This window comes from Aethalodelphis obliquidens, unplaced genomic scaffold, assembly GCF_003676395.1.
Source record: "Aethalodelphis obliquidens isolate GAN/ISIS:26980383/991018 unplaced genomic scaffold, ASM367639v1 scaffold112, whole genome shotgun sequence".
In the NCBI taxonomy this organism is placed as follows: Eukaryota; Metazoa; Chordata; class Mammalia; order Artiodactyla; family Delphinidae; genus Aethalodelphis; species Aethalodelphis obliquidens.
Window position 1 is genome coordinate 1932487 of NW_020838056.1, and position 71058 is coordinate 2003544.

Below are 71058 nucleotides of genomic sequence, written 5' to 3' on the forward strand. Positions count from 1 at the left end.
TAGTTACATTTCTTGACTTTGGAGAAGTGGCCCTCTGTAGGAGATGTCCTATATGTTCCAGCAGTACACTTCCCTCTCATCACCCAAGGACCAGGGACCAGCTGGTCCCAGGGTAGTTTCTGACCGGTGTTTGCAGACTCAGTTCTGCAAGATCATAGTTTCCTTGCTTCTGGCGTCTGCCCCCTGGTGGGTGAGGCTGGTCTAGAGGTTTGTGCAGGCTTCTCGGTGGGGGTGTGCTGGTGCTTGTCCACTGGTGGGTAGAACAGGGTCCTGGCCCTCTGGTGAGCAGGGCCATGTCAAGGGACATGTCTAGAGGTGGCTGTGGGCAGCCTGTCTGCTGGTGGGTGGGGCTGTGTTCCTGCCCTGTCGGTTGTTTGGCCTGAGGCTGGAGCTTACACACTGTTGGGTGGGGCCAGGTCTCAGTACCTAGGATCCAAAGTGTCTGCCTCCAGCCAGAGGTCTTGTAGGTCCCCGCTATGTCCGCCACCAGCTTTTATGGCCCCAGAGAGAGCTACAGCCACCCCTGCCTCCCCAGGAGACCCTCCAAGACCATCAGGTAGGTCTGGCCCAGACTCCTACGGAGTCACTGCTTTTGCTCTGGAACCCATTGTGCACAAGACCTTGTGTGTACTCTCCAAAAGTGGAGTCTCTTTCTCCCAGTTGCGTGGAGCTCCTGCAGTCAAGCCCTGCTGGTCTTCAAAGCCAAATGCTCTTGAGTCTCTTCCTCCCGATGCTGGACACCTAGGCTGGGGAGACTGGCATGGGGCTCAGAGATCTCAAACTCCTGCAATGTACTTATTCTGCAGCTTGTGGGACGCCCACCCAAGTGGTATGGGTTTTGATAATATACTGAGTGCGCTCCTCCTGCTGTCTCGTGGTTTCTTCTTTATGTCTTTGGATGTAGAATATCTTTTTTGTTTGGTAGATTCCAGTCTTTTTAAAAAATATTTATTTTACATTGGAGTGTAGTTGATTAACAATGTTGTGTTAGCTTCAGGTGCACAACAAAATGATTCACTTATACATGTATCTATTCTTTCTCAAATTCTTTTCCCATCTAGGTCATTACATAACATTGAGCAGAGTTCCCTGTGCTATACAGTAGGTCCTTGTTGGTTATTCATTTTAAACATAGTAGTGTGTACATGTCAATTCCAAACTCCCTAACTATCCCTACCCCACCCTTCCCCCTGGTAACCATAAGTTCTCTAAGTCTGTGAGCCTGTTTCTGTTTTGTAAATAAGTTCATTTGTATCATTTTTTTTTTCAGATTCTGCATATAAGTGATATCATGTGATATTTGTCTTTCTTTGTCTGACTTACTTCAATCAATATGACAATCTCTAGGTCCATCCATGTTGCTGCAAATGGCATTATTTCATTCTTTTTTATGACTAATATTCCATTATGTATATATGTACATACGTATGGGCACCACATCTTTATCCATTCATCTGTTGATGGACATTTAGATTGCTTCCACGTCCTGGCTATTGTAGATAGCACTGCAATGAACATCGGGATGCATGTATCTTTTTGAATTATGGTTTTCTCCAGATATATGCCCAGGAGTAGGATTGCCAGATCATATGGTAGTTCTATTTTTACTTTTTTAAAGAACCTCCATACTGTTCTCCATAGTGGTTGTACCAATTTACATTCCCACCAACAGTGTAGGAGGGTTCCTTTTTATCCACAGCCTCTCCAGCATTTATTATTGGTAGACTTTTTGATGATGGCCATTCTGACCAGTGTGAGGTTCGTTGTAGTTTTGATTTGCATTTATCTAATGATTAGTGATGTTGAGCATCTTTTTGTGTGCCTCTTGGCCATCTGTACGTCTTCTTTGGAGAAATGTCTATTTAGATCTGCCAAATGACTTTTGAAGTGTTCCTTCCTCTGCAATTTTTGGGACAGTTTCAGAAGGATAGGTGTTAGCTCTTCTCTAAGTGTTTGATAGAATTTGCCTGTGAAGCCATCTGGTCCTGATTCCAATCTTTTTTATCAATGGTTTTTCAGCAGTTAATTGTGATTTTGGTGTGCTCGTAAGAAGAGGTAGCTGAAGGCCCTCCTGCTCCACCATCTTCTAAAATACTAGTTTCTCTTTTTCTTACATCTCTCCCAGGAATCAGGAATCATGTCAGAAAAAGAAAATAGCTTATATGCAGAACTTTCAGGTAGTGAAGTGCTGCTGAAAGCTGTGATTCTCCAGTTTGAGATGCTCATTATAGTAAATGATTATGGAGGCTATGAAGTCCCACGGTCTGCAAGCTGGAGAACCAGGAGACACAGTGGTGTAATTCAGTTCGGGTCCAAAGGCCTGAGAATAGGGCCATGGGTGGGGGGCAGTGATATGAATCTCAGTCTGAGTCCGAAGGCCTGAAAGTCAGGATCACCTGTGTCCAAGAGCAGAAGAAGATGGATGTGTCAGCTCAAGCAAAGAGCTTCTGGCAATAGTTTAAAAAAATATTTTCCCTAGAGTTTTTAGTGGTTATCCAGGGGAGATTATATTTGATAGGAGCTGTTTGGCCATTACAAAAGCAGGTGCAGTCCTTTGACAAAGTTTCAGGAAATATGGGTAAAGTTTCATGACTAACCCTTAAACTCCAGACTAAACTTGCACAGGAATGGGGCCCTTTAAGTGGTCAAAATATGTTTAGGACCCATCACTGGAAATCTCCTTTGAAGCCAGCTTAGAAGTCCCATAACAACTTGGTCTCACTGCCTATAGAGTCAGTTTCCATTTTCCATCTCGAATAGGATGCAGTTTGACTGCCCTTTTATTCACATCATTGTTTCCAAACTTCTTTCAGTATGTATCAAAAATTCAGTTCACTCTCATAGTGATGTCCCACCTTAAAAAATATTTCAAAGCCCCTTGAGCTATGGACTTTGGGTGGGTAGGGGGGCACCCAAGAGTGGTAATAAGCCACGATCTCCCAGGTATGAAGTGGCCAAGCCACCGCCTAAAGAGATTCTTTCAAAGGCAAGAACAAGAACTCAATTAATTTGTCTGGGTTGTTTCACAAAAGCAGACTTTAACCTGGAAGGTGTATAAATACACCAGGTTTCTTGCTCAGAATAAAATTGGGTGTTCTTTACTTGTTGAAAGTTTTAAGTCTTACATTTAAGGTTCTGGTTTTCTGAATAACAGTAGATGGCGTTTATACAGTAGCAAGTGTTTAGAGTCCGTGCTATGGTAAATAGTGTACTAGCTGGCATCTTCAAAAGTTAGAATAAAATGAGAGAGTCTAAGGCAAAAGACGAGAAAGAACAACAAAAAGCTTTTCCACACTAAAGTGTAGGGTCATTCAGGACCTGTTCAAACAACAGGAATTATGCTGGTGATGACAATACATCCCTTCCATCCTCAGAAAAGCGCTCTAAGAAAGACATTTGTTCCCCATGGCTTTTCTCATCCCGTGCGCCCACCTGATCTGGAGAAAGCCCTCTGCAATATTGAGCCCCTCGGGCTGCCCATCACAGGCACGATGCAGGGGGCTCAAAGGAGTTCTTTGTGAACCTCATGTCACAAAAGGGGACACATTCTTCCCTGGCCTTTGACCTATCTTCCGGTGGAAACCTTGTGCAGGGTTAATAGGTGAGAAACCATGTTTTCAGCACCCTGGAGCATGCTCTGGTCCCTGAGCACCAAATCTCAGATGGTGGAGAAGGTACAGATCTTCACCAGGGTTTGGAAAAGTGCTGGCGAGGAAGCTTTTCCTGTGAAGTCTGCCCTCCTGTGGTTAACAGAGTGATCGACAGTGACATGGCAAGGTCTCTGCTTAGGGTTCTAGATTTAGATGTAGTAAAGCCATAAATTCCTCTATTTTCCCATTTTCATTTAGATGGTAGTCTCTGTTATGGGCATAGCTAAGGTAAAATACTTAAATTATTTGAAATACAAAATGGAACGCTTTTCTCAAGTCTGTATCTTTTTAACTCATAAACCTACTGTTTTGATAGAAAAACAAAAGTAGCATAGGTATCTCTGCCCTTTGTCGCCTTCACATGATAGATGCCTTTTTTTTTTTTTTTTGGACCGTGTGGCATGTGGGATCCTAGTTCCCCGACCAGGGATTGAACCCACGCCCCCTGCTCTGGAAGCGCAGATTCTTAACCACTGGACCACAAGGGAAGTCCCAATAGACACCTTTCTATTTGTCTTCTCTCCAAATTACAGAGTAAATTCCTGGAGGGTAGGGAATGGTCCTAGTTCTCTGTCGGTTCCCATGTCCCTAGTTCTGTGCAGAGCACATAGTTTTTAGCAAATATCATTGAATAGTAAAATTACAAGATATCAGTTTGTTTTCTTCCTCTATTTTTGCAACAAAAATGGAAGGCAGTGGCTTTTTTATTTGGTCATCTTATGCATAGATTATTGCTGGCAGAGGGTACCTTAATGCCATCTAGACTAGCTTCCCAGTATGTGGAGAAATGCTTTTGGAACATCAAGCCTTGTAGCTTCTTTCTGGATGTTCAAATCAAAGCAGGTCAAGAACTGCTCTTTACGTAATTGAAATGCAAAGAAACAACACTGAAATGAAAATTTTCATTAATCAGATTAACAGAGATTAATAATTATTGTGGGGAGTTCCCTGGCGGTCCAGTGGTTAGGACTTTGTGCTTTCACTGCCAGGGTCCCGGGTTTGATCCCTGGTAGGGGTAATAAGCTCCCACAAGCCATGCAGCATGACCAGGATAATAATAATAATTATTATTTATTATTGTGGGTGACAATAAAATTGAGCCTGCAGTCCCTTTTGTTGCTACTAAAAATGTAATTCCAGAACACTTAATGATTTTATTTTAAATCCTTAAAATATTCCTGTTATTTGATCCAGTTAACCACAGGATGTTCATGATAGCTATGTTTATGAAACTAGAAATTTGGAAAATATTAAAAATAGGAAAAAGCATATACAAAGCATTTGGTAGCCACTTAATACTTTATTTTATAGTTAATATATACAATAGCTATATATATATATATACACACACATACAATATATATACAAAAGCTATAATATTGTGGAGAAATGCTTATGGTAAATTCTATGAAGAAATCAGGTGACTATAGATTGTGTATATAATTAGTTACTCTTGCTTCATCGCATTCCCTGATAAATTCATTGCTATGATATAAAGTAGTGGTAATAGTGGGCATCTATGTCTTGTTTCTGACTTTAGTGAAAATGTCTCTAGAATTTTCCCATTATATCAGCTATCTGTTACTGAGTAACAAGTTTTCTTAAAGCTAAGTGGCTTAAAACAACAATAATCATTTATTTTGCTCATGAATATGCAGTTGTTGACAGAGCTTGACAGGAGTGACTTTCATCTGCTCTACATCGCATCAACTGAGATGGTTCTAGTTGATACTGGACAGTCCACTTTCAGTACAGATCACTCCCGTGGCGGGCGAGTTAATGCTGGCTGTCAGCTGGCAGTTCTGCTGGTCTGGGGCCTGGGAGTGAGGGGCCTTGCTGCTGCTTCTCCAAGTGGGCTTCTAATCTGCTAGGGCTTCTTCATTGGATGACGGCTGAGTTCCCTGAACAAATGTCCCAAGAGATGTAGACAGAAGGGAGTGGCACTTTTATGCTCTATCCTTGGAAATCATGTAGCATCACTCACTGTACCTTATTAGTTGAGGGAGTCACGAAGTTCCACTCAGGTTAAAAGGGAGAGGACATAGGTTCCACCCATGGGATTGTGGGAAGGTCACGTCGTACAATGAGCGTGTGCATGAGAGACATTCTTATATTCTAACCTCTCTCAGATTACAGAGACACTGAAACACTTGAATTTATGCACGTCATTGCATGTAGCTGTGCTTCGTTCATTTTCACTGTTGCCTGGCACTCTTTGATATAAATATACCGCAATTTAGGAACTGTGTTCTGGATGGACCCTGAGCTATTTCCAGGTTTATTGATTAGCATTCCTGTCCACATATCCTAGTGCAAATGTGCATAGGTGTCTTTGGTGTATACCCCCAAGAGGGATGTTACAGATGCTTGTGTTCCTAAATAATGCCAAACTGTACCAATTTATACTCCCACCAGCCAGTATGAGAGTTCCTGTTCCAAAGGCTGGTTACCATAATCTGATTTTTCCAGACTTTTTTCTTCTTTATCGCAGGTTTCTAATGGAAAGCGCCTTTAATCCTACCTAATTTTTCTGTGTGCTAGCTTTCCAAGGAGCAAGAGTGTTCCCTTCTTCAGAGTCTGTCCCTTCAGATGCAAAGCTCATAACTGCTTGACTTGGTGCACAGAAACGTTTGGCTGAGTATATTGCAGGTCAGAGATAGAATGTGCCTGTATTAGCAGAACTGTGTCCTTCCATTTCTGCTTACAGGCTGCCTAGATTTAGCTGGAGTTGTTCCTTCACAGGACTTTACTCAAAGCAGTCAAAAAATTGGCAACATAATCCATCATTCTAAATCTTCCTGACCATGTCCCTAATGACACAGATTTGGTCAAATTATAGTCTACCCTCCAAAGTAATGCAGGCCTCCAAACCTGATTGAACATCTTATCACCGTGTAATGTGAGGCACCAGCTTCTCAGCCTATACCGTTAACAATCAGCACATCTGTTACTATGGAAGAAGGGAGGATGGACACTGGTCGACCACCAGCACTCTTGGCCACAGCTTCCTTCTGGCATCACTTTTTCTTAGTAACTTTGTTTTCTGGAAAAGTATAGTGTCCTAACTCTTGGCTAACAGAGCTGGTTTGACCACTTCTTTTTCTCATTTTATTGTCTTCTGTCTCTGTTGATAGGGAACAGTCGGCTGTGTTGATAGGGAACAGTCGGGTGTCCTTTTTCTTTGGTTATTTTCAAGAACACTTTTGTGTTCGGCGTTTCCTTGATTCCTCAACAGTGTAAGGATAGGTTTTTAAAAATAAATTGATCCTACTTGGTAAACACTGGAATTCCTGAATTGGTGGATTCATGAGAAGTTCAGAAAATTCTGACTTCCCTCATTCTCTCTCTTCTCCCTCTGGAACTCCAACTAGATGTTTGACTCTCATTTTGTCCTCTATGTTAATCTTCTCTTTTCTATGTTATATCCCTCTGTCATTTCTTCATATATTTTTCTAGTTCACCAAACTCCTCTCCGAGTGTCTTATTGTTTCATATGCCCATTGTTATAAATTGTAATTTTTTTCATTTCTAAATTGCAAAAGCAGTGTTATTAGACATTGTTTTAAGAAGCAATTTACAACAGAATTATTTCTATATGAAATGATAAATACAAAAAAAAAAAGCCTCCAAAAAGGATTTTGAAACAAACGTCATGTTATGCCAGCCCAGTCATTCCTTGTCTTGAAATCTTGTAAGGCCCCTATGCAATCTTGTATGGCCGTGATGGTCTGGAGAGCTACTTTCCCATGCTGAAAGCTGTAACTTTCTCTTGAAAATTTTAAGTGGAAGACACCCCTTGGGTTGGCACAGGGTATTGGATGGAAGGAAATGCAGAGATCAGTGGCTGAGGATGTGGCAGAGGGCCTTCCAGTGGGGACATGATGGTGGACACTTCTGGCAACGCTGAGAGCTCTTTGCACCAGTGTAGACTGCGTGCATCACACGTGGCGGGGATTGGGGCTGCGGAGTGCTCCTTGGGCCATTGTCTCCCAGTGCGTGTACAGCAGGGAGCAGAACTGGAACAGATGTCTGTATGGTTAGATTTTTCTTGCCACCCCCCCCACCCCCGCCCCGGTCTCCAACTCATTTCCATACCTTTCACACAGCATGGGCTCCAAGAGACTCCATGGCCTCTGGTAAAGGGCCCCAAGTCCCAGAGGGAGGGCAGAACCACTCCCAGCTTGATGAGACCCCTCCTTCCAAAGGAGTTTCTTTGGGCTCTTTTGGTTCTCCCCCAGTGATCCTCTCCCATTTTTCTCTCCTATAGCCTGATGCCTGTGATTTAGGCAAACCTTCACATTTACATCCTCACTTCTGATCCTATAGACAATGGCATACTTAGCTTTATTACTGCCTCGCCCATCAAAATGTAACTGCCATAGGGTCACAAGCTTCATTCACTGCTCTACCCCCAAGTGCTTAGAATTATGTGTGGTCTAGAGTAAGCACTTATATGTTGATTACTGAATTATTTTACTTGAGATTCTTTGCAGAGGTAGAATTGGAAAATTTTCAGGTTATGTGTAAGTGAAACCCACTGAACTTTTAGCATGGATAGGAGTGCAGTAGGTTCTTCTCTACTAAATGAGTTCAATGTTTGGCATGTAGGTTTGGAGCAGGTTTTTCACAGTTGGAGTTCAGTAATCTCATTCTTGCCTTGCACAAAAAGTGTGGATTGCTCAGGCAGGGTCAGAAGCACCGTGGCAGTAGTGACATTTAACATTGCATACCTGTTTTATTTAAATATGGATTCCAACAGGATCCCTAATTGTTGAAGAGTACGATTTAAAACACCTTGAGAATCTAGGAATATATTTACCAAACAAAAGATGTGCAAAACCTCTTTAGAAGAAATTCTAAAATTTTATTGAGGGACATAAAAATGAGAATCTGGGGCTTCCCAGGTGGTGCAGTGCTTGAGTCTGGCTGCCAATGCAGGGGACGTGGGTTCGTACCCCAGTATGGGAAGATCCCACATGCCACGGAGCGGCTGGGCGCATGAGCCATGGCCGCTGAGCCTGCGTGTCCGGAGCCTGTGCTCCGCAACGGGAGAGGCCCGCGTGCAGCAAAAAAAAAAAAAAAGGATCTGGCAGGATGTAGATTGTTCATGGAGGGAAAAACTCCATACAGTGAATCAGTCAATTATAGTCACTAAATTACCATCAATGCAATCCCAACTGGCTTTATACTGGAGCTGCACTAGGTTAAAAAATTTATGTGACAATGCAAAAGGTTCAATAATAACCATAACATTTGGAAAAAAGGCAGGAGGACCATGCTACCCGTTGCTATAGTGGATTATAAAACTCCAGTCAACAGGAAAGACAGTGTGGCATTGGCCTGGGGACAGTCATAAGAACAGTGGGCAAAGAGATGAGCCAGGATCACACCCTGTATTTTTAAGGCAGCAGTTCTGAGCAGTGAATAAAGGACAGTGCTTTAGTACTAAGGGTTGTGGCTGTGTTTTCAGAGGATTTTATAGATGACTGTGAAATCTGACATTAGCTGGTAAAGCTAGAGTTTGAAACCCAGAGTGAGGAAATTTCCGGACACCAGGATCTATCAAAAGTGTTCAAAATAGCTCTGCTGCTAATGGCCAAAATATGGGAACAACTCAAATGGCCACTGCAGTTAGAGGTCATGGATGATTCTTTGGGAACATGGCAAGAGGGGTGAAAAGCACAAAATAACAAAGGGAAAAGAAGCAAGTCACACAAGATATGATTCCATTTATAGGAAGCTCAAAAACAAACTAAAGAATTCTTGATTTGATCATCTTACCCTTTCCAAAGGATCGAAGGAGAGAAGCTTGTGACTTCAGGAAGGAGCATGAAGATTTTCTCAGGTCTCGGCACCTTCCTACTTGGTAATCTGTGTAATGGCTTATTCTCCAAGAATACACAGGTATGTCTTTCATGATCATCTGCATGTATATTTTACTCTTTAAAATTATTTTTAAATTATATACTAACAAAGGACAATGTGATACATTGCTCTGCATCACAGCTCCAAGATTATCCCCTACTAAGGACACTTGGGCCCAGAAACATCATCTCTTGCCCAGAGCCACACACTAGGAACGGGCTGAGCAAGGCTTTCATCCCAGGCCTGTCCCATGAACTGAAATAAATGGACACAATTTTTAGAAACTGTTTATTTTCCATCAACCTATTTCCATTTTAAGAGTTTGTGGAAGAACAGTTTAAGACCACTCAGTGGTTGTTCCTACCCACTCCGTGGCCTGAGCAGTGGGAGCTGCAGACCAGTCTTCAGTGGCAGGCTGAGCACTCCAATCTTCTGTTGAGAAAATACCAAAAAAAAGAAAGCCATCAGCCCCATTCCCATAGTATTTTTGTCACCCCCACCACCAGCAACAATCTGCCTTGCATTCCAACAGATAACACATTTCAAAGGACAAAGACAAAAGACAGAACATTTCAAAAGCACCTGAATTCAACCTGTCAGGTTATTAGCACAGCTATGGCACACCGAGACAAAACCCTTTAATGCTAGTATGTGTATATATATAGTGTATGTATATGTGTATATACGTATAATGTACACATACATACACTAAGTGCCCTACATACGAACCTTCAAGTTATGAACTCTCGAAGAGAAAGTGCATTCGCATGTCCAATCACATAAGTTAATTCACATGTCTGTGTACACTGCCATGTGCCTGCATCCTCTACAAGTGGTTTTACTTTTGTGTACTGTACTGTATACAGCACACACAGTTACAGTATCTTTACTTCAAGCCCAGGATGTCCGGAAGCTTACTTCAAGCCCAGGATGTCTGGAAGCAAGTGTAAAAGCAGTGGTGATGTAGCTGGTACATACAGTACTACCGAGACATCACTGACTCGTTTTTTCAAGGAGACAGAACTGAATCCAGCAGGGAACCAGACCTGTGCCATCAAGGTCAGGCGTGAGTGAAATTACCCTCCACCTCCGATAGTTGATGACCTTTCAGCTCTACCATCTCCCTCCCACCTCCTCGCCCTCCTCCAGTCAGTAACACTTCTTGCCTATTCACCCGATACCAATCCCTGTACGCCAGCTGTTGCACTGTACTATAAAATGTTTTTATTTTTTGTTTTTTATGTGTTATGTTGTGTGAAGTGTTATAAACCTATTACAGTATAGTACTATATAGCCCATTGTTAGTTGGGTACCTAGGCTGTGTTGGACTTACGAATGTGCTCTCAGAATGGAACTCGTTTGTATGTACAGGATTTACTGTATACGTATATATAAAGTGTGCGTATATATGTATATATATATGCATGTATGTGTGTGTGTGTATATATATATATATAGTGTGTGTACACACACACACACACACACACACATGTATGTTACACTGGAAACACAGAAGTTCTAAACCACCAGCCTGATGCCCTTGGATCTTGACACGTACCAGTGGGGAACTGCTGAATAGGCACAGAGGGCACCTGCACACCTTCGGACCAGTCCGCCACCTCAGGCTGAGCAGCAGTGAACTCAGGAGCTGGAGCAGTCCATTCACCCTGAAATTCCTCCTTGGTCACAGCCTTCTCAGCTGCCGCCTGCTCTTCCTTTTCAATCTGGTTTAGAAAAAAATTTTTTCGTTTATAGGGACTGACAGACTTTACTGCCAAGCAGCACAGACTAAAGTGTCCAATTTGTTCATGTTACCACAAGCCTTTGTGGAGGAAGCTCACCTCTTCAGGATCTCTGTAGAAGTAGAGATCAGGCATGACCTCCCACGGGTGTTCACGGGAGATGGTGCCACGCATGCGCAGAACTTCCCGGGCAAGCATCCACCACATCAGACCCACTGAGTGCGCTCCCTGCAAGAGTGCCAGGTTATTATAAAGTGATACTCGGCGAACCCCAAACAGCAAGCACCTCCCATTCCACCTAACAGCTGGGTCCCTTGGTACCGTGTGAACAGACATGTATTAGTTTAGAAGTGTCTATAGTATAGCAGAAACTAACACAACATTGTAAGGCAACTACACTCCAATAAAAATAAGACTTTACTTATTTAACAAGATTATTCCATAACTCTGGTTCTCAACCTTGACTGCCACATTCTGGAATGAATCATGGGGATTAATCAAGAGTCCACTCTAGACAACAAAATGAATTAACCTGGGGTCAGTGCCTGAACACTGGTAGTAGGAAAAAAAAAAAAACCTTTGCCTGATTCTTTTGTGTAACCAGTGACAAACCAGACTAATTTGAACCATATGCAACCCACCTTTTTAGGATCTTACATCAGGATACATCAAGTTAGTCTGAAAACAGAAAGGCCAAGTAATGCCTGAGAGGTCCAGGAGTAAGAAATAATGGAGAAAAGCAGAAGAAAACACAGGCCATTTTTGAAATGTTTTTTCATCTCTCCTTAAAGCTTTCATGTATTAAAATCATACATTTGTTGCAAGTATTACTATCAAACTCCACTCATTGGGCCAGAGACCCTTGTGACGTTAGCGAAAAACTTGCCCCTCATGTAGCACACTACCTACACTTGTGAGTTCATCGGCCAGTGGCCTCAACTCCAAGCTCTAACAATGTGCAGAGGAATGTCTGTCTCTAGAGCACTTATTCTCCAGCTCTAGTTTAGATCATAAAATTGTTACCTTGTTGTTGCATGGGATGGCAATGTCCACATACCGCAGAGGAGAGTCTGTGTTACACAGAGCAATGGTAGGCAGGTTAACGTAAGAGGCCTCTGTGAGAGGCTGGTGGTCAGCCCTGGGATCAGTAACCACCAGAAGTCTTGGCTCCCGGAAGGCTGCCTGGATCTGGTTAGTGAAGGTTCCAGGAGTGAAGCGGCCAGCAATAGGAGTGGCTCCAGTGGCAGCAGCAAACTTCAGCACAGCTCGCTAGAAGAATCAATATTAAGAGTTAACAGTGCTCCAGAGATGGTGCCATCTTGCAGAATTGCAGGAGTTCTGCAATTATAAATGGGTCAACACCAAGTTCTGTAATCACATGAAGCAGCCTATCTAGCCAGAACCTCCCGAAATCCCTTACTCAAAAATGAAACCATCAAATTAAACGTTCAAAACATCCAGTAATTCTTCTATATCCTTCACTTATTACATGAAAAATACTCACAAAATTAGAGCCAAAAAACATGCCAAGCACGGCCCACCCCTAGGCCCTCTGCTGGGGATGCTCTTCCCTCAGGTATCTGAGGCTCACCACTTCCTCACTTCTGCAGGTTCCAGAGCCAACCAGCCTGGTTCAAGTACCAAGCAGGTCACTTACGAGTAACTGGGGCAAGTTACTCACGTGTCTCCAAGTTCCTCATAGAATTGTAAAAATTACACCACACAGAACAGTGCCCGGCATCCAGTGAGCACTTCTGTACCGGTCAGATTTTGTCACAGCCAACCTATACAGAGCAGGAGTTCACCCACCTTTCTTATCCTCTAACTCTACAGAAAGCTTATTTCCTTCACCCCTTCAAAAACAGACTGCTTTTCTGCTATATTCCAAGCACTCAGCAAGCACTGCCTGGACCAATCTAGATACTCAGTAAATTTTCGCTGAGGGAAGCACCGAGTGGTCACTAAGTTCATTCTACAGCAGTAATTAAAACTGTCAGCCATACATCAAACCACAGAGGTCATCATAAGCCAGCCTCTGGGGAATAACGCCGTTAACATACATCTACAGGGGGTTCCAATCAGGATAGTGGAGTAGAATGACATGGAACTCACCTCCTCCCACAACTATGTCAAAAATACATCTACAAATGGAACAACTGTCACAGAACACCTACTGAACACTAGCAGAAGACTTCAAACACCTGAAAGGGTAAGAAAGATCTCCACATAACTGGGCTGGACAAAAGGAAAAAAAAGAGGAAGCAGGATGGGACCTGTGCCCCAGGAGGGAGGTGAAGAAGAGGAAAGGCTCCCAACACCCTGGGAAGCCCCCTCAACGGTGGGGAGATCAGCTGGGACAGAAAGGGAGCTCCTAAGGCTCAGAGGAGAGCACAACAACTGGCTTGTGGTAGGCATAAGAGAGAGACCTGCACGCCCCAGCCTGAGATGCGTGTCCGTTAGTACAGGTGGGGGCTGGGTGCTGGTTTAGAGGACAGACCCAGAGAGATGACTGGTGTTGGCTGTACAGAGATAGCCTGAAGGGGCTGGAGAGTGGCACAGCCACCACCAGGAGTGTTTGTGGAAAAAGGCCGGGCCCACCACAGAAGGGAAGCGCCACTGTTAAGTGGCATGCGAAAAGAAGTGGGGTCACCAGTGCAGCCTCTTGCAACTGGGACGGGTCTTGCCTAAGCAGCTCTGGGCTTTGTGGGCACGGGCACACGGGGGCTGGGCCAGGGTCTGAGCTGCCTCCTACAGGGGATCCGGGTGTGCGACTACTGCTGTCCTGGCACCTGACTTCAGTGGATCTGCGTGGGTGGCCTTGTGAAAACAACACCTGAGGGACACCACGGCTGACTACCAGCATTCCCTGGGTTATGATGGGGCCGAGGGCAGTGCCAACAGCACAATGGGTGACAGGTGGCACCACAGAGCACACTCGCCAGTGAACAGCTCCAGCAGAGAAAGACGCAGTGGCTCCTCTCCCAGTGGAAACGCTCCAATCCAGTCTACCTTACGCCGCAGCTCAGCTCTGGGGGCTTCTACTCTATAACAACAACTAGGGAGCACACCCTGCCTCTGACAGGGTAGTGACAACCACAGAGTAAACAACATCCAGTGCAGGCTCTACTCACCACACCAGTCACACCTCCTGTCAAGGGGATGATGGCCACCATACACTAAGAGGCAGCAGGCACCCACAGTAAAAACAGCCCACACCAAAAATGTTAAACCCAAAGAGGCTATACAGTGACATAACCACATAAAAATAGCCCTCTAAGGGACCTCCCTGGTAGCACGGTGGTTAAGAATCCACCTTCCAATGCAGGGGACATGGGTTCAATCCCTGCTGAGGAAACTAGATCGATCCCACATGCATGCCATAACTAAGAGTTTGCATGCCACAACCAAGACCAAGACCAACCAAAATAAAATAAGTTAAAAAAAAAAAAGCCCTCCAACACCACAGTAGATAACTTTCTCAACTCATAGAGCAAGAGAAATATAAGTAAAATGCAGAGACAGAGGAACCACTCCCAATTAAAAGATCAAGAGAATTCCCCTGAAAGAACAAACTACGAAAAAGGCCTGAGTCTAACAGACATCGAGTTAAAAAAGGAAATAATGAAACTGAACAAACTGAGAAAGACTATCAACAGAAATGCAGATTACTGTGAAAAGGAACTAGAAATTATTAAGGAAGAACCAAGAAAAATCAGAAAATTCATTTGCAGGGACAAAAGCTGAACTAAAGGCAATGAATAGCAGAATGAATAATGCAGAAGAACATTATGTGTAAGACAGTGATCTATCTTCGGAAGAAAGTGATTTGGAAGATAGAATGGAAATCACCCAATCAGAACAGCAGACAGAAAGCCAAATGAAAAATGAAAGCAATATAAGGGACCTATGGGATAATATAAAGCATTCCAACCTACACATAACAGGGATCCTAGAAGGAGAAGAGAAAGGGGATTGAAAATCTATTTGAAGAAATTATGGCTGAACACTTCCCAAACCTAAAGAAGGAAACTGATATCCAGGTACAAGAAGCACAGAGCATCCCAAACAAGATAAACCAAAACAGACCTATACCCAGACATAATTAAAATGCCCCCCCAAAGGATTCTAAAGACTGCAAGAGAAAAATAAAGAGTTAATTACAAGGGAACCCCCATAGGGCTTTCAGCTCATTGTAGGCCATAAGGGAGTGGCAACATATATTCGAAGTCCTGAAAGGGAAAAATCTGCAACTCTACCCAGCAAGATTATCATTTGGAATAGGAGAATTTCCTCAGACAAGCAAAAACTTAAAAGAATACAGCAATACTAAACCTACCCTAAAGTAAATACTGAGAGATCTTCACTAAATAGAAAAGAAGAATCTATAGGAAAGGGGGAAAAAAAAAAAATCACAGTTGGAAAGTAAATCACTTAAATAAGCCAGTAAACAGATTTTAAAAAGAAATAAAAAAATTTCTCTTAAAGCGATGATAACCACTTAAAGCAAAAGGATAAACATGAAGATGTAAAAGAGGACATCAAAATCACAAAATGTGGGGGATGAAAGAAAATGTAATTTTTTCTTCTACAAAGTGAGCCTGTATGACTACCAGTCTAAGTCAAGTTGATATGGGAAGGGGTTAACGTATTTGAAAAACAGGGTAACCACAAATCAAAAACACAATAGATTCACAAAAACCAAGAAAACAAAAGCACAATACAAAAGGAAATCATCAAACCACAAAAGGAAAAACAAAAAGAGACAAATAAGACATATAAAGTCAACAGGAAAACAGTGTTTAAAATACCAATAAAATTACCTTAAATGTCAATGGACTAAATGTTCCATCAAAAGACAGAACAGCGGATTAAAAAAAAAAAAGGGCCTACAATATGCTGTCTACAAGAGACACACTTTAGGGCAAATGATACACGTAGACTGCAAGTGAGGAGATGGAAAAAGATATTGCATGCAAACGGAAATGACAACAAAGTGCGGGTCGCAATACTCATCAGACAAAACAGACTAAAAAAAAAAGGCTACATAGAAAGATAAAGCAAATGACATATGGTAAAAGGATCAATAAAAGGAGAGGACACTATACTCATCAACAGGTACCCAAATACATAAAACAAATACAGACATAAAGGGAGAAACTGACAGGAATACACTAATAATAGGAGACTTTAACACCACACTCATATCAATGGACATATCTGGGAGAGAGAAAATCAATAAGGCAACAGAGATCCTAAATGATACAACAGACTTAAGACATTAGAGCCGAAAAAGCAGAATATACATTCTTTTCAAGTGCACACGGGACATCCTGAGATTGACCACATACTAGAGCACAAAATAAGCCTCAACAAATTTAAGAGCATAGACATTATTCCAAGCATCTTTTCTGACCACAACTGCATGAAACTAGAATCAACCATCGAAAAAGAAACAAGAAAACAACAACTGCATGGGAGACTAAACAACATGCTACTAAGAAACCAGTGGGTCAACAATGGAATCCAAGAAATTAAAAAATACCTTGAGACAGGGGCTTCCCTGGTGGCGCAGTGGTTGAGAGTCCGCCTGCTGATGCAGGGGACGCGGGTTCGTGCCCCGGTCCGGGAAGATCCCACGGGAAGATCCCACATGCCGCAGAGCGGCTGGGCCCATGAGCCATGGCCACTGAGCCTGCGCATCTGGAGCCTGTGCTCCGCAACGAGAGGCCACAACAGTGAGGCCCACAAAAAAAAAAAAAAAAAAAAAAAAAACCTTGAGGCAAATGACAATGAAAACACAAAATCTATGGGATACAGCAAAAGCACTTCTTAGAGATTAAATTCACAGCGATACAGGCCTTTAAGAAACCAGAAAAATCTCAAGTCAGCAGAAGTAAGTAGATAGATCAGAGAGGAGGGACTCTCTCTGCTGGTGCAGTGGTTAAGACACGCACTCCCAGTGCAGGGGGCCAGTTTGATCCCTGGTCAGGGAACTAGATCCTACATGCATGCCACAACTAAGGAGCCCGTGAGTCGCAATTAAGCTCATGTGCCACAAGTAAGGAGCTGGTGAGCCACAACTAAGACCCAGCATGACCAAATAAATAAATATTTTAAAAAAAAAAGATCAGAGAGGAAATAAAATAGAGATTAAAATAAAACCAAGATCTGGTTCTTTAAAAGGGTAAACAAAATCGACAAACCTCTGGCCAGGATCACGAAGAAGAGAGAAGACCCAAATAAAATAAGAAATGAAAGAGGAGAAACCACAACTGATACCATTACAAACAATTATATGCCAACAAAAAAACATTATGAACAATTATATGCCAACAAACTCGACAAACTAGAAGAAACGGACATCTTTCTAGAAACATAAAGCCCACTGAAACTAAATCAAGAAACAGACAACTTGAACAGCCTGATTACTAGAGATGAAACAGAATCTGTAATTAAAAAGCTCCCTTCAAACAAAAGTCCAGGACCAGATGGCTTCATAGGCGAATTCTACCAAATATACAAAGAACTGGGAGAAAATATTTGCAAATGAGGTGACCAACAAGGGCTTAATTTCCAAAATATACCAAGAGCTCATACATTTCAATAACAAAAAAACGAACAACTGAACTGGGCAGAAGACCTAAACAGACATTTCTCCAAAGAACTACAGATGGCCAATAGGCACATGAAAAGATGCTCAACATTGCTAATTATTAGAGAAATTCAAATCACTACTACAATGAGGTAACACCTCACACTGGTCAGAATGGCCATCATGAAAGTCTACAAATAAAAAATGCTGGAGTGGATAAGGAAAAAAGAATACCCTCTAATCCTGTTAGTGGAAACGTAATCTGGTGCAGCCAGTATGGAAAACAGTATGGAGGTTCCTCAAAAAACTAGAGTTGCCGTATGACCCAGCAGTTCCACTCCTGTGCATATACCCAGACAAAACAGTAATTTGAACATTCAGGCACCCTAATGTTCACAGGAGCACTATTTACAATAGCCAAAACATGTAAACAACTGAAATGTCCATAGACAGATGAATGGATAAAGATATGGCGTGTATCAACAGCGGAATACTACTCAGCCATTAAAAAGAATGAAATAATGCCATTTGTAGCAACATGGATGGACCAAGAGATTATCACACTAAGTAAAATAGAAAGACAAATATCGTATGACTTCACTTATACGTGGAATTTAAAATACAACACAAATGAACATATCCATGAAAGAGAAAAATAGAACAGACTTGTAGTTGCCAAGGGGGATAAGGGATGGGGGAGGGAAGGACTGGGAGTCTGGGATTAGCAGATGCAAACTATGCTATATAGGATGGATAAACAAGGCCTTACTGTATAGCACAGGGAACTATATTCAATATCCTGTGATAAACCATAATGGAAAAGAATATGAAAAAGAATATATGTATATGTAACTGAGTCACTTTGCTGTACAGCATAAATTAACACAACACTGTAAATCAAATACTATACAATAAAAATTTTTTTAAAATGAAATAAAAAAAAAGAGCATCTTACTATCAATACATTAATTTAAAAACTGTCAAAATCCAAGTCAAATTTTTTTAAATTAGAAACAGGGTGAATGAAATCCTTTTAAGAGCTTTAATGCTTTTATAAAGCATGTTTTTAAAAAACCCGTTTTCTCAGCAGAAAAAGGAAATAACTATCAAGATAGAAACGGGACAAAAAAGACTAAAGTTTTACCTTACTTGCCATTAAAAAATACTAAGCTATTTTTTATTCATTTAAGCTGGCAAAGATTACTCTTGCTTATGAGACAAAGACTGGGGGTACCCTACCCTCAGAAGACCTTCCTGAAATATTCTGAAGTTGACATTCAATTTTTTTTAACCCAGTATTTCATCATTTTAAATATAAAAAGCTCACTGCAGAAAAATGTGGTGAGCCACTTTAATAGGGTCATTCCTCGATATTTAGTGGCACAAGAAAACACGAACCGTGACATACTGTCAGATGCAAAGTGATAAATATACTGAAATGGTTGAATTTTGGCAATTCCTCTGACTCAGGGCAATTTCAAATGATTTCCGAACAGTGAAATTACGGGTTATTTTTTTCTTATGCTTTTCTATATATCCCCAAACATCTTTAGGTTTTTTAACAAAAACCAAGCATATTGTTCCACAAACCTGGCCAGTATTCCTGGAGGATATGACACTGACATCAGCTGGGTTTTCAATGGCAACAATGGCACGAGCTGCCAACAGAAGCTTCTCCCAGGTTCTCTTCAGATTTATGATGTAGATGCCTAGACACAAGGTTTTGTTAACACCTAGCCAAGCTTTAAAAGTTAACATTCTTCTAAAAAGCTGAATGCATGTGGCAGCGAGTACTATCAAACTCCAGTCATAGAGGCAAGCTCTACTGGTGTTAGCGAAAATCCTGCCATTAATATAGCACACTTCCGACACTCAGAAGTTCATTGGCCAAGACTGGCCTCCACTCTGAGCTTTAATAGTGTGCAGCCTTGATTCAGTAGGCAAAGTGCACCTTCTCCCTACTCTTCCCGTGTACTAACCCGCCCTCAGGCCCCCCATGCAGAAACCAACAAGCTCTTACCTACTTCTGGCCTCTTACCACTCTTTTCCTCTTATCTTCTGCCTTGATGTCAGATTCATCCCCAACTCCTTTAAACCCTGCCACTCACACACAATTCCTTCAGTGGTTCTCAGCTGAAGAACTTAATGCCTTCCATATTCTCATCACAACCTACATTCCCTTTTCTGATACATTCAAGCAAGCCAAATTCCCATCTGTGGCTTTTTCTCAGAATTCAGCTTTACAAACCTCTATCAGTAGCCACAAAATATAAGGCACCATGGGAGATAAGTTATTAGGAACTAAGCTGACGAACTTCCTCTTTATGTTTACATCATGCTTCTTCATGGCCCAACCCAGGTCACATAACCTAGCAATAGCCACTCTTCCACTGGAGTCCAGAAACCCTTCCTTCCAAAAACCACCAGAGCACTTTTACTCAGTTTTAAAGCTTCTTACCCATCTAAAGATCTAGTTTCATCTGTTACTTGGTGAGAGCCCGCCAAGGCTGATATTTTAGAAATCACTTCACTCAGCACTACCTATCAGAACAAAAGCATCAAAACTTGTCCTTACAGCTGGGATGACCAAGAAAAAGAACCCTAAAGCAATGACTGACCATCACTTTTCCTTTTGTAGATGTACTGTTCCATTTGGAAGTCAAGGTTGGTGCCACCTAAGTGGGTTCCTGCTGCAAGGAATTTGAGGACATCCTCCTCCTTCATTTGCAGGACATCAAGGGCTCCGGACATTGTTAATGTTTCCCTTTAAGTTACGACGGGAATCTGAAAAACAATAGTTAACAAAAGTCCTTTACACTCCAGTGACAAGTGGGATGAGGTAACGGGTGCATTCTAACTCCTCTTGAGAGTCAAATGACTCAATGTTTAAATCTAACCATCTTGACAGATGAACGGATAAAGATGTACATATATACAATGGAATACAACTCAGCCATAAAAAAGAATGAATGCCATGTGTAGCAACATGGATCCAACTAGAGATTATCATAGTAAGTAAATCAGAAAGACAAATACCATATATCACTTACATGTGGAATCTAAAATGACACAAATGAACCAATCTATGAAACAGAAACAGGACAGAACAGCCTTGGTGGTTGTCACGGGGGAGGGGTGGAGTGGGAGGCTGGGATTAGCAGATATAAACTTTTATATACAGAATGAATAAACATGGTCCTCTTCTATAGCACAGACACCTATATTCAACACCCTATGGTAAACCATAATGGAAAAGAATGTTAAAGACGAATGTATACATATGTATAACCTAATTACTTTGCTGTATAGCAGAAATTAACACATTGTAAATCAACTATACTTCAATAAAAAATATCGATAATAATAAAATCTAAAATAATCTAATCTAAAATAATAAAATCTAGATTGAAATAATCTAACCACAGACCACACCTCCTAGTGTCAGGCATTGGGCTTAGTCTAGTGGGATGAGACACATCAACACCTTGTAAAATATGCCACACCTTGTAAAACTGCTGGAAATCCTGCTAAAGAGTATTATGGAGATGGACAAAACACCCAGATAATGAAACTAAACGAAAATAGTGAACTGAGACTTAATACTTCTCAAGGTACGCAGGACTTAGACGTGGAACAGCAGCCATGTTCTAGACTATTCTAAAGCTGAGCAAAGGTGAAGTTTATTTTCAAGCCGACTGAAGCTGGGAGCTTTGGCATTACTTCTCCCTGCGAGTACAACTAGTTTTCCTCAAAATCAGTCAGGAAAGACAGGGCTGAACCCAAGAACAGCCTCCTCAAACAGACATTAGGCAAAAAGCAAAGCCACCTCCTTGTTTTACACTTAATGAGACCATGAAGCATGGAGGAATGGCGTCAACAAGAACGTAAATTAGACTTTTGATTAAACTCTGTGACACCTTAAAAGGGAACTCTGACCATAAAACCCAGAGAGCTTGGCCGAGCACACAAGCTGCAGGTGACTGCTGTACCACCTCACACGCCTGGCGCTCGTATAGCAAGGGAAAATGGCTCTTAGAGCGCAGGTGCGGTGGCTTCTGGAGGCGGACGGGGAAGAGCAAAAACTGATGTAACGAGGTGGAATCAAAATCCCACTCCGATTCTCCCAACAATGAGTATTCCGCCCCTAAACAAAGAAATATACGCCCATTCAAGGAATTAAAGTGAAATAAAAGGCGTGGGGGGTGGGGGTCAGAAAAACCCCTCGGTGCGCTCCTCACTCGTGAGGACGCCCGCATTCTTCTCCGAGTGCGTACTTTCGCTTCTGCCCATTAATAAATTGCTTCTTTGTTTCTCTCTACACCTCAGTCTCTGTGTCTTTCTTTTTTTAACAATTAAAAAAATGTTTTTTCCTTTAACACCGCGAGGCATGCGGGATCTTAAGTTCCCCGACCTGGTATCGAACCCGGGGCCCCTGCAGTGTAACAGCTGAGTCTTAACCACTGGACCGCCGGGGAAGTCCCTGTATGTGCCTTTCTTTGCGTCCCCTGTCCGAAATCTTTCGGACAAGCAGAATAAGAACCTGGACCTTTAATTTAGCCTGTCCGGCACCAAAAAACCTCGCGAAGAACCTTAACTCTTGAACGGAATACCACGAACGGGGAAAACAGACCAACCCAACCAGCTGAAAAAAACTGGAGCCTAGGTCTCTGGGTTTACCGCCGAGTGTCGGTACCCGAAGCGACCGTAGCGCGCTGCGTAGACCGGTCTCTCTGCACCCCTAGTCACCGGCACCCCAACTCGGGCCCTCAGCGGCTGGAGCGCGACCTCCGCCGGCTCCCAGGGCCTTGTGGGAACGCGCGGGCCCGAGCCCGGCCACGTGCAGGACGCCAAATCCGAGGGAGAGCGCGCCGAGCCGAAAACAGACGCGCTCCGCCTGCGGGGTTCCACCCTGGTGCTCGCACCACTCGTCGCGGCAGGAAGCTCGTCTTGGTGGCCCTGGGGTACGCCCGGACGCCACATGCTACTCACCGAGGACAAAGCCGCATGGACCCTTATCTGGCGCGGAAAGAACGCGCGGGCGGAAATGACGTCCTTATATAGTCCGCCTCCAGCCAATGACAACGAAAGGCGAGCGGAAGCGCTAACAAGGCGGGAGTTGTGGGGGCGGGTCTTCCTCCGGAAGGCGGGCTGCGGCGCTGGCGCGGACGCTTTCGAACGGCGGAAAGGGGCGGGCCGGTTGGAACACGCAGTTTGCGACCAGGGACGCGGGCCGGAAGTCAGCCAGGCAGTCAGCCAGCCCTCCCCCGTATGGATTCGACTTCTCGCCCAGCCTTTTGTACCTATGAACTTGAGCGGGTCCTTCACCTAAGGTGCAGTTTCCTTACATGGGAAGGGGTGTTGAACACAAGCCTGTATTGGATAAATAAAAGCTGGAGAAATTATTTTGCATTTTTGGAGGACAAGTTAGAAGTGTGTAATTAAGATTTTCAAAAAGTTATCTTAGGGCTTCCCTGGTGGCGCAGTGGTTGAGAATCCGCCTGCCAATGCAGGGTGCACGGGTTCGAGCCCTGGTCTGGGAAGATCTCACATGCCGCGGAGCAACTAAGCCCATGCACCACAACTACTGAGCCTGTGCTCTAGAGCCCGTGAGTCACAACTACTGAGCCCGCGTGCCACAACTACTGAAGCCCACGTGCCTAGAGCCCGTGCTCTGCAACGAGAGAAGACACTGCAGTGAGAAGCCCGGTCACTGCAACGAAGAGTAGCCCCCGCTCGCTGCAACTAGAGAAAGCTCATGCGCAGCAACGAAAAACCCAACACAGCCAAAAACAAAAATTATCTTACAGGAAGTTTCCCGGAAAAAAAAAATAAAATGAAGACTGCACAGGTGGTTTGCATGAGAATTTCTTTCTCATAGGAGAAAAATTGCAATATCCATTACTAGTTAATATTTATTCCGCCCAATACTATGCAGCCGTTAAAAAATAATTAAAATACAAAAAGGAGTTGCAGGATGAGGGCGATTATTTTTAAAAATTGAAGCCCTAGGCATTAAATGATTGTAAACAAATAACCAATAGCCAGATTATTAGTTATACAGTAGGTTTCAAGCCTGGCTGCGCTTAGAATCACTTGGAGAGCTTTTAAACATATGCCCAACTCCAAACCACAAGAATCTAGATAATTTTAATGTGCAGCCAGGGTGAGAACTACGGATATACAAGTAGAGAAACTGGGTAGGTTTTTGGCCTCATTTTTTTAGTGTTTCTTGAAATTTTCTATGAGGAACACAGGTTTTTAAACTGAAAACAAACCCCACTGCATTTAAATAAAGAGCTGACATACAAGGAAAGGAGTAAATTTAGTCATGGCTTTAAGCATCCTTAGAAACTGCTGAAAATATCTGTAGACATTTTGGCTCGCAAAAAAAAAAAAAAAAAAGGAAGACTTAAAAGGAATGGCTGGCTTTTAGGGACAGTGCTCTATCACTGCAGGACTTCTCTGGAGGGCATTCTGGGGGGGCGCTCCCAAACTATCTCAGCAGCTCCCTCCCCTGTGCACCATAGAATCTCCAGAATACTTCCATTACGACAACTAGGAAATGGTACTGTAATTAAATTTAGAGTTTCTCCACAAAATATTTTTTTTCCTGCAAAATAACTTTGTCTTTGAGACGTGATCTGCATGATGAAAATATTCGGCAAGGAAGTGAGTTAACTCCAAAGGTGAAAACGTACTGTAGTGATAATAAGCCATGGTGAGGCGCCCTTGGCCTAAGAGGCACTTGTCAAACGGCTGTAGCTCCCCAGCCACGTGTTCTTCTCCCCACCTCAGCCTCCTAGTCTTCTGCGCAAGGTTCTCCACTACTTTTTATTCATACACATTTTTAATAAAAATCTCAGAGCCTTCCTTTTGCAAACTTTGGTTCCTGGGGTCTGTATTTAAAAAATAAATAAACTGGGCTTAAAATTTTTTTTCAAATATAAAATTGTGCCAGAGACTACTTTTTTGGGCTATATTTCACATGGCATTGGATGGCTAGGACAGTCTCTACTGATTTGAAGCTGAGAGAATATGGGGCAGTTAGCTAGCCCCAGGCATCAAGTTCATCTTGGGCCACCTACCTTTCTAACCAGAATTCTTCCTTGCTCCTCTTCATCTGTTTGTCTGGTGTGCAGTTGTCCTACAGTTTTCTCCGTGACCCTTACCTGTAGTGGTCTGAGCAGGGTTCCAAAATCACTTTTCCCTCCTTTGTCCCAAAGCCCTCATTCCATCAGGGAAGTGGTAATGGAATGGTCCCTTCTGTCCATCAAAAGCATTCTGTCTTAAAACTTTTCTCTATCACTTGGCACTTCATGTCTTGAATTAGTTCATGGTTTGGAATCCCAGCTTCACCACATGCTGTGACTCTGACCAAGTCACTCAACCTCTCCCAGGAAATAAAGAGTTGTTGATATTTCAGCTGCTGCTGTCCCACCGAAACGAGCCTCTGTGCCTAGAAATCCTCCAGAATCCAAGTGAAAGAGAAGGCTCACCTGATGTTCATATTTTATGAACCAGAGACATTTTAATGCTCTATACAAAAACAAAGCTATATATCAAATATCAGAACTCAAAGGCTTAAAAATTAAATCACATGTATTTATACTTAAGAAATCACATTAACTAAAATGGTCACAATTATCCCTGAAATGGAGACAGGCCTGGAGATTCTGGATTGCTTCAGTCAGTTTGGCTCTCAGTCTTCAGAGCATTCTCACCAAACACCTGCATCCTCGTACAGGCCCATCAGTCATGCTCAATCCACAGTTTGTTACTCTAAAAATACTAGTCTACATACAGCTTTGCTTTGTAGTGGGAGGGGACCCAAGTTGCACCCTAAAGAATACTCAGTATAGAGGAAGCACACAGTGAGAATGAAGGGCATTTCAGACAGAAAGGAGAGATTGAACTCTGATATGATAACATATCCAAGAGTGTTTATCCACAGTCATTAATCCACAAGCCCGATTCTGTGAGACAGGATTATTAAGGGGAGGGCGAATTACGAGGACAAACAGGCAATAAAAGAGTAGTGTAGATTAAGCCTGACGGAGAAAGACTTGCAATACTCTCCTACAGGATTTTGGGGTATATCCAGCAGGCAGTGGGGAGTCAAAGGATTATTAACAATGGGATGGGTTTTATAAAGAGATTTAGGGGAAACTCAGGTTAACGTCCAACTTGTTGAGTTAAAGTAGCCGTGAGACATCCACGTGTGTGGGGTTAAGTAGCAAGTGGCTAGATATGCACAGAGGTCTGGGGGATGGATAAAATAATTAAAAGACAGGGATCAGTCACTCACTCAATGCTCATTGCATGGCTTCTCTGTGTCCTAAGGCACGGATGGAAGCTAGGATGCAGCCATGAATGAGACACACAGCCTCTGCCTCTCGGATCTTACAACTGAACTGGAGAGAGAGATTAAACAGCCACTAGACAGTCATTTCAATGCTACAGAAGAGAAGCAGAGGGTATCTGAGCACTTAGAAGAAGCTGACCTAGCATGAGGGGCTGTGGAAAGCTTCCCTGTGCAAGTGACGCTTGAACCAAACTCCAAAGGATGGAGAGGACTTACCTATGTGGGGTGGAACACAGGGTTCCAGGTGGAGAAAACAGCAGTTCAAAGGTATGAGGCAGCAAGGAGGAAGCGGGGAAATGGATGGAAGGTGGAACACATGAAGGCATCAAGGGCACAGAGACATCCAGGTAAGACTTGAGAATGGCTTACGGAGTCAAAGAGGAGATCAGACTGACTGCAGACAACAATCTGGGTAAATAAGGTGAAACAGAGAACAAGACCACACACAGGCAATTCTTGACTAAGTCAAGAAATTGAGGCTTAACACCAGCATCAAGCTGACAGTGGAGAAGGTAGGGGGTAATCACCAAGAGAAACACAGGATATAAACAGTGCACAAATGGAGCTGCACGTCCAGGTTTTGGTAACGGTTCAGGAAAACGTTTTTTTCAGAAAACAGTGATCTTTAAAAAAAAAAAAGTCAAATTATTTACAAGTATCAAGTAAGCATAGTTAAATCTTAGAAAAATAATATATATGTATATATATATATATATACAAAACAAATTGGACAAATACAACCAATGACAAAAATAATGCAAAATGGTAACCATTAGTACAATGCTATAAATGCTCACAGCTCTTTTCAAACTCTACTGTAAAGCAGTCCTTGTTTTTTTAATCTTCCTGATGTCAAAAGTATACAAATTTAGTTAAAGTTGACTCCATTACAAGTGATACTTTTATTGGTTCATTACGAAGATTAAATTCACGGTGCACCACTCTGTTATTCACCTGTAAGATAAAAGCACAAACTGTCCAAAAGAATGTAAAGCCCTCAGCAAAAGCCTCTTAGTAAAGCCCACAGAAGGAGACGGCAGAATTCTCTGACTGCACCAGGAAAACAATGCAGACACCACCCACCAAGTGCTTGAAGGTGGCTGCGTGCACAGACCCGGGTTCAAGTCAACTTGCCCCTGGGTAACATCAGGCAAGATAGTAACCTCCTCCGAGCCTTGGTAACTCATGGCATATGAAAGCATTGGATTATGTTTTGCCCAAAGTATCCAATAGCTCTATTAATTCCAGTGCTGCTTGTAACCTTACTATCTGCTGCCTCACTAAGCTCTAAGTGCCTTTAATGCAAAGGTCGCATCATGCTCACTTTTGGACTTTCTTGCCAGTATCTACTTAGCAAGTGCTTTAAAAATGAACAGTGTTGGGACTTCCCTGGCGGTCCAGTGGTTAAGACTCCACGCTTCCAATGCAGGGGTGCGGGTTCCATCCCTGGTCGGGGAATTAAGATCCCACATTTCAAAAAAAAAAAAAAAAGAATGCTGTTCATACCATATGACCCAGCAATTCGACTCCTGAGTACATACCCGAAAAACACAAAAACACTAATTTGAAAAGATACATGCACCCCAATGTTCGTAGCAGCATTATTTACAATTGCCAAGGTATGGAAACAACCTAAGTGTCCATCAACAGATGAATGGTAAAGAAGATGTGATACACACACACACACACACACATATATACACACAATGGAATACTACTCAGCCATAAAAAAGAATGAAGTTCTGCCATTTGCAGCAACATGGATAGACTTGGAGGGTATTATGCTAAGTGAAATAAGTCAGAGAAAGACAAATACTATATGATATCACTTATATTTGGAATCTAAAAAAACACAACAAACAAGTGAATTAAAAAATAAGGAAGCAGACTCACAGATATAGAGAACAAACTAGTGGTTACCATGGGGAGAGGGAAGGGTGCAGGGGTAATGTAGGCGTGGGGGGAGAAGGGTTATTATGGGATTATATGAAAACATGTGTGAAACTTTTGAAAATTGTAAAGCACTATAGAATTTAAAGAATCTTTCATTCAGTTAAAAAATATCGGCTTTCAATTTTAAAACAATGAATGCTGTTCAATAAAGACTTAATGAACACCAGTCGGCAAAACAACTTTCACTTAGCATTAACTAAAATGGATTTCTACTTACGGTAGGTTAAATCTGTCTCTATTATTACATTTTATTGAGACGCTGACGAGAAACTATTTTCTTAAAGAGAGAAATTGAGCAATACAAGAGATTTGGAAATATGGTTAGAATGACTGTCAAAATTGTCTATACTCCTTCCATTTAACATTTTTTCCCCCAAGAGCTTACCTTAAAATGAGATGAACACCTCAACATAATAAAGGCCGTATATGACAAACCCACAGCCAACATCATTCTCAATGGTGAAAAACTGAAACCATTTCTTCTAAGATCAGGAAAAAGACAAGGTTGCCCACTCTCACCGCTATTATTCAACATAGTTTTGAAAGTTTGAGCCACAGCAATCAGAGAAGAAAAAGAAATAAAAGGAATCCAAACTGGAAAAGAAGTAAAACTGTCACTGCTTGCAGATGACATCATACTATACATAGAGAATCCTAAACATGCTACCAGGAAACTACTAGGGCTAATCAGTGAATCTGGTAAAGGAGCAGGATACAAAATTAATGCACAGAAATCTCTGGCATTCCTATATACTAAGGATGAAAAATCTGAAAGAGAAATTAAGGAAACATTCCCATTTACCACTGCAACAAAAAGAATAAAATACCTAGGAATAAACCTACCTAAGGAGACAAAACACCTGTATGCAGAAAACTATAAGACACTGATGAAAGAAATTAAAGACAATACAAACAGATGGAGAGCTATACAGTGTTCTTGGATCGGAAGAATCAACATTGTGAAAATGACTATACTACCCAAAGCATCTACAGATTCAATGCAATCTCTACCAAACTACCAATGGCATTTTTCACAGAACTAGAACAAAAAATTTCACAATTTGTATGGAAACACAAAAGACTCCAAATAGCCAAAGCAATCTTGAGAAAGGAAAATGGAGTTGGAGGAATCAGGCGCCCTGACTTCAGACTATACTACAAAGCTACAGTAATCAAGACAGTATGGTACTGGCACAAAAATAGAAATATATATCAATGGAACAGGATAGAAAGCCCAGAGGTAAATTCACGCACATATGGTCACCTTATCTTTGATAAAGGAGGCAAGAATATACAATGGAGAAAAGACAGCCTCTTCAATAAGTGGTGCTGGGAAAACTGGACAGCTACATTTAAAAGAATGAAATTAGAACACTTTCTAACACCATATACAAAAATAAACTCAAAATGGATTAAAGACCTAAAGGTAAGACCAGACACTGTAAAACTCTTAGATGAAAACATAGGCAGAACACTCTATGACATAAGTCACAGCAAGGTCATTTCTGACCCACCTCCTAGAGAAATAGAAATAAAAACAAAAATAGGGCTTCCCTGGTGGCACAGTGGTTGAGAGTCCACCTGCCAATGCAGGGGACACGGGTTCGTGCCTGGGTCCGGGAAGATCCCACGTGCCGTGGAGAGGCTAGGCCCGTGAGCCATGGCCGCTGAGCCTGCGCGTCTGGAGCCTGTGCTCCACAGCGGGAGAGGCCACAACAGTGATAGGCCTGCGTACCGCAACAACAACAACAACAACAACAAAATAAAAAATAAACAAATGAGACCTAATGAAACTTAAAATCTTTGGCACAGCAAAGGAAACCGTAAACAAGATGAAAAGACAACCCTCAGATGGGAGAAAATATTTGTAAACGAAGCAACTGACAAAGAATTAATCTCCAAAATATACAAGCAGCTCATGCAGCTCAATATCAAAAAAATAAACCCAATCCAAAAATGGGCAGAACACCTAAATAGACATTTCTCTAAAGAAGACATACAGATTGCCAACAAACACATGAAAGGATGCTCAACATCACTGATCATTAGAGAAATGCAAATCGAAACTACAGTGAGGTATCACCTCACAGCGGTCAGAATGGCCATCATCAAAAAGTCTACAAACAATACATACTGGAGAGGGTGTGGAGAAAAGGAAACCTTCTTGCACTGTTGGTGGGAATGTAAATTGATACAGCCACTACGGAGAACAGCATGGAGGTTCCTTAAAAAACTAAAAATAGAACTACCATATGACCCAGCAATCTCACTACAGGGCATATACCCTGAGAAAACCATAATTCAAAAAGGGACATGTACCACAATGTTCACTGAAGCACTATTTACATTAGCCAGGACACGGAAGCAACGTAAGTGTCCATCGACAGATGAATGGATAAAGAAGATGTGGCACATATATACAATGGAGTATTACTCAGCCATAAAAAGAAATAAAATTGAGTTATCTGTAGTAGGTGGATGGACCTAGAGTCTGTCATACAGAGTGAAGTAAGTCAGAAAGAGAAAAACAAATACTGTATGCTAACACATGTATATGGAATCGAAAAAAAAAAAGTTCTCATGAACCTAGGGGCAGGACAGGAATAAAGACGCAGACGAAGAGAACGGACTTGATACGGGGAGGGGTAAGGGTAAGCTGGGACGAAGTGAGAGAGTGGCATGGACATATATACACTACTAAATGTAAACTAGATAGCTAGTGGGAAGCAGCTGCATAGCACAGGGAGATCAGCTCCATGCTTTGTGACCACCTCAAGGGGTGGGATGGGGAGGGTGGGGGGGAGATGCAAGAGGGAGGGGATATGGGGATATATGTATACATATAGCTGATTCACTTTGTTATACAGCAGAAACTAACACAACATTGTAAAGCAATTATACACAAATAAAGATGTTAAAAAATAAAAATGAGGTGAAAAGGAGTTTTGAAAGCTGTTAAGCATCATATGTAAAGCATTAAACAATTTTTTAAAAGAAATAAAAATAGCTACCATAACTTGGGGAGATAAGGAGTAAGTAATCCTATATAACTGTGGTTAAGGCATGAGCTCTAGAAGTGCTCTGCCTGGGTTGGAAAGCCAAGGCTGCTTTCCATCTGTAATAGGAGATGGGAATCCCAGTACCTGCCTGAGAGCTGTTGGAAGACTCAATGTATTAATATCTGTGAAGCGCAGGGAACAGCAACTAGAGAGCAAGCAGAACTTCAAAGCTCACCTAAAATCCAACTCACTCACGTACCAATGAATAAAGTGTCACTATCAGTTTCCCTTCGCACCTGGCTCAGCCATGACTTCTGCGACAGTCCTCTTAATGCACCATCAGCCTGCTGTTTCCAAACAACTTCTCACCATCTCTCACGCTTTCTCAGGCTTAAGTCAATCTTCTCATGAAAATGTTCTCATCAAGTGCATTAGCTTTAGACAGAATGGAGCACATGTTCACTTGGAATTTACTTACTTTGGTGAAGAAGTCAGCAATGTGCCACTTATTTCCATACTGTTTAAAGACTTCGGTCATTGCTTTGATCATCACGGAGCCGGTGCGGGGGTCCCGTAAAGCCACATGATCTACAAAGGAAAAAAGTCATTTCATCCATTTTCCTCCTCTAACTTACGGCAAACTTGTTCTTTGACCCATAGTTAAAACCTGGAAAATGGCTTTGAATCGAGAATACAGAAACACTTGCATTAAGATACAATCACAGAGAACTCATGTGCACATAACCTCTCAAGAGGACATTCTTTTTATATGCATTTTTAAAATACAACTTTTCAAATATACAAAAAAGTAGAAAGCAAAGTTTAACAACCCCCCATATAATCATCCCTCAGATCCAAGAGTTATCATTTTGTCGTATTTGCTTTATTTATTCCTTTTCTATTTTTTTTATTGCTGACTTTTGCTCTAGCATTTTAAGCTAAATCGCCCTAAATACAACCATATGGAATTTATTTGGTGGTATTCAAGAGTTTACTGAAATTATCTTTATTATTAGGCTGAAAAACATGAAATATGTCTATATAGTATGGAAATTCAATGGGAATATTAAGATTGCACGCTCTCATAGTAAACCTGGGTTGGGACAGAAAAAACATGGAACGTCTTTCAACCTCAGGATAGACAAAAGTTTCTTACAACACAAAAATCATAAGCCATAGAAGAAAAAAAGATGATGAATTGGACTTAAAATCTAAAACTTTTGTTTTTTGGCAGGTGAGAATTCTACCACTGAACCATCAATGCTTATAAAAGTTTTGCTTTTTGAAAGACATCATTAAGAAAATGAAAAGCCAGTCACAGATTGGGAGAAAGTACTTGTAACTCGTACCAGAGAAAGTATTCAGAATATATACAGCTTAATAAGAAAACTAACAACCCAATACAACATTGGGCAAAAGAAGATACATGATGGCCAATAGGCACGTGAATAGATGGTCAAAAAAATTGAAAGGTGATGGTCATACAAATTGATAAAAAAATATTTTTTTCATTCTTTTTGTTTTTGGCTGCACTGTGCGAGCGGCTCATGGGATCTTAGTTCCTCGACCAGGGATTGAACCCAGGCCCTCGGCAGTGAGAGCACAGAGTCTTAACCACTGGACCGCCAGGGAATTCCCTCATTCTTAAATAACCACAATTACTAATCAGGTGTGTGCCCCTTTTGGACACTGCATGACTTCTCAACCTAGGATACCACCATGGTACTTGCTTTTTAGCTCAGCGAGCCTCCAAAACCTAGATACCACCAAAATATGATATCAAAAAGAACACAGCACGATCTAATTTTTGGAACCATACCTCACCTGAGCTGGTGGTTCACAGAATTAAGTATAGCTGTGTGACTTCACTGTGGCCCCCTGATCTGGAGACCGCAGCACTAGGGTGTATACCCAGAAGTGAAATTGCTGGGTCGTGGAATAAACAAACTTTCTAGGTATCACACATTGCTCTCCAAAGAGGCATTATAACTTGCTCTCATCAATGGTATATGGAAGTACCCGTTGCCCCCCATCCCCACACATATTTGGTACTGCCTCATCCAATCAGGTATGACCCAAGGGAATTCCCTGGTGGTTCAGTGGTTAGGACTCCGAGCTTCCACTTCAGGGGCCACAAGTTTGATCCCTGGTCGGGGAACTAAGATCCCACATGCCGCATGGCATGGCCAAAATAAAAAATAAATCAATTGAAAATTTAAAAAAATATTTGCAGCCAATTAAGCCGACTGTGCTCTTTTCCCCATGGGGGCCCGGTGCACAATGGCTGCAAACAGCAGCCTCCTCGGTAGTGTATGCGGCCTGTTGCCTGTATGGGTTGCCCTAAGGCATCTTGGAGACAGCCCTTTCCAGTGGACATTAATGACTGGCATGCTGTCCCCAGTCCAGGCTCCTGACGGGTATGCGCAGTGCCTTTGGAAAGCCCCAGGGTGCAGAGGCCAGGGTCCACATTGGCCAAGTCACAATGTCCATCCACACCAAGCTGCAGAACAAGGAGCATGTGATTGAGGCCCTCCACAGGGCCAAGGTCAAGTTCCCTGGCTGCCAGAAGATCCATATCTCCAAGAAGTGGGGATTTACTAAGTTTAATGCAGACGAATTTGAAAACATGGTGGCAGAAAAGCGGCTCGTCCCGGATGGCTGTGGGGTCATATACATCCCTAACTGCGGCCCTCTGGACAAATGGCGGGCCCTGCACTCACGAGAGCCTTGGTGCTGTCCCCCCCTTACTCATGCCCACCATTAAATCCTACTTTCCTGTCAAAAAAAAAAAAAAAATTAAAAGAACTGGGATCATGCAAAAAAAAAATGGGTGATCCAAAAGATTAATTTTATCACATATTCCAAGTTTTCCACTTTGGGCACTTTGGGTACTTTAAATATCCCTCCAGGTATAAATCTTAATTCTTGATTAAAGCAAAAGTTTAATACTATTTTCGGCTGATAGGAATGAATGGAAATCCCCAAGGCATGCCATTCCTCCAAACAAGGAAGCTGAAACTTGAGCTAGAAGCAGAAAGCAAAAGGGAAAACCAGAGTTGCGCTTGTGTCTAAGGGTAAATGTCAAGTCTGGAAGGTGTACCTGTGAGATAGGGAGATGAATTTAAGATCCTGCATTAACCATGTGACCCTGAGCAGAGCTACAGAGGTCCATGTGTGGGTGGTAATCCTCTCTAAAGGAAAGCATAACTGAATTATGCCCCCAGGAGTATCACAGATTAAGATTCAATAAATGAGCTAAGAGTTCAGACACACAAAGAAACAAACCCCCATGAGTGACAGGCAACAGAACGACCACAAGAGTGATCCCCAAAGACTTTAGATATTGAAAGTATAAGGTAAAAAATATAAAATAACTGTGCATGAAATGTTTAAAGAAATAAATGATGGAATCACAAGGAAGAACAAGCAAAGACACTGTTACATCATCGGCCAGATTTGGGTGTAAAGTGAACTTACCACCTATAAATCTTCCTTAAATGAATTTCTAAAGGATATACTTCATGAAGAAAGAAAATGGTCTGAGATTCAGGACAGATAGAGAAGAAAATGGTAAACACATGCATAAATATAAACAAACATACACTGTATAAAATATTACAAAAGTGTTCTAACTTGTGGGGTTTTAAAAAAGGAATAGGCATTACCTAACATAGTGCTTGTCACCCTAGAACATGCCAACCTATCTGATGAAAATGTGTTGGGTTAATGTCCTAATTTAGAAGAAAATTAGGGTGGAAGGAGAAGGAGGGTAAGAATACATAAATAATTTCATATAAATAAAGATACAAAAAATAAAAGTGAGAAGTAAATGTTGAACAATAGCACTTAAGTGTGGAAGGTGATGAGAATTAGTGTTCTAAGGTTCTGTGTATCATCAGGGAGTAAAAATAAGCTTACTTACTTATAATATTTCACAGGGAACCAGGAGAAGAAGAGATGCGAAACACATATCTTCCAAGTCAGTAGAGGGATAAAATGTAAGAATAACAAGCTAAACTCACAATCAATCAAAAACAAGAGCAATAAAACTACCATAATATTGTACACACCAACTATACTTCAATTTTTTAAAAAAAAGAGCAATAAAGGAGGGGAGAAAAGCAAATAAAAGTAAATAGCACAAAGTAAAATGGTAAAAATGTAAATATATCAATAGTCACAATAAAGATACATTGTCCTAACTCACCAGTAAGAAGATTGATATTAGACTGGATTAAAAAACAAAATCCAGTTATATTCTGTTTAAAGGACACCTAAAACATAAGGCCCAGAAAGGTTAATAGAAAAAGGTCTGAAGGAGATATACCAGGCAAATATGGGCCAAAAGAATACTGGGGTATCTATATTAATATCAGAGAAAAACTAATACCGAAAAAAGTACTATTTGGGATAGTAGGTTCACTAAACAATGATTAAAATATTTATTTCACCACAAAGTGTAACAATTCTAAAATCATATGCCTCTACTAAAGTTGCCTCAAAATACATAAAGAAAAGAAAAATAGATAATAGAACTACAGAAGAAACTGACATATCCACCAGGATAACATGACATAGTAACACATTATCTCAGTTATTGGCAGGTCAAGCAGACAAATTACTAAATATATCTGCTTGACCTTTAGTAGAGACTTGGAACAACACAACTGAGCTCAATTAATAGAAATATATAGAACCTTGTATTCAAGAAGTGAACATATATTCTTAAGCACATATAGAATACTCATGATAGATCAATAGCCATTAAAAAATGTACTACAGGGCTTCCCTGGTGGCGCAGTGGTTGAGAGTCCGCTTGCCAATGCAAGGGACACAGGTTCGTGCCCCAGTCTGGGAGGATCCCACATGCCGCGGAGCGGCTGGGCCCGTGAGCCATGGCCGCTGAGCCTGTGCGTCCGGAGCCTGTGCTCCTAAACGGCAGAGGCCACAACAGTGAGAGGTCCGCGTATCGCAAAAAAAAATTTACTACAGATCAAGACATAAATCAAGTCTCAACCGATTTCAGATTGGTATAGTTGATATTCTTTCTCAAGAATAAACTAGACATCAATAATAAAAGGATAAATAATAATAATAATAAAAGGATAAATTTTAAAATTTCAATACCAGAAAAATTTAGAGGCATATTTCTAAATAACTAATGGGTATCTTGGAACTGAAGGATAAAAATGTTACATATTAAAATATAAAAGATACAGTGAAAGCAGTAATTAGAGGGGAATTATAGGTTTAAAAATGCTTATTTTTTTTTAAAAGGTAGAAAATAATGACCCAAGTACCTAACTGAAAAAGCTGGGAAATTAAGAGTAGAATAAACCCTTAAAAAATGGAGAAAAATGGAAATATGAGGCAAATGAATGAAATCAAAAACAAACATAATAATAGAGAGGATTAACAAAACTAAAAATGGGTTCTTAACTAAATAAATAAACGACTGGCAAGACTGATCAAGAAAAACAAGAAAGCCAGAAATATTAGAGGTAAACAAAGGAACATAACTACAGATAGAGAGCCCACGTGATTAAAGATACAAGGAGCCCTACAACAAGAAATAAGAAAATAAACTTGGGCTTCCCTGGTGGCGCAGTGGTTGAGAATCTGCCTGCCAATGCAGAGCACACGGGTTCGAGCCCTGGTCTGGGAAGGTCACACATGCCGTGGAGCAGCTAGGCCCATGAGCCATGGCCGCTGAGCCTGCGCGTCCAGAGCCTGTGCTCCGCAACAAGAGAGGCCGCGACAGTGAGAGGCCCGCGCACCACGATGAGATGAAGAGTGGCCCCTGCTCCCCGCAACTAGAGAAAGCCCTCACACAGCAACGAAGGCCCAACACAGCCAAAAGTAAATAAATAAAATTTAAAAAAAAAAAGAAAAGAAACTTGCTTTTCTCCCGTTGAGAAGCCAGTTTTCCCATCACTTATTAAACGGTCCATCCTTTCACCATTGATTAGCAATGGCTTCTTTGTCATGTGTCTCATTTCCCTATATATTTGGGTCTACCTCTACATTCTTTATTCTATCCCAATGATCTGTTTGTCTATGTACCGGATGATAGAGTTTTTGTTATTGCTTTCTACTAAGTATTCATATCTTAGATGACACATTTTCTCAAATATCTGCATAGCTCACGCTCTCATGGCCTTCAATTCTACACAATAATCACCTTCTCAGTGGAAACATCTCTACACATCTCTTTTTAAAACCACAGTCTCGGGACTTCCCTGGTGGCGCAGTGGTTAAGAATCCACCTGCCAATGCAGGAGACATGGGTTAGATCCCTGGTCCAGGAAGATCCCACCTGCCTCGGAGCAATTAAGCCCGTGCGCGTGCACCACAACTACTGAGCCTGAGCTCCAGAGCCCATGAGCCACAACTACTGGAGCCTGCACACCCTACAGCCAGTGCTCCACAAGTGAAGCCACAGCAATAAGAAGCCCACGCACCGCAACAGAGTAGCCCCTGCTTGCCACAACTAGAGAAAGCCTGTGCTTAGCAACAAAGATCCAATGCAGCCAAAACAAAAAACAAAAAAAAAAATTATAATCTCCACTTCTACCCCTCAATACTCTCTCTCCCCGGTTCCTGCATTACTTTTCTCCATAGCACTTATCACCATCTAACATTTTATTTGGTAAACTTTTCACTGAAGGGTAACCATCATACAGAAAAGTATGCAAAGCACATGGGTATATAATAGCTCAATAAATTTTCATAAAATGAACACACCCCCATAACTGGCACCCTCATCAAGAAACACGATGATACCAGTACTCCAGAAGTCCCCTCTTGCTGCTCTGGTCATAACCACTCCAAACACTGTGCACCCTGAGGACAAGCAGCACCCGGACTTCTACCATCCGCCATAGATTAGTTTTGCCTGTTTTTGAACTTCATAGACATGGAATCATAAAGCAACCCAGGATCTGTTTTCTGTATGTGCTTACTGTCGTCTCCTCCCCTAGAACATAAGCTCCATGGAGGCAGAGATTTTTAGTTCTTGTGCTCAATACTGAATCTCTAGTCCTCAACAGAAGTAGCCAGCATATAGTCATGAAATTCATTCATTCAGCAAAGTTGGAGCTCAAGATTCCTCGTCTTGACCCTTAACTGTTCCATAATAATTTTGTGATTAGTTTGTCAAATTCCATGAAAAAACACATAGAATTCAATTTACAAACTCATGTGGGGAAAAAAAAGGCCATCTCCATGGTATTGAAAATCTCAACCATGAGCATGGTATTTCCCACCATTGATTCAGGTCTTTCTTTATGCCTTTCCGGAATGTTCTCTCATATTCTCTAATAAAGTTCTTGCTCATCTTTCGTTAGTCATTCCTAGACATCATTCACTAAAGCAAGAAAAAATAACATGGTATCTTTTTTCTTTTCTATTATATGTGTAAGTGATTACTGCTAGATATTCAAAACTATTGATTTCTACAATATTGATCCTTACATCTTTTCTTATCTTAATGAATTAGCTAGGACTACCCATGCCATGTCAAACAGTAGGAGTGAGAGTGGGCATGCTTGTCTTACATCTAACTTTTTAAAAAATTTACAGCTTTATTAAAGTATGATTGATCCTTGACAAGCATCTGCATATATACATATTTTTGGCAGCACCACGCGGCATGTGGGATCTCAGTTCCCTGACCGGGGATTGAACCCATGACCCCTGCATTGGAAGCATGGATTCTTAACCACTGGACCACCAAGGAAGTCCTGCACATATTTTAAGCAAACAATTTAATAAGTTTTGACATATGTATACTTCCGTGAAACCATCACAACCAAGATAATGAATCCAATCAGCCCCCTCCAATGTCCTCATGCCCCTCTGTAATCCCTCCTTCCCTCTCCACTCCCATCTCCAAACACAACTGATTTGCTCTCTTATAGACTGGTTTGCATTTTCTAGAATTTTATATGCATGGAACCACACAGTATCTGCTTTATTCTGTCTGACTTCTTTCAGTCAGCAGGATTATTCTGAGCTTCATCTATGCTGTAGCATGCATCAGGAGCTCATTTCTTTTATTGCTGAGTAGTATTCCATGTACGATATACCACGATTTGTTTATTCTTTCACCTGTTGATCATTTGGGTTGTTTCCAGTCGTTGACTATTTCAAATAAACCTGCTTGCACTTGCTATGCTACAAGTGTCTATCAGGACATATGCTTGCTTTCTTTTTTTTTTTTAATATTTATTTATTATATATTTATTTATTTTTGGCTGTGGCAGGTCTCAGTTTTGGCACTCAGGATCTTTGTTGCAGCATGCAGGCTTCTTAGTTGTGGCATGCACACAGGATCTCGTTCCCCGACTAGGGATCGAACCCGGGCCCCCTGCATTGGGAGCACGGAGTCTTAACTGCTGGACCACCAGGGAAGTCCCAGGACATATGCTTTCATCTCTCTTGGATGAATAAAGTTACATCTAACTTTAATGGGGATATTTTCATTTTATATTATTGTCCTTAGTTTCCTCTGCTTCCATTTCTTCCCTAACAGTTTATCTTGAATTGCATATATATATATATATATACACACACACACACACACACACACACACATACGTGTGTATATGTGTATATACACACACATAAGCTATTTTAATCCTTTTTGGAGGAAATCAAGATAAAAACAGCTAAATAAATGCCCTTGACCATTTATTTCTATCTTCTCTACATTTTCCTGTTTCCCTTTCAACTGAATCAAGTTCACCCCTTCAGCACACAAGATTCTTTTGGATTTTAACTTATTAGTATTAATAGTATAGTAATAATAAGAATAATAATGTAATCAGCATAATATATTAGTAATAATATTAATTTCTTTTTTACCTTATTATGCCAGTTATTATGATAAGCACAATACCTGCACTACATAATTTAATTTATATAACATCCCAATGACACAAGTATATTTTATCATTCTTCTTTTGCATAAAGAAACTGACATATCTAGAGGCTAAGAAATATTGAAGGTCTCAAAGACAGCAAGTGGCAGAGCTGGCTTTGGACCAAGATCTTTTTCACATGAGAGCCGATGATCTTATTTACTATGTGATACTTTGCTAAAAGGATGGCATCTTCCTGGAAGAGATGAACAGTCAGATGCAAACCTGCCATCTCTGAAAGTGGAACAGTTGAAGATGGATAGGTTAATGAAAATTTCTCCTTATGTACATCAATCTGTAAAGCACAGATAATATTTTTAAAAAAGATTTTCAGTAATTCCCTGGCAGTATAGTGGTTAGGACTCAGCACTCTCACTGCCGAGGACCCAGGTTCAATCCCTAGTCGGGGAACTAAGATCCCATGAGCCACGTGGCACAGCTAAAAAAAAATAAAAAGATTTTCAAAATCATTAGGAATAAGCTAAACCCTCTGGACGAATGTGTATCTCACTGTCATCAAGCCTCACTGTCTTACCTGCCTGGGTGGGATAGATGATGAAATAATCACTGAATGTAGGCAGCCTCTTCTTCTCTGATCCATCATCCGAGTCCATGGGTTCATCATCCGTTTCAACACCACTGTCTCTTCTCTCTATTTTTTGAGGAATGAAAATGCAAACTATGATAATACACCACTGACACCAGTAATCTTTTTTTTTTTTTGACACCAGTAATCTTTAATAAAAGTCACAACAAGCTTGTATCTCCATAAGAGAGAGAAACATCCACCAAAGTTAACATAAATCAGATATTAGTCCCACAAGCCACCTGGAATCACATGAACGGTGGGACATCCCCTGGAAATTGCCCACCTCTCTCCCAGAATTTGAGGTTCCCCAACCCACCTCATGAATTTAAAGACTTAGACCCTTCCTCAGCCTAAATTAACTATCCTATCCCAGGAAAGCTTTCCCTTCATTCTTTCCTCCCAGCTCAAAGTCCCTACTATACTATGTAACTAAAGTTACATCAGCTAAGCGTCCGCTAATGTAAAATAATTTTTTAAAACTCAGTTTTCTTTCCTCAATCATCAATATGAGAATTTCCTAGAAACAGAACTATTACAAAGAGGTCTCCACTTACCTCCTCTGCAGGCCTGGATTATAAAGATTTTTGGTTTCTCTTGAAGTGCTGGACAATTTTTATTGTTAAACATTTCAAAAATGCCTTCCAGGCTGACTTTTTCACCATCTTTCATTTTGATAAAGCCTTCTTCTCCGTGGGACATAAGAGCAACAAGGCAACAGCCAATGTCATCTTTAATTTCATTTAGTCCATCTCGAAATGATGTTATTTTTCCAAGTAACTCCTGTAAAATAGGAAAACATATTAAAAAGAACTGCAAGTAGGAAAACCCAGAAATCCCAGAGATGGCTCCTTTACAAGGTGATCCAATAGACGACAAATATGAAAATACCTGCATCTCTAACAGAGTCAGTATAACTTGTCAATTCCCTTTTGATTGCTTTCGAAATTCATATGATTTCTTCTTGTACCACTGGTGGTTCTTGTTTGACAAAATTAGGGTATTTCTGATTCTCTACCACAAAATATAACAGAATTATAGCTCCCCAAAGGGTTAATGTATTTCAATGCTATATTATTAACTTACTTTAATATATAAAATTATCTTATAAAATTAATACCCTCAATAAGCTAGAAATGGAAGGGAATGGAGGAGTCTACCCAATCATATCTACTTGCCAGAATCTATCAGGAGACGTCATCAGAATCAATCCCACTAAAAAGAGAAGACAGGAATGGCTGTTCTCACTAGCCTCATACATGTTGTAACAAAGATCCTAGCCATTTCAATAAAGTAAAGTAAAAAATTAGATGAAGTTTAAACATTGGAAACAAACTCATTACTTACAGATAATATGACTATCTAGAAATATAATCAACTTACAGATAATATGACTATCTAGAAATATAATCAACTAAAAACTACTAGAACTAGAGATCAGCAAGTTGACCAGATACAAAGTTAATTTACCAAGATCTATAGCTCCCCAATTACCCAGGAATAATAATTTAAACCGCATAATGGAAAAGGGATCCATTCACGGTCATAAAAAAAGTAAAACAATACGTAGGAATAAACCTAACAAGAAATGCACATTGCCTAAGTGAAGAAAATTATTTAAAAAAAAACTTTAGTGAAGAGGCAACATAAACTATGACATACCGATGTTTCTGAGATGACTCAATACTATTAATTTGCCAGTTAACTCTAAATTAATCTCAATTCAATGTCATGTCAATTAAAATCTCAAAGGATTTCTGTGAAACTTAACCAGATGGTTCTCAAGGTCACAGAGAACAGATGCTCAGGAACAGCAAAGTGCTCAAGAATAGCAAAGAACATTCAGAAGTTTAAAAAAAAAAAAAAGCAAAAAAACCATAAAAAACAATGAATCCCCCATAGGATAGGTCCTATCAGACATCCAAAGGTACTATAAAATCATGGTGAACAAAACACTGATATACCAGCTTAAGAATAAACAAATGTATGAATAGAATATTTTAGAATATAGAAATTGATCCAAATATATATATAGGGATTTAGTTTATGATAAGAATGGAATTCAAATATGTCGGGAAAGGATGTATCATCAACAAAATGAGATGACTGGCTTGGAAATAAAGTTAGACCTCCCACCTCACTGTTCCAAAAAATGTAATTCCAGTGAGTAGGCTAACCTTAAACTATAAAAATGTTACAGAAAAATAATTTTCAAAAATTTTATGTTGGGAAATCATGGGGTTTAATCAAGACATAAAAGCCAAGAAGGCAACAAACAGAAAGACTGACGAGTTTACTCACAAAAACTAAGACTTCCAGGGGAGTTCCCTCGTGGTCTAGTGGTTAGGATTTGGCGCTTTCATTGCTGTGGCCTGGGTTCCATCCCTGGTCAGGGAACTGAGATCCCACAAGCCGCATGGTGCGGCCAAAATAAATAATTTAATAAATAAATAAAAAAGACTTGCAATGCCACGGAGCAACTAAGTCCACGCGCCGCAACTACTGAGCCCACGTGCCACAACTACTGAAGCCTATGTGCTCTAGGGCCTGTGCTTTGCAACAAGAGAAGCCACCGCGATGAGAAGCACGTGCACTGCAACGAAGAGTAGCCCCCGCTTGCCACAACTAGAGAAAGCCCATGCGCAGCAACGAAGACCTAACACAGCTGAAAATAAACAAATAAAATAAATAAATTTAAAAAAAAATAAAAAAGACTTCCATTTGACTTAAGATAACAAAAAGTCAAAAGGCAAGTAACAAGGCAGGAGAAAAATATTTGCACTCTATTTTGTCTAAAATTCAGGAAAAAGAACTACAGAATAAGAAAAATAAAATCCAGTGTGGTCCAGTGGTTAGGACTCCATGCTCTCAATGCAGGGCCCGGGTTCGACTGCTGATCGGGGAACTAAGATCCTGCAAGCCACATGGCACAGACAAAACAAAAAGGAAAAAGAAAATCCAGTAAGAAAAAGGGCAAACAGGTAATTCAAATAATTCACAGAAGGAAAAAAATGGCCAGAAGATGTTCAACCAAACTAATAATCAGGAAAATGAAACAGTGAAATAATTTTACCAGTAAAGTTGCTAAATATTTACAAGTAAATGTTGACAAGATGTAGAGAAAGAGGCCACTTCTGGACCTTTGGGAGAATAAACCAGAAGAACACTGGCAATTATCTGTAATCTGAATGGAAAGGACTGGATTAAAAAAATCACATAATATTGGAAGAGATTCTGGTACAATCCTTGGGAAACATGAAGGAGTCTGTTTTTAGCTTTGAAATAATAAAATCAAAATTTATTGAGCACTTACTATAAGCCAGCTACTATTCTGAGAATTTTTACATAACGCAGCTCATTTCATCCTCACCATAGCCCTACAAGATAAATTACTATCACCCCCCCCCACCATTTTAGAGATAAGAAAGTAGTCAATTAATTTAAGACAGAATTTCTAGAACTCTTGCACTATTATTTTGTGTCAGGTAATCTTTGCCTTGGGGGCCGTCCTGTGCACTGTAGGGTGTTCAGTAGCATCCTGGCTCTACCTCGGCAACTACACAAGATGCCAATAGCACCCTCCAGTTGTGACAACCAAAAATGTCTCCAGACATTGTCAAATGTCCTCTGGGGGGACAAAAATCACCCTCAGTTGAGAACCAGATTTAAGGTAACAACTAGTAAGAGACGAGATTCCACCGGTCAGTGTGTGCTGCTTTCCTAGCCCTTCTGCTATGCTGTTCCTTGATATTCACTAGCAGTGCCTCCTGGGGTCTATGAAGGACTTTCCTCTGTTATTATCCCCAAACATGAGCAGGGCTAGGCCAGGACTCAGCTGGGGTCAGAGAAGTCAAAATGCAGTTCCCACCCACCACCACCACCACTCTTCCACCTCATTTTCTTGTGTCCTCGAGTTAAATCACAATGCAATTCTGCCCAGGGCTCTCAGCAACTCCTCTCCCCACCCCTCCCATGGTTCTAAGCAAGTCCCACCAGGATCTTCCAAAGCCCCTGGGCTCCAATGCTGCTGGGATTCCTCTGGCCTGGCTGCTTGATGACCTCTCAAAGCTGTCCCCTTGGTCTTCCTGTTCCCAAATGCTCTGGACCTTGCCTACTCTGGACTCACAGCATGTCCTTGGGCCTCCTTGCCCAACTCACTTTTACACCTTCTTGGATTCCCTTCCCTCTTCAAATGCAGGGACCCAAGAGGTCCCTGCTTGACTAGAAGTGAAGCTGGAGTATCATCACACACTTAACATGACAAAAGCATCTGTATACAACAGGTAAGCTGGGTAAGAATTTCATCAGGACATACACATCCATTGCTCAGCAGGCCCTGGTTCTAACCAGGTAATAAAACCCAATTTTTCTAAAAAGGAAGGAAAATTATAATATCCAAGCTACAATTTTTCTTCTTCTTTTCATTTTTTTTTTTGGCTGTGCCGCAAGGCATGTGGGATCTTTGTTTCCCAACCAGAGATCAAACCTGCGCCCCTTCAGTGGAGGCACGGAGTCTTAATCACTGGACCGCCAGGGAAGTCCCGAGCCACAAATTTTCATTTTTGTTTTTAACTTGGTACCATTTTGTCGGGATCGATGCACAACGTATTTTCGAACTGGCACTGGCCAAGCCAGTCCTCCATCAGTAGGACATCCTGGTGAGCGCCCAGCCTGTCTCTCGTCACACACATGAGGAAGGCCTTCCGCCTGCCACTCAGGTCATAACGGTCCTGTTTTCAAGGAAAGCCAAGAAACAATATTTAAACCAAACCAAATCCAAATACACCTTATATGTGAAATGAGTTTCTTCTGGAGTTAATGATGACGTTTCCCAGCTCAGAGCAGGGGCACAACACTGATTTCCTCTCTCATCATGACTTCATTTATAATTTTTTCAAATACCTTTCTCAAACTAGGACGAATAGGCCAATCTCATTTTTAAATTCCTATACATAGCCAGAACTGCCCGTTTAAGGAAAATGGTAAATGACAACACAGGGCTGCAGTTATCAAAATCCAGAATGTGGGACATTCTACAGGACAAATAACCTGCTTTCGTCAACAAACAAGAGAAGAGGTCAAAGGGAGAGGTATCATAAATTAAGCCTCTTAAGAGACAAACCATCAAGTGTAACTGTGTAGACCTTGCGTGAGTCGGACCCTGACTCAATCCAACTGTAAAAGGCATAAGAGCCAGCCAAGGACATCTGAAGGCTGACTGCCAATGAGGAATTTGTTTCTAGGTAGAATAATGGTATCATGGCTATGTTTGGAAAAAGTCTTTCTCAGAAATATATACTCAAGTATTGTATGTATGAAAGTGATATGGTAGCTGGGGAATTTGCTTCAAAATAATGGAGGGGGGCGGGGGGAGGAGCAGATGAAACAAGATTGGCCACGTTGCTAATTGTTGAATCAGGGCAAAGAGTTGGTTGGGCTGGAGTCTGGAGACGCATTTTTCTCTTCTCTCTACTTTAGCTTATGTTTTAAATGTCCTTAATAAAACAAGCAAAAAAAGGCCGGAAGCCAGCAATTTATGTAGTTTCGAGAGGCCACACAGCCTGCAATGCCTTCGTCTGTAAAATGCAGATACTAACAGTGCTTACCTCATTTGGTTAATGCGTGCAAAGTGGTTTTATCTGGCTAATGTTTTGCTTTTCCTATTTATAACGGAAAGCAGGAAGATCTGACGGCTTGAGACAATGACACAGATACCCACCTCCAATCCAACAGAAGCAGCACAAAAATATGTTCAAATGGTGACTAAATACTATCTTAAAGAGTCCAGATATTTACCAATTCACCTTCCACACAGTCATAGCTTCTCTTTGGAATCTTTCGTGGAATCACTGAATGAATTTTCATGAAAAGACAAAACAGAAAAGAACATATTTTTTCTTTTTCCTCTTCTTAATCATGATCTGCTGTCATTCCTGTTAACAGGAAGCACCTCCCAAGGAAATCAGTTGCCTCTTATGTTTTAAAACAGGTTTCTAGGATTCTGAAAACCCTCTCCCAAACTCATAAGGATGAAAACTTAACAGAACTCCCTTAGGCCCCAGTCAGATTCAGGGGCAGGGAGAGCCAGGCCAGAGATGAAAAGGAGAAGCACCAATGAACATTAGTGTATATGCACCTCCAGAAAAGGAGACCAAGACATCAATAAAGAGAAAAATGAAGTTAAAGGAACTAGACCCTATTTAATTTTTTAATTAAACAAACTCTTAGCATTCAATTCAAATATTTTTGGAGTGCCTACAGTGTGTAGTCATGATACCGGGTAGTTTGGTTGAGTCTGAAAAACAAAAAAGCCCAGTTTACCAACTGCAAGAGACTCACAGTTTAAAGGGGTGATAACAAAAGTGTGATACATTAACCACTAAGCCTGGAGAGACATTATGATAAGTGCTGTGCAGATGCAGTCAAGGGAGAATCAAAGGCTTCGTGGGGCCAGTATTCTGCCTACAGGCCATGTTTTGAGGTCGTTTACAGTTGTCACCCATTAGGAATCTAAAAGTCAGCAAAGCAACATACCTCAAAACTCAACCAGATCTTTATTGGCATATAATTGCTTTATAATGTTGTGTTCATTTCTGCTGTATAACAAAGTGAATCAGCTATATGTATACATATATCCCCTCCCTCTTGCGTCTCCCTCCCACCCTCCCTATCCCACCCCTCTAGGTGGTCACAAATCCCCAAGCTGATCTCCCTGTGCGATGCAGCTGCTTCCCACTAGCTATCTATTTTACGTTTGGTAGTGTATATGTGTCAATGCTACTCTCTCACTTCGTTCCAGCTTACCCTTCCCCTCCGCGTGATTTTTCTCAAATTTTTGGAGAGCTATTAGCCAGGACTTTGGTGTAATGACTCATTACGTTATTCCTTAAAAAATGTTAAATGTGTGTGTAGAGTTAAGTAGCGGTCGTACTTTTGATTTAATAAAAAGTTAAAAAAACCAAAAACTCAACCAGATCATAAGCATGCGATGGCAGAGACCAGCAACAGTATATTTTAGTGTCTACCTCAGTGTGCCCAGTAGAAGTGCTTTCTCTTTCTTTCTCATTCTCTCTTTCTCTATGTACACAAACTCGCTCACATATTATACACACATACATTTATTAAACTTACGAGGGGAAACCCTAACCGCCCCCAACTTGTTACATTTCTTGATCTTAAGCCACATCTTCCCAGATTTATGGCAAATGTTCTAACGGTGGATTCCAACACGGGGTTTCTCACTGCATCATCTAAAAACCTCCTCCATCATAATCACTTGGAGGTAATTGTTAAAAATGCATCTCAGGCCTGCTGAGTCAATCTGATTTCTCAACCCACCCCAGAATGAACTGGTAGACCCTGATGGCTACTCTTGGACTGGTCACTTCGATTCCGTGCCTGGGAACTGTCTCTCTCCTGCCTTCTTATCCCCCGGTTCCCACTTCCCGCCGCGCGTTCACTGGTCCCTCGACCCCCGCATCCTCCTTGCTCCACTTCCCCCACCCCACCCTACTGAAGCTCGGTCCACCGCCGCTCACCTGTGCCCCAGGCCTAACCCGGCGCTCACCTAGGACACCCCCCTCCCCGCCAGTCCCCCTTCCCTCCAGTCAGTAGCCCCTCCCCCTGCCCAGGAATCCCGGTCAGTCCTCCCTCCGCCAATCCGGGAATCCCCGGGCGGTAGGGCCAAACCCAGCGGTCGCCAAGCACCCCCTCCGGTCCCCCCAACCCTGGGAATCTCCGCGCGCTCACCCGGGCCGTCAGCGGCGGCGCTCTGCCAGCGCGGCAGCAGGTCAGCGCGGGGCAGCTGCTCCAGCACCTGGACGAGGACGCGCTTGGCGGCGGCCGGTGGGTAGTACTGCTTGGCGAGGAGCCTGGCCAGCCCCGACGGGCTGCGGCCCTCCAGCTCCAGCTTCACCTGGCTCACGCGCGGCTCCACCTTCTTGAGGTGGTCGCGGAAGCTGCGCAGCTCCTGCGAGGACAGAAGGTCCAGGGTCTCCTGCAAGCGGCTCTGCAGCTCCTCCATGGCCGGCGGGATCTTCGGAGACCCCGAGCGCCCGCCGATTCCCGGGCTCCCCTCCATTGTCACCCAATGATGCTGAAGCGACCGGGCGGGAGGGACCAATCTGAGCCCGGCGCGCCTCACACGCCTCCCGCTTCTCCTCTTTGTTTTGAAAACTGGAGGCGTTTCCGCTCGTCCTCTTAAGCCCGGAGATCTCTGGACGCCGTCCGCCTGCAAGGTCCCGCCTTCCGTCCTCTCGGGCCCGAGGTCCGCCCCCGCCCCGGAGCCACGCCCCGCACCCTGGAGGCCCCGCTCCGCCCACAAGAGCTCCTTCTTTAACCCTTGGAGCCTGGGTTAGCAGAGCCGAGTGGTGCCCGCCCTGCAGGTCTACTCCGAAGTGCTCTGCCTTGGCACGCGTTACGATCACCAGGAGGACTTTTGAAACTACTCATGCCCAGGTCACAACCTGAACTGATTACATTAGAACGTCTGGGTGGCCGACCAAGGCATCAGTGGTTTTTAAAGCTCCCTGATGATTCCAGTGTGCAGCCAAGTTTGAGAACCACTGACCTTAGAGTGTTTACCAGCTACCTAAGCCAGTAGTTCCCAAGGAGCAGGGAAGAACTTGGAAGGTGAAAGAACACCTACAGATTATGGCATTGAGCCAGTTTTTTTTAGAGAGGACATGGTGACAAAAGCTGATATTTGAGAATTTGAAGGCAGCAAGGAGGTGGAAGTGCACACTGCTCAGCCTGGAGGCGTGGAAGGAGCACTGCTTTGGAGAGCAGATCTCAGCTTTGCAACCCCCCAGAGTCCTATTGCTAGGCTCCCTGACTTGATTGGGCCCTCAGGAAGTGATGACTCACTTTAACCGTGGTTTGCCTGAAAATTACTTACCCTTTCCAACAGCTGGTGAAAGAATCTTAGGACTTGTTTGAATCCTGATGCAAATAAACCAACTGTAAACAATAATTTTTGAGACAATCAGGGAAACATGAATATGGACTGGGTATTGGCTGATAAGCAAAAAAAAATGTTAACTTTTTTCCAAGTAGGATAATAACGTTGTAGTTACCTAAGAAAAATGCCCATAATTTTTAGATATGCATATAGAAATGTGGAAGGGTGAAATGGTATGATGTGTGGGATCTGCTTTTAAAAGCTTCAGTTAAGGAAAGAAAAAAGGAGGTGGGGGAGAGTGGAAAGACAAGCAAAAGTGGCTAAATCCTGATAATTGTTCCATTTGAGTGATGTGAATGAAGGGGCAATGTACCATCTATTCTACTCTTGTGATTGAGATATTTCATAACATATTCTTGGAAATTGAGTATAGCAGCTTGAAAGCTTTGCTTCTGTCCTTTTTGCCTCCTGCCTTACTAGGCCTTATCTCTAGCGCCAGATGACTGTTTACTCCCACAAAGCTCCGCCCCTATATAATTTGCTTTAAGTCTAAGGCAGCCAAGAACCAATCAATTTAAAAAAAAAAAAAAGTGGGGGGAGGGCACTGGGCAGTGTTTCCAAAGCCCTCTGAAGCTCACTAGCCACTTCCTTTCTGAACTTTTAATACTTGTGGGAGACTATGGGAGAGGAAAAAAATTCTGGGGGCCTGGGATATGTAGACCCCAGGGCCACTTGCCTCTGGAATCAGAGTTCATAATGGCAAATTTCAGTTTTACTCCATATTTAGAGGAAATGAGACGATTTCTCCAAATTTTAAGATGATTTGCCCCCAACAGAACAAATGAAGAGCAGGGAGGGGCCTCTGGTGGCTGAAATTCACCAGCTGTGTATAAGGCGAGCAAATCTGCACTGGGATGAAGCCTGCACCTCTGGGGCTTATCTCTGCCCCTCCACTCCCAGCAGACCCTGGCCGGGCCCCACTGGCATTAGGCTCCCAGAGCCCAAGATGAGGGTCAGGGAGACTGAAGAGGCCAAGAAACCTGAACATCCTGCCTCAGAGGCTAAGTCCTTAGGCGGCAGGCACTCCATCCATCATCTAGTGTTAAGCTGCCTGCCCTGCATTGCTGCCCCAAGCACACCATTTCCAGCCCTAGGTGCTCCCCTGCTTTCCCCAGCACACAGCCTCACACACATAGGTCACCAAGCACTGGTGGCTTGGGTACCACTAGGAGATTAGGATCCTAGTTTGTCTTCTCCCATACTCCTCTCCATATTATAATTTGGAATACGGCATTCTAACCTAAAACTTAAACTTATAAATCATTAAACTTAATATGTATGAATTGACTTGTGTCCCCCAAAAAGATATGTTGGAGTCCTAACCCCCAGTTCCTACGAACATGACCATATTTGGAAATACGGTCTTTGCAATGTAATCAAGATGTCATTCTGGAGTAGGGTGGGCCCTGATCCAATGACTGGTGCCCTTAAAAATAGATGCAAATTTGGACAGAGAGACACACGGGGGAGAAAGCATTGTGAAGACAGAGACAGAGATTGGATTGATGAACACCAAGAACTGCCAGCCACCATGGGATTAACTGGAAGAGACAAGGAACCGTCTTCCCCTAGGGCCTTCAGAGAGTATGGCCCTGCAGACATCTTGATTTCAGACTTGTAGGCTCCGAACTGAGAGAATAAATTTGTTAGAAGCCACCCGATTTGTGGTGGTTTGCTGTGGCAGCCCTAGGAAACTAATGTAATGCACCAGAAACATATGCTCAATTAACCCTTGCCACCACCCTGGGAGGTAGGAAATATTACTATCCCCATCCCCTGGGGACAACTTCAAATGTGTCTAAGTAGGTGGAGAGCCAGCCTTTTAACCTGGGCCGCCTGAATCACAGCCCATGTTCTTAACCAGGAGATCAAACTTCCCCCTTCTGCTGTTTGGATAAAACAACAGCCCCTTCCTAAGCTTAAAAGTTGATAGAACCCACTAGAATGGCTACAATAAATAAAACAGACAATAACAAGTGTTGAGGAGGGTGTGCAGAAATCAGAACCCTCATAAACTTCTGGTGGTGATGTTAAATGGTGCTGCCACTTTGGAAACAGTCTGGTAGTTTCTCAAATGGTTAAACATAGTTACCACATGATCCAGTAATTGCACTCCTAGGCATGTACACAAGGGAAATGAAAATGTATGTCCACACAAATGATTCATACGTGAATGTTCATAGTGACAATATTCGTAAGTGCCAAAAAGTGCTAACAATTCACACATTCATCAACTGGTGAATGGATAAATAGGCACACAATAGAATATTATTTGGCCATAAAAAAAGGATAAAGTGTTGAACATGCCACATCATGGATGAACCTCCAAAACGTTATGCTAAGTGAAAGAAGCCGGATACAACAGACTACATAGTGTATGACTATGTAGGAAGTGCACAGAAAAGGCAAATTTATAGACAGAAAGCAGTTCAGTGGCTGTCTGGGCTGTGCTGGGGCTGGGAACGAGGGTTAATTGTAAATAAGAGATCTTATTGGGGGCGGGGGGTGACTGTGTTCTGAAACTGATTTATGGTGATGGCTGCACCAGTCAGTAAAGTTACTAAAAAAATCACAGGATTGTCTACTTGGAATGGATGAATTGTATGATATATAAAATAAAGCTATTTTTAAAAATTTTAGGTTTGAGGACCTATACAGATCAAGAGTCAGCCACCTTAGACTATTTTGTTATTTTAGAGCGGAGTCGTGGCACTTGAGGTTTTTCAATGATAAAGTGCTTCACTTTATTTATCCAACTTTAGCTGCAGAAAAAAGCCAGAGTAACCTGGAGTTGAAACAGTGCAGGAGCCAAGATCAAACAATATTATTTGGACACTTAGGGGCTAGGAAGCCACTGCTCCCCTTCTCCGGAGCCTCTGAGAAGTCAATGAGGAACCAATGAAGTCGTGACATCTGTTCTTCATCACCTCAGAGGCAGTCTTCAGCCTGGTGACAGTGACTCCTCTCTCAGCAGATCCAGCCTCGCTGCTGGAAGTCCTCCGCCACTGCAGGCGGCCCACAGCATCCCTGGCGCTGCACTGCCCAAGAGCAGATCCAAAGAGGCACTGTGGTGTAGTGGGTGGCTGAGCAGAGACACCGGACAGAGCACTCTCTGGAAATGCCTTTTCAAGTAGCCTTGCAGGGTATGCAAACCCTTCTCCTAACTCCCCAATATGATGTCCATGTCGGTGACTCCTCTTCTGGGAGGTCTGGAAGGCTTGAGTCGGACCCACCTATTCTCTTCTTGAGCTGGGTAACTGAAGGTGACGTGTTTGCCTGCCTCTCCAGATAGGACTTTGTCCGACTCCAGGGTAGTGAGTTGAAGAGGTCCTTGGCAGAAAACAGGCAGGGCGACAGATCCCATCTCTGCCTGGTCCTGGCTCGGTCAGGACTGCAAGCCCATCTTGGCCATCATCTCTTCGTAGACTGTCCACGCCATGGCTGCCATCAGAGTTCTGCGGAGGGCCCGGGGGACACCGCCTTGGAAGAAGCCACGCAGCCCATAATCCTAGGAGGAAAATGGAGGCCAAAACTCTGGGACTAAAGCAGCAATACACTTATATACCTGGCACGAGAGCGAGGATCTCTCTCTGCATTACCCCATTGTTAAGTCTTACTTTTTAGGCTTTTATAAATAATGTTAAAACTATGAATACTGGGTCCAAGGAGGCAATAAACTAAAAAAAAAATTTTTTGGAGTAGTTGCTAAGCTTTATCTTTTTTTAGGCTTGCTCCATCCAGGGGAATTTATTTCTTAGCTGAAAATCTTACCATTTTCACATATACTGAAGACTCTATTTTCAAACTTCATGATTTTAGGTATAAAGAATAAGAAAGCAGGCAACCTAAGCAGTGTGACGAATATGATCCGATTCACAAATACTTGCTTGTGTCTAGGATAAGGCAGATACTTGCTGCAGATGCTTACATGTTTCCTGTGCTACATACAAAAATTGAGTAGTACAGAAACATCTAAAGATCTAGGTGACAAATTTACTTTCAAAAAGAATATCTGATAACAGTACGTTTCCAAAGGGCTTACTCAGTGGCTTTTAAATAGCATTTTAGTGTACTTTACAATTACTGTACTTTTTATCTTCAATACCATCTGTCCATTTGCATTAGTGCAAACTCCTGGAAACAAAACAATGTGCTTGTGATTTTTTTCTGACTACATTTTCTCCTAGATCCTTGATTAGGTTAAGGAGTCCTCCCAGATCTCCTGACTAGGTAGGTCTGGGGTAGAGCCCAACAATATGCATATTTAACAAATATCACATGTTGTCCTAATGTCAGGCTCCCTCCCTAAACAAACAAAACCAAAACAACAACAACAACAAAAAATCCCACAACCATAGATTTTTAGCAGTGATTCTCAACCTTGGCAACACATTGGAATCACCAGGGAACTTAAAATACTGATGCCAGGGTTTCATCTCCCCCAGAGATTCTAATATGATAAGCCCAGGTTATGAGCTGGGAATCGGGATTGTTTTAAAAGCTTCCCAGGTGTTTCTACCATGTAAAGGATAAGAGCTACTGCCTGAGAGAGAAAGCCTTAACCACAATATGAACCAATATTTATTCTAAAGCCTTACTTTGAAAATGAGTGTCACTGCCTGGCCAATCCACCGAAATTTCATTGGGGAGAGCTGCATGTGAGTTTTGATAACATCTGCAGGTTGAGTTACCAGTGAGGCCAGAATCCCAGCAAATACCCCACAACTGAAATTTACAACGGGAACAAGGACTGTATCCAATTGGTCTGAAACAGGACAAAGGCAACATTCAGTTATAAATAAATCCCATATTCATCAGATAAATATCCATGCCAAGTTGCCCACTAATTCTTCCTGAAAGCCAGAAGGGTCTGGATTCAAACAAGGCTAAGAATTCAAAATCTAAACTAATCAGTGTAAGTAGGATAATGGAAAAGTTCACCTTTTTACAACCATCAGCATAATTGACTAAGGCAAGAGTCATTCACTGATGCTAAAATATATGGATGAAAGGACAGGAAGTGTTATATAAATTTATATAGATTCAAAGTATCTCCCCACAGAGATACTTAGAAATTACAAAAGAACAAACAATTGAGTTTTCAGTGGAGACACTATTTTTATAGTGATAAAAAGTTAACATCACCCACAGTGCATCAAACGGATGTCATGAGCTTCCTGATATAAGGCACTGAAGACACAACCTCAGTTATGTGCTCCTCTAGCTAGAAAGATATAAATGAATCTAGTTGAAAGGAAACATCAGGGAAACCCACACTGAGGTTATATAACTGGCTTATACTCTTGAAAATAAAAAATAAAAATTGCTACAAAATACATTATTGGGAAAATTGGAGAAATCAAGACTATAGATGAAAGAACTATCGATGGTTATACAAGAATGCATTTGTTCTTAGGAAGTACACACTGATGTATTTAAGGGTAAAGAGGCATCATGTCTGCAACTTATTCTTAAATGGTTTGAGGAAAACAATTATACACATAGAAAGAGAATAATGAGCTATGGAGTTATAGGCACTATTCTTGTGGCTTTTTTGGTAAGCATAAAATGATTTCTAAATACCAAATTAAAAAAAATTTTTAGGATGGATGAAGAAGTTAAAAATGTATATCCAAGCCCCCTTATTGCCTTAACTTTCTCCTGTAAGGTAAGGCTGTGACCTGTAGTGTCACACCTCCTGGCGCCTGGGGAGAAGCAGCAAATCTCCCAAAGCACTCCAACTGACACCACTGTCATGGGGGTGGCATTCTGGCTTTCCCAATTAAACGACTTTGGTTGCAATTCCTTGCTCACATTATCCATAGACACCTTACTGAATGCAGGTTCACTTTATAGGATGTGTTTCTATCAATGCCTGGCTCTGCTTGGGTGGATGTTTACTGCCTGTCGATTTTGCCCATGTCTTGACAACACGAGCTTACTGGAAGCGTGGGCCTGCCAAAATGCTAGGGGTTTGGCATCTTTCTCTCCATCCAAAAGGAGGGCTCAAAACAATGTTAGCCAAGAGCACAGCAAGGGACATGAAAATATTTTTCTTCTAGCTCCTAACCCATTGGATTTCCCAAACTTGTCTGATAAGAATCACAACAAGTGCTTCTTGAAAAATACAGTCTCTGAGGTCTTACCCCAAATCTTCTGATTTAGGATGCCTTGGGTAGGACCCAGATCAGGCAAATGTGGGAAGCATTGCTGCAAAACCTATGCAAAATGAGCTTTATCCTACCCCCTCCCCGACTCAAGAATTACATACTATCAGTAGTCTGCCTTAGGAAGCTATAAACTCAAAAGGGCAGGGACCATGTCTTCATGGCCGCCCTTGCATCCCAGCACCGGGTCCCACGCCTGACACAATGCAGATATGGCTCGGTTTCTAAAACTAGGATAAGAATCTGGAGCTGCTAAGAACAACGAATAGTCTCCTATCTCCGAGAAAGTGGTGAGGATGTGATCTCTCAAGGGATATCTCTTCCCACCACACCTTCCTTTACCCGTACCATGAAGCACAATGTTTTTGGTCTGGTTGTAAAACATCAAGTAGATTCCGGAAAAGGGGGCATCACGAAGGAGTGTTGCTGTCAGGCCACTGAAGAGACCCCGGTACCCCTCGCTGTGACAGATGCTCCTCAGGGCCGCGTAGATGCTCTCATAGCCGTACCGCCCGCTCTGCAAAGGAAGCACAGAACCAATGGCTGGCACAGTGGCCCTGGGTTTGCGCACTGAACGAAGCCATCCTCAGGGCGCATTACCGGAGCCCTGGCGGCTCTGGTTTGCATGTGCTTGGCCTGACTACACAGATGAGTTCTCCGACCACATCAACCCTGTGTTAGGTTATAAATCGGGAGGTGGCATCAGTGGCCACTTGACTCAAGAGCCCGGTGTCTCTGGTTGCCCACTCACCTCGTACCGTGTCTTGATCACAGTGATGGGTGACATGCAGACCCCCGCGACAGAGCGGGAGCCCACCCCCAGTATGACTGACTCCAGGGCGGTGGGGGGATGGCCTCGCAGGAAGTACTGCTTCAAAGAGTAGAGAGTGCCAAAGTAGATTCCAATGCCAGGGACGCACCTCACGATGGACTGCAGAACAAGTCGGAGGGAGGAACGGAATCAAACACCAACATGTAAGATCCTGTCTGAGCTGGATTTCCCCAAAGAAGACCCAGGATTCGCATGCAAGGAGTCGATTTAAGGTGTGGAGGGAACACCAATGGGAGAGTAGGGAAATGAGATGGGAGAGAAGGCAGCCAACAAAGAGTGTGTCGTCTCATCAGTTATTGCCATGGGCAACGGAATCCCTCTGGGGAACTCTGGGAATCAGTGTCCTAGGTTACCCTGCCACCTGAGGAGGGAAGGGAAGTTTTAAACATCAGCTCTCGTCTTTCATTGGTTAAGGGCTGCTGCGGGGTTGGGGTGAGTGTGAATTCCCTGCCATTTCCAGAAAAGTGAGTTCCAAAGGCCAGAAAAAGCTGTCTAGGCAAAGAAATGCAGGTGTGGAGGCACTGGAGGGGTGAGGGAAAGGTCTGTTGACAGGTGGGGTGCCAGCTGCCTCTGCTCTAGGACTTCATGCTGCACTAAGAAGTCGGGCCCAGGACGCACAGGTGTGCTATTCCCAGGGCCCTCAAATGGAAGCCAGCGACAGTGAGAGGGACGGGCAGGAAGACCAGAAAGGCCCTCCCACCACCTCCAACCTCACGTACCCTTAAAAGAGAGGAGGTGTGAGGTGGATGAGAGACAGCTAGTTATTAAAGGAGGGGGTGCAAGACAAGACCCAAAAGGCAGCTTACGGGGGACATCCCTTTCCAGAGGCCAAAAAGACTCTCCGTGCGAACCACATTCAAGAGCAGAGCCAACATCCCAACACATCTGGATCTGAAGGCAGACAAAACGGAGGCAAGGAAGGAGAAATCGCTTAGACCACATCCCTGTGAAAGAACTCCCCACTCACAGACTTCTCTGTGTGGACTCTTTTCTAGAACACTTAAGAATCTCTAAAAGGCACCCTGGAGTTACTCTCAGTTCCTATGTGTTCATGATGTGGCAGGTGCATGATTCTTTGTCCATTCACACTGCAAGCAATGGGATAACTTCTCATTTTACATACACTCTGTGCACTTCCCACAGGGCTGAGCCCAATAGGGGGCACATAAGATACACTCAATACCTATCTTATTTCCAGAAAACCACCCACTACTTGTGCCAGGCAGCACAGTTATGACATTACAGGCTGGCAGAGTAAAATGCAAACGTCACCAAGGCAGATCCCAGGAAGCTACTCAGGGAAGGACCCCACTTAATTAAGAGTATATATAAAACACATGAAAGCTCAGCCTGGCCTGTGTTTCTCTTTGCTCATCCAACAGAATGGAAGTTGACTGAACACAGTAAAGATGCGCCAGTATCTGGGAGAAGTTGCTGAAACCAGGTCCTCAGTGAAAAGGCGGGGAGGGAGCGGGGGAAGGGGGCAGCAGGCCTTACCCATGGGCTGAGGGCTGAAGGGTCTGCAGGCGCGTTTTGAGGAGATCCAGGGGTTGGAAAAGGAGGGTAGAGCAGGTCCCACTGATGGAGCCACACAGGAAAGCTTTGATCACGGGCTGCAACTGCAGGGCAAGAGAACAGTGTGCCAGCAGCTTTGTCCCAGCCTTCGTCACACCTGGACCAGTCAGTTCTCTGTAAGGATCTCTTAGAAACTCACCTGGTGGCACCCTGTATTAGCGTCAGACTTCACAGAAGGGAAAAGCATAGCCAGGAACGAACAGTGTTGGAATGTTATTGAGAACACAGTATACTCCAAGAGGTAGCTCTCTGGTCTTACTGATAACAACTTTAGTAATTACTGATAATTAAAAACTTATGGATAACTTTGCTCCTACTGAGCAACACGGTGATTTCCATCTGTGAATTATGCCACTGACCACACCTCCCTACTTGTCTTGACAGTAAGTTATAGGCCAACTCCTTCTCGTCACAAAAGCAAAACTCAGTTGAACAGTGTTTTAACTCTGAACTGCTGGTTTCAGGTTCCCTAGGTTGTAGGGCCTGCAGGCTATTTACAGGAGTAAGACAAAGGAAGTGAAACCATAAGTGAGCAGGTACAATGTGAAATGTCTGTGCCACTTCCTGTAAAACCCATGCATTTCCGTAATGTAAAACTTTCCCCATCATATACCCATTTGTCTCACCGGGACCTAAACAGATCGCAGGGGCACCACAAGGCCAGCAACCACTCCTGGGTTTGCTGGCTGTCCTCTAAGCCAGGAGAGTCACACACACTGTCTAATTGAGAGGTGGCATCCAGGAGGGCAGGACTGCCTCGCAGACTGACTGTGTTTCCCCCAAGCGCACTCCAGAGGCCCCACAGCGCGACGCAATCAAATGGTTGTGAAAACACACTTTTAAAAATCCAAGCAGGAAACAAATGTCCTCTTTTCCAAAGGAGACACTTGGCAAACTCCATCCAAAGATCGTCTCTCTTCTCATTAAATGGCATTTGCACTATTACTTTTTAATAAATGGCATACTATAGTCCTAAAATGCTATTAAGATGAAGTTGCCTGTTATACGTCAAAAAAACTACCTACCCGGAACCAAAATGTTTGTAATCTGTGGTATTTGTTTCACAGAGAAGAGAGATTATTCCACGTTTCACCAAAAGAGCAAGTCTCAATTTATAACTGGAATTCCTTAAAAGGACTTAATAAGTTCAGATAATAAATACTGGAGCTTATAAGCACGTTCAAATAGCCTTCCAAGCAGCAAAGGTAAGACCACTAGTACAACCAAGCCAGATGGGAACAGCTTCATCAGATGTGTGTCCTGCTCCTTTTGCTAACCCATATTCCCACAAATTTTGTTTCTCAGCCTCATCTGAACCTTTGTGGCATCAGTGAGCCTCTCTTCCCTGCATACTCAGCCTCTTACTTCCACTGACATCTTCTCCTTTGTCTGGAACAAGCTCGAAAGCCCCCCATATTTCCAGCCTGATGCCACATCATCTCCACTCCCTCTTCACTAGTCACCCTTCAGGTTTCCCAGTCTGCCATCCAGGTAAAGCCCCTCCACTAAAGCTGCCTCACCAAGGACCTGCCATATCCCAGGACCCCTTTCCCATCTGTGGCCTTCTCTTACTTGGCCTCTCTGGTGCATTTGAAACAGCTGATCACCGCTCCTCTCTTTGTGGTTTCTGGCTGCCCTTCTAAGCCTCCTTTCCCCAGCCACAGATGTTGCTGTTTCTCTTATCTCCCCATAGCTGCGGCACGGGGGCACCCTCATCTCCACACCACACCATGCTCGACGCACACATGCCGGCAACGCCCACACCTCCAGCCCACTTCAGCCTCTCTCCCGAGTCCACTGTCCCCATGCTCCCCCCACGTCCCCTCGAATGGCCTGTAGGCATCTCAAACTCAACATCCCCTAATGGAAACTCTGTCCACGGTTCTCCACATGCTTGCCTCTCCTTCATGTCCCAGCAGGACATTTGGGAGACAAATAAGACTCCTTGGTCTACCTACTGTTTCATGACCAACTCCTACTGATGACCCCTCATTCCTCCCAGAGCCTGCCCCCCACTGATCCATCCTAGTGATCTCCTTGGGGGTCTCCAGCCTCAGCAGTGCCAACCCCTGCTACCAGAGCAGCCTGGGGTGAGGCATCCATATACAGCACCTCGAAATCTCACAATACTCGTAAGAGCTAGATGTTCAAACCCATTTTCCAGATGAAACTGGAGCTCACAGGGATGACAACGTATCCTAAGTCACAGGGTTTGAAGCCATTGGCTAAGACTCAAAGTTCATGCTTTCTTCACCATTCCTCCCAGTCTAAGTGACAGTCCAGGGCACTTCCCAGGCAGCTCAGCAGGGTTCTGCTGTTGGCTGTTGACCACCACCAGCTCCTTCTGGAAATGTGCTCTGCCTCCGGCTTCTGGGATTAACACTGTCCTGATCTTCCTCCCACTTCCCCGGCCTCTCCGCCTTCACATGCAGAGCCTCTTCTTTCCCACCCTTCTGTCCACCCCTGCAAGCTGTCTTCTGCAGACTCCCATATCCACTTAATCCGATGTCCCACAGGCACCGCGGGTTGACATTTCTAAACCTAACTCATCTTTCTTTCTCACCCCCCATGTGTCTCTCCTCCAGGCGCTCCATCCCAGTGAACACCCTGCCATTGATCTACCCTAACCCCACACTCGCGTTCAGTGCTCCTCTTCAGTGCTTCCACGGCACCGGAGCCCACCTGCCTTATGACTGAGGGTCAAGGACAGAGGAGGCCTGGACTGTCCTGTTCATGGTGGTTCCTCCAGCACTGACCATGGAGCCTGGTCCACAGCAGGTGCTCAACAATCAAGAATGAATGAATCAGGGACTTCCCTGGAGGCACAGTGGTTAAGAATCCGCCTGCCAAGGCAGGTGACACGGGTTCGAGCCCTGGTCCAGGAAGATCCCACATGCCACGGAGCAGCTAAGTCCGTGCGCCACAACTACTGAAGCCCGCGGGCGTAGAGCCCCTGCTCTGCAACAAGAGAAGCCACCGCAGTGAGAAGCCCGCTCATTACAACGAAGAGTAGCCCCTGCTCGCCGCAATTAGAGAAAGCCCTAGCACAGCAACGAAGACCCAACGCAGCCAAAAATAAATTAAAAAAAAAAAAATGAACGAATCACTTCATCTAACAGGAAATCTGCACATGGCTCTCCCTTGAGCACAATTCCACAGGATAAAGCTTAGAGGGCCCTGCAGGCCACATCCCTGGACAGGGGACTCTCCCCTGGCTCCCTCCAGCCCTTTGCTCCAGTAAGGCTGTAGGAATGGCCGGCAGTTACAGCTTCTAAGCAGTTCTCTTTGGAGCTGCCTCTCTAAGGCTCTCACAGGTTGTGTATGGAACTACTGTATACTGCTCCCCAAAGCCCAACACACTGTCCTCCATTGCAGGAACTATTTTCTTAATGTTTTTATTTTTACAGCACACTGCTTGAACATTTTATTGGCTAAAAAAATATTTGTGGATACATGCATAGAGCCCATAACTTTTTTAACTTTGTAATTTTCCAGGTCCATTAGCATAGAACAGACGCAAAATATAAAACAGCAGTATAGGTTAATCTCTGATAGTTAAAAACAAAACAAAACAGGTAACATAATTGTTTTAAAAAAATAGAATTTACACTTTTCATTTTTAAGATATTGTCAATGGTGGATGGCATACCCTTTAAGGCATGCTTGACTTTTTTTTTCCTAAACAGCCCAAATTTATTCAAGGTAAATAAAACGAGTAATACAGCTGGCTTTTTTGTTTATTTGTTTTTTGAGGGGGGGTAGGGCAAAAACAACCAAACAATGATACATAGATACATAAAGGCAATAAGCAGCACTTGAATAGTTAGCAAACGGTTCCACAAGCAACTCCTACTCCCCTTTAAAAAAACTATATCCTAAATCCAATTGAGATCTCCAGGCCAGAGCTGGAGGACCCAAAAAGAAATATGTAAGCACATGTTATAAGATGTAAACGGTCCCCGCCTCCACCTTTGTTAAAGATAAAAAACAAAACAAAACAAAAAACCCCACACCCCTGCCCTGCCCCCGTTGCAGGTGGGCCGCGTCCTTGACCGCAGGGAGAAAAGTAGCCGCGGCCAACTGTCCCTCCCGGCCTACAGCGAAGCCGCATCCCCGTCTCCACCCACCGCTAGCAGCAACTCAGCCAGACCTTCCTCGCCGGCCCAGCCCAGCCTCCGCCTCCACCAATGGCAGCCCCGCGGCGCGAACATGGCAGCCAATCCAGGCGCGGGAGAGGCGTGGCCTCGTGGCGAGGGCAAACCGCACCGGTTCCCGGGAGGGTCCACCTGGTCCAGCCCGCGGGCGCTGTGCAGCCCTGACCCACCTCGCTCGAGCAACGATCGCTCCTCAGGCTTAGCGTTATTGCCGGGCTTTGCAACGGTCCAAATATCTACCCAGGTGTCCTCCCACCTGTCATTCTAGGCATCCAACTCAAAGCAACGTCCCGTAGCGCTCGCACCTCGCTCTGGACCACGCGGGCACATTCCCCCCCGACACCGGCCAAGGCCCCGGCAATTCCGCCTACCTCTACCCAGATTACCAATACAGGAGCGAGACCTTTGCTTGCCTGTCCCAAGGATTGGACTGCAACTTCTCTCCTTCCTCCCCTCTTTTAATCCCTTAGTCAAACTCCATCTCTGCCGCCACGTCCCCAACCGGTTATGCGCGCATCCCGGAGGCTGAAAAGGTTCCCTGAGGGCCGCTGACCCTCGGCAACCTTCCGAATTTCCCTCCCCGAGCCGGCAATGCCGGAACCCCTGCCTTCCCTTCCCCTCAGGTTACCATAAGCGTTTCCACCCTGTCTCCGACATCTTGAGGCTGCAGCAGCGCCGGGCGTGACTTCTGAATCATTGGAAGGGAGGCCTGCGACTGCACTGGGCCCGGGGTGCCGTCGGTGGGAGCTCAGGCCCGGCCCTGACGATCCTAGAGAAGACGACGCGATGGCGGTAGCCGGGCGACGCGTTCTACCGTGGGGCTTCTCTGCGGTCTGCGCTGGTCGAGGGTCGGCACCTGCGCGCCCACCGCACATGAGTGGCTCCAGGCGCCGCTCTTCACTAGCTCAGCAGACTGCGAGGCTCTGCTGCCCTGCCCATCCTGTCCCGTTGCCGTCTTCAGGACTTGAGAGTATTAGACAGGGTTCATCCGGGACTGGAGAAAGCCGGAGGAACTAGATATAACGCCGGAATTTAGCTTCCGGGGTTGGACGCGGGTCGCGCTTGGCGAGGGTGTGCTCCTTAGTGCCACCTCGTGGAGACCTCCGGAACTGCAGGATCGGGGCTTCCCTGCGCCCGGAGCTGCATCGAGCGTCTGCAGGGTGGTATGCTTCTCGGCGCCACGTCTGAAGGTAGTTACAGTCCAGACTCGCTCTGCCCAATGCGGTAGCCAGTAGCCAACTGTGGCTATCGAGCACGTGAAGTGTGGCTAGTGTGACTGAAGACCAGAATTTTAAACTTGATTTAATTGTAATTAATTTGTATTAAAACCCGAAGCAGTGTGGAATATTTTTCCATTAAACACAACTTTATTGTCTTGGCAGATCCACATTTCCCTTTAAACGCTGAAAATTTCGTGCCAGAAATGTGCTGTAAGTTATCCACACGCTGGATTTCTAAGACGTGACAATAAGATAAAATAATCTCATGAATAATTTTTACATTATTACATGTTGAAATGATATTTTGGGTGTATTGAATTAGGTGAAATAATTATTAAAATTAATTTTATCTCTTTGCTTTTTTCATATGACTACTAGAACACAAGATTACACTTGTTATCCTGTGATAAAGCATAATGGAAAAGAATATGAAAAAGAACATATGTATGTAAAACTGAGTCACTTTGCTGTACAGCAGAAATTAACACAACATTGTAAATCAACTATACTTCAATAAAATTTTTAAAAATTGCACCTGTGGCTCGAGCTACTTTTCTACTGGACAACACTGGCCTCCCAGAGAGGTGAATGGGTGTGTTATGATGGCCTCTATCCTACAACTTATAGAGGCTCCTCTCCATGAGAGCATCCCTCCAACCCCAAACACGCAACCTTAAGAGTCTCCCAGGGTAGGCAGTGCCCTCAGCAGTGTGGAAAGTCACCCTCTGTGCCCGGTCACAAGGATGGGCACAAACAGGAGGAAAAAAGAATTCTAATGGCCTTACCAGAAGCTTTGGCAAAGAAGACGGTCCTGTCACTGCTTTGGGCTTCACAAGACAGAAACACCTTTCTTCCTTCCATGTCAGTGACCTTTGCCTCCAGCCTCACCACTGAGCCGAGAGTGAGTGGTCTAGGAGAGAGCAATGGGGGAGAGCGGCTGGTGGGCTGGTCTCCTGAGAAAGGGAGGGATGGCCCCGTGGGAGGATGAGGCTGCCGGAGTGGAGGTCCTGGGGTTCTACTCCAAGGTATCAGGGGCCCTTGCATTTGTCACCTGCTAGCTGTGTATTCACCTCAGCTTCTTCATCTGTCAAGTTGGAGGTACCGACCTCCCAGGATTATAGTGAAGATTGAACAAAATAATGTGTGCGTGTTTTGCAAGAGACTAATCAAATACCAGGAATTATCATTTCAGTAGGGGCCCAATAATTATTTGTGGACTAAAGTAAATATTTACAGGCACGTGGGCTGGCTTTCTCTAAATCAAAGGCAGCCAAAAGTAGTTCATCATCATCCCATGTAGAATATCTTTATGTTGGAACACATAACCCATCTTCAAGCTTATCACCTTGTCCTTGGATGAAAAAGGAACATCTAACAAGTTTAGATTGGTCCATGAGAAAAGCAAAAGTAGAAACTCCTCTTTGCACTCAGGATTGCTACATGAGCCCTCATCTTCCATCGCAACACATGGAATAACCCCATGCCAGCTTACTCCTAACTTGAAACAGACCTCTTGAAGGTGATGGTCATGGTTCCTGTAAAGACTGCATTGGCACTGTTGTACAGCGTCATGAAAAACGTGTCTGTCATGGTCCCCAGTGCACCACCATGGATAACCCTGCAAGGGGCAGACGAGGGGAGAAAGGGAAAGAAAGAGTCACCCAGGACTCCACTCCGCACGGCGAGGTTCCAGTGAGGTGACATGCTGAAGGGTTCCCTGCAATCCAGAACAAGATTCTTGCATCTCTCAGGGTAGAGCAGAGACGTAAGAGCAAGGAAATGCAGGGGAAGCAAACAAGGCTGTCTGAAGCAACTTACACCTGCTTAGAAGAGAATAAATTAAAGCAGAAGAAACTCCCCACCCCACCACCAGCTCCAACCACAAAGTCTGATGAATCTTGTGTTCCCTCTTGGGTTGGTCTCAGGGGGAACTAGAAAGGTGCAGTGAAAACAGCATGGGCTTTGCAGGCAGAGAGACCTAACTCTAAATCTCACATTTCTAGCCATGTGACCTCAGTCAGAGAACCACTTGGGGCATCTGTTTCTTCATCCATAAGATAGGAATATCTCCTAAGAATTTTTGTGGGCATTAAATTAAGACAGCCAAATCTCCATGTGCAGGGTCTGGCATATACTGGCCACTGAACAAGAATAGTTTTTCCCCCTTCTTATTTCCAATGTCCACTGCTTACTCCACTGCCATTTAGGAGGTTCAGGAAGTCCCTAACAGGGAGAGGCCACACCTCGGGTGGGTGACCGAGGGGCTGGCGGAGCCTCCCTACCCAGGGGGTCAGTAGAATAAAGCTGCAGTAAACAAGAACCTGCTGAAGGCAGCCATGGGCCCACCAACTGTCCTCTCACCCCCACCCCTCCCTGCTCTTTGACCAAGAAAAAGCCCATTTGAGCTACTGGCTGCGATGGCTCTCTGTGCCTCACTCAGGCAGCCCCTCCAGGAGGGGCTCAGGCTGGAGCAAGCAGATGCACTTCTTCTCCGAGGCACCGTGGAAGATGATGTACTCAAAGCCAACTTTCTTCATCTCTGTGATCCAGAAGAAGTGGCGGGTGTCTTCTACCATTTGGACTGGAGAGTAGAGTTGAGTCGGTGAGAAAGACGTTGGGCTGGAGTCTGACCCTTGGGACGGTACGGTCTCCAGGGCAGAAAGCATCCAACCGGAGGATGTCCTCAGGAAACCCACTGCCCTCAGCTTCCCATCCGCACCCCCCGGGATGGACCCATAAACCTCTGAGGGAGACGAGCAGCTTCCAAGGAAGGGATGAGATCAGCAGTGTGAGGGACAGTGAGAGGTGAACTGCCTGTGAATTTGGGACACCAGTGCTCCTATCAACTGAATAATACATACTAATCTGAATGCATTGATTGTGGCAGATCAAGGAATAGGCAGGCAAAAGTCCTTTCTGTAAATTAAGTATATATGTCCCCTCTCACTGCCACAGGTCTGAGATTTCAGAGAAATTTGTCTATACAGTATGACTTGAATTGGGGATAATTTAGAGGACGTAATTAGAGGTAAAGCCTCCAATATATAAAATCCAAGACTTGTCAAACACCTGCATTTTTACCAAGAATCTCAAAGCAGAATTTCGAATGACAGCTTAGGTATATAAAATTAGAAGACTTCGGCTGGCTCCTGTCTCTGCAATGCGGGATCCGGTCTGTTTTCCATCTGATAGCCTTCACTGGTTCAAGAGCTCAACTCAAACTGACCACTAGAGGGAGCATGAGTCCAGTCCATAACAGGTTCTGGCTTCTGGCCTCAGGGGTCAGTAAGATACTGCCCCCTGGCTGCATCACTGAGCTTCCGACCCTGTGTGTACCAGGGTAAAGGCACTGGTCCTTAACCCCAGGCACTGCCTCTTCCCAATTCCTCACTGAGACTGCACCTGTCTGGTCTACAAGAGAGGATGGGGCTGGCAGGTATAAGGAGATGCCGGGGTGACTGCAGACACGGGTGGAGAGAGCACTGCCCCAGGGGTCAGGAATTCCTGATTCTAGTCCAGGCTCTGCCAAAAACTCACTTCATCACCTATCTAGGCCTCAGTTTTCTCTCTTGTAAAATGAGCAGGTTGAAAAAGGTGGCCTCCATGTTCCTTTTCTGGCCTAATATTGTGTGAGTCTAGGATCACCATGCCCAGACTGCCTTGCACCTGACTCTCAGGCTAATGCAGCCCACACAGGAGGTGCTGGAACTGGGCTGCGGCACAGAGCTCCTCGAGGAAAATGCACACACATAAGCAAAGATTTGCCAACAGTCCTGCACTAACCAGAGCCCTGCTCCAGCCGAGGTTAAGTGCTCCTGATACAGGGATGTGAACTTACCAGGGATAGCTTTAGTGATCCTAGCTAAGTCTGCCTCTTTAAGGAACTGCAAAGAGTGCAAATAACCTGGAAGTCTCGTCCCCGTCCCATCCACCATCTTCTCCATGTGTTCATTGTACAGCCTCACCATGATGGGGCTCCAGCTGGCGTTGGGTAGGGAATAATCCTTTGTATTGGAATGGAGGTGGCTACTTGAGACCTGGAAAATCCAAAAGAGGTAGCTGACTATGCCTGATCCAATTCCAACTTGATTCATTCATTTATGCATGTATTTAATAGATGGGGCAGTTTTCACCAGGCAGAGCCTGTACAAATAAATGCCCAGAGATGAGAGAGAGCATGTTTCCAGAACTGTACAAGTGGAAAGGTCTAGTGGTAGGGAAGGGGGGCAAGGGAGGAGGTCAGAGAGAAAAACTAGGGCCCCAGCTGCCATGTTAAAGAATCTGGGCTTTATACAGAAGAGCTATAAGCAGGAGAATGAAATGGTCAGATTTCCTTGTTAGAAGGATTCCTACTTGCACATGGAAACCTGTAGTCTAGTCAAGCCTCAATGACATTGGGAGCCTGGTTGATAAACAATTCAAAGACACGGTCTTCTCCCGGCTGTTTCCCTCTCCTTCTCCCCCATGTCCTCCAGGCTCTTCTCCCAACACAGTTCACCTTGGTTGACTCTCTGGTTTATTAGGCCTCTTTACTGTCCCATTACAGCTGGGGGCTCCACCAGAGACTCCCTTTTCCGGCAGACAGAGGAGAGGAGGACCAGGTCTAGGTGGCCAACCCTCCTCCCAGGGTTTTGGAAAATCCATCATATGGCAACGTTTTCTTGTACCTTCCACCTGGCTACTGTTCATATCAGCAGTGCCAAGCAGTCCTTCTTGCTCTTGTACGGTTTCTACATTTTTTCTGGCTTAGTTACTGGCTTACTCACAGTTCCCTGTATACGCTCTTATTTACCTACACAGATGGAGAAAATACAGATTCTTATATTATTTATAGACAGACAGGCTTTTAAGGGGGGGAAAAGCCTAACAACACCTAGGAATGGTCCCCGATCCTTACTGCCCTCTTGCAGGGAGCTTTTTGCCAGCTAGTAGAGGGTAGAGTGGCATTTGAATTCTGTCTCCCTAACTTCTTCCCGTTAATACACTGCACTGAATGGTACTTGTCCTTTAACTGCTTTGAGCATCAGTTGTTAAATCTGTAAAATGAGAATAACACCACCTGCCCTGTATGTTGCTGTGAGGACTGCATGCGGTCATGATATTGGAATGTACCTGGCTCAGTACCTGGCCCAGAGCAAGCATTCTAAGATGTTAGTTTCATCTGAATTCAACAGGAAAAGTCTCTCCTTCTCAAGTTTGATTCCAAAGAATTCTTTCCTGGTACTGATCATATGAAACCAAACCTGAACTCAAAATATTTTGGAATGAGTTTACTCATCTTATGAAATGATGAAAGGGGTGACATCCAATCGATGCTACTTTTGAGCACTTAATTTGCACACAATTCATTTTTTTATTGGGGTGTAGCTGCTTTACAATGTTGTGTTACTTTCTGCTGTACAATGAAGTGAATCAGCTATATTTATACATATATCCCCTCCCTCTTGGAACTCCCTCCTACCACCACCCCATCCCACCCATCTAGGTCACCACAGAGACCGAGCTGAGCTCCCTGTGCTATACAGCAGGTTCCCACTAGCTATCTGTTTTACACATGGCAGTGCACATACATCAGTCCCAATCTCCCAATTCATCCCCCCTTCCCTGCCCCATGTCCACACGTCCGTTCTCTATGTCTGCGTCTCTATTCCTGCCCTGCAAATAGGTTCATCTGTACCATTTTTCTAGATTCCACATATATGCGTTAATATACGATATTTCTGTTTCTCTGTCTGAATTACTTCACTCTGTATGACAGACTCTAGGTCCATCTACGTCTCTACAAATGACCCAATTTCGTTCCTTTTTTGGGCTGAGTAATATTCCATTGTGTATAAGTACCACATCTTCTTTATCCATTCATCTATCAATGGACATTTAGGTTGCTTCCATGTCCTGGCTATCGTAAATAGTGCTACAATGAACATTGGGGTGCATGTGTCTTTTTGAATTATGGTTTACTCAGGGTATATGCCCAGGAATGGGACTGCTGGATCACATGGTACCTCTATTTTTAGTTTTTTAAGGAACCTCCATACTGTTCTCCATAGTGGCTGTATCAATTTACATTCTTAGAGAACAAACTTATGGCTACCAGGGGGGAAGAGTGAGAGGAAGGGATAGTTATGGAGTTTGGTATCGACATGTACACACTACCATATTTAAAATGGATAACCAACAAGGATCTACTGTATAGCACAGGGAACCCTGTACAATGTTATGGGCAGCCTGGATGGGAGGGGAGTTTGGGGGAGAATGGGTACATGTATATGTACGGCTGAGTTGCTTTGCTGTGCACCTGAAACTATCACAACTTTGTTAATTGGCTATACTCCAATATAAAATAAAAAGTTTATTCAGTGGCTTGAAAAAAAATAAATCAAAAAAAGTTTACATTCCCACCAACAGTCCAAGAGGGTTTCCTTTTCTCCACACGCACTCCAGCATTTACTGTTTGTAGCTTTTTGATGATGGCCATTCTGACCAGTGTGAGGTGATACCTCATTGCAGTTTTGATCTGCATTTCTCTAATAATTAGTGATGTTGAGCGTCTTTTCGTGTGCCTCTTGGCCATCTGTAGGTCTTCTTTGGAGAAATGTCTACTTAGGTCCTCTGCCCATTGTTTGATTGGGTTGTTTGTTTTTTTGATATTGAGCTGCATGAGCTGTTTGTATATTTTGGAGATTAATCCCTAGTCAGTTGCTTTGTTTGCAAATACTTTCTCCCATTCTGAGGGTTGTCTTTTCATCTCATTTATGGTTTTCTTTGCTGTGCAAAAGCTTTTAAGTTTCATTGGGTCCCATTTGTCTATTTTTGTTTTTATTTTCATTATGCTAGGAGGTGGGTCAAAAAAGAACTTACTGTGACTTATGTCAAAGAGTGTTTTTCCTATTTTTTCCTCTAAGAGTTTTGTAGTGTCCAGTCTTACATTTAGGTCTTTAATCCATTTTGAGTTTATTTTTGTGTATGGTGTTAAGGAGTGTTCTAATTTCATTCTTTTACATGTAGCTCTCCAGTTTTCCCAGCACCACTTACTGAAGAGACTGTCTTTTCTCCATTGTATATTCTTGGCTCCTCTGTCATAGATTAGGTGACCTTAGGTGTGTGGGTTCATCTCTGGGCTTTCTGTTCTGTTCCATTGATCTATATTTCTATTTTTCTGCCAGTACCATACTGTCTTGATTACTGTAGCTTTGTAGTATAGTCTCAACTCTCAGAGTCTGATTCCCCAAGCTCCGTTTTTCTTTCTCAAGGGTGCTTTAGCTGTTCAGGGTCTTCTGTGTTTCCATACAAATTGTAAAATTTTTTGTTCTAATTCTGTGAAAAATGCCACTGAAAATTTGATAGGGATTGCATTGTATCCGTAGATTGCTTTGGGTAGTATAGTCATTTTCACAATATTGATTCTTCCAATCCAAGAACATGGTATATCTCTCCATCTCTTTCTGTCATGATTGATTTCTTTCATCAGTGTCTTATAG

At 43.3% G+C, this 71058-nt stretch overlaps 3 protein-coding genes and 3 non-coding genes across 10 annotated transcripts; 1 reads left to right on the forward strand and 5 right to left on the reverse strand.

Moving 5' to 3' along the window:
- Positions 1-9789: 9789 nt before the first annotated feature.
- Positions 9790-22948, reverse strand: RPSA (ribosomal protein SA). Of its 2 annotated transcripts, none has more exons than XM_027097170.1 (7): positions 22839-22947; positions 20468-20633; positions 19440-19558; positions 12281-12526; positions 11357-11485; positions 11074-11239; positions 9790-9947 (listed from the first exon to the last, which is right to left on the reverse strand). In XM_027097170.1, exons 2-7 carry the CDS (start codon positions 20598-20600, stop codon positions 9853-9855), a joined length of 888 nt encoding a protein of 295 aa, XP_026952971.1. In that variant the 5' UTR covers positions 20601-20633; positions 22839-22947; the 3' UTR covers positions 9790-9852. The 2 variants fall into 2 exon arrangements, with proteins under 2 accessions (XP_026952971.1, XP_026952972.1); XM_027097171.1 differs by having other exon boundaries at positions 9833-9944; positions 22839-22948.
- LOC113615108 (small nucleolar RNA SNORA62/SNORA6 family) lies at positions 12071-12220 on the reverse strand. Its single transcript, XR_003430913.1, has one exon. It is a non-coding gene; the product is annotated as a small nucleolar RNA SNORA62/SNORA6 family (small nucleolar RNA).
- On the reverse strand, positions 19626-19776 carry LOC113615107 (small nucleolar RNA SNORA62/SNORA6 family). Its single transcript, XR_003430911.1, has one exon. It is a non-coding gene; the product is annotated as a small nucleolar RNA SNORA62/SNORA6 family (small nucleolar RNA).
- Positions 22949-25430: 2482 nt separating the features above from the next.
- Positions 25431-48881, reverse strand: CASP14 (caspase 14). Of its 2 annotated transcripts, none has more exons than XM_027097168.1 (7): positions 48420-48881; positions 46467-46519; positions 45251-45400; positions 41228-41453; positions 40620-40736; positions 31642-31751; positions 25431-27165 (listed from the first exon to the last, which is right to left on the reverse strand). In XM_027097168.1, the coding sequence occupies exons 1-7, from the start codon at positions 48748-48750 to the stop codon at positions 27064-27066; spliced, it is 1089 nt and encodes a 362-aa protein (XP_026952969.1). In that variant the 5' UTR covers positions 48751-48881; the 3' UTR covers positions 25431-27063. The 2 variants fall into 2 exon arrangements, with proteins under 2 accessions (XP_026952969.1, XP_026952970.1); XM_027097169.1 differs by lacking the exon at positions 25431-27165 and adding an exon at positions 35086-35135 and having other exon boundaries at positions 31641-31751.
- LOC113615109 (small nucleolar RNA SNORA70) lies at positions 33391-33525 on the forward strand. The gene has a single exon (XR_003430914.1). It is a non-coding gene; the product is annotated as a small nucleolar RNA SNORA70 (small nucleolar RNA).
- Positions 48882-52342: 3461 nt separating the features above from the next.
- Positions 52343-63382, reverse strand: SLC25A38 (solute carrier family 25 member 38). Of its 3 annotated transcripts, XM_027097090.1 has the most exons (7): positions 62986-63382; positions 58126-58247; positions 57435-57519; positions 56548-56727; positions 56145-56313; positions 54228-54394; positions 52349-53137 (listed from the first exon to the last, which is right to left on the reverse strand). In XM_027097090.1, the coding sequence occupies exons 1-7, from the start codon at positions 63052-63054 to the stop codon at positions 53015-53017; spliced, it is 915 nt and encodes a 304-aa protein (XP_026952891.1). In that variant the 5' UTR covers positions 63055-63382; the 3' UTR covers positions 52349-53014. The 3 variants fall into 3 exon arrangements, with proteins under 3 accessions (XP_026952892.1, XP_026952891.1, XP_026952889.1); XM_027097091.1 differs by lacking the exon at positions 54228-54394 and having other exon boundaries at positions 52343-53137; positions 62986-63170; XM_027097088.1 differs by lacking the exon at positions 57435-57519 and having other exon boundaries at positions 52901-53137; positions 62986-63361.
- Between the last annotated feature and the right edge of the window lie 7676 nt (positions 63383-71058).

Bases quoted from the DNA above. Each gene is read 5' to 3' on its own strand.
- RPSA (XM_027097170.1), bottom strand. From the start codon at position 20,600: ATGTCCGGAGCCCTTGATGTCCTGCAAATGAAGGAGGAGGATGTCCTC. The intron at 19,559-20,467 runs GTCAGTCATTGC...CCTTGTGTCTAG, and splicing joins CTACAAAAGGAAAAGTGATG to GCATCTACATCATAAATCTG. The intron at 9,948-11,073 runs GTACGTGTCAAG...TTTTCTCAACAG, and splicing joins TATTCAGCAGTTCCCCACTG to AAGATTGGAGTGCTCAGCCT.
- CASP14 (XM_027097168.1), bottom strand. From the start codon at position 48,750: ATGGAGGGGAGCCCGGGAATCGGCGGGCGCTCGGGGTCTCCGAAGATC. The intron at 41,454-45,250 runs GTACCAAGTTAA...CCTATTTTACAG, and splicing joins GCATCGATCCCGACAAAATG to GAGTTACTTGGAAAAATAAC. The intron at 40,737-41,227 runs GTAAGTGGAGAC...CTCAAAAAATAG, and splicing joins AATCCAGGCCTGCAGAGGAG to AGAGAAGAGACAGTGGTGTT.
- SLC25A38 (XM_027097088.1), bottom strand. From the start codon at position 63,232: ATGTGCGGTGGGCGCGCAGGTGCCGACCCTCGACCAGCGCAGACCGCA. The intron at 56,314-56,547 runs GTGAGTGGGCAA...CTTCCTTTGCAG, and splicing joins TGATCAAGACACGGTACGAG to AGCGGGCGGTACGGCTATGA. The intron at 54,395-56,144 runs GTACGGGTAAAG...GTCCTGTTTCAG, and splicing joins CAAAAACATTGTGCTTCATG to ACCAATTGGATACAGTCCTT.